This window comes from Equus caballus, chromosome 9, assembly GCF_041296265.1.
Source record: "Equus caballus isolate H_3958 breed thoroughbred chromosome 9, TB-T2T, whole genome shotgun sequence".
In the NCBI taxonomy this organism is placed as follows: domain Eukaryota; kingdom Metazoa; phylum Chordata; class Mammalia; order Perissodactyla; family Equidae; genus Equus; species Equus caballus.
In genome coordinates, this window is record NC_091692.1 from 61,977,646 (window position 1) to 62,038,593 (window position 60,948).

The 60,948-nt window shown below is 48.4% G+C and overlaps 1 long non-coding RNA gene across 3 annotated transcripts; it reads left to right on the plus strand.

Annotated features, from left to right (window-relative positions):
- The first annotated feature begins 30,446 nt into the window (after nucleotides 1-30,446).
- Nucleotides 30,447-57,590, plus strand: LOC102148163 (uncharacterized). Of its 3 annotated transcripts, none has more exons than XR_002810394.2 (7): nucleotides 30,447-30,581; nucleotides 32,342-32,492; nucleotides 45,880-46,098; nucleotides 47,039-47,198; nucleotides 50,870-51,041; nucleotides 51,165-51,275; nucleotides 57,166-57,590. It is a non-coding gene; the product is annotated as an uncharacterized lncRNA (long non-coding RNA). The 3 variants fall into 3 exon arrangements; XR_290838.4 differs by having other exon boundaries at nucleotides 45,880-46,086; nucleotides 56,677-57,590; XR_290837.4 differs by lacking the exon at nucleotides 57,166-57,590 and having other exon boundaries at nucleotides 51,165-52,273.
- The last annotated feature ends 3,358 nt before the right edge of the window (nucleotides 57,591-60,948 follow it).

Genomic DNA, 60,948 nt, shown 5'->3' on the forward strand with positions numbered 1-60,948 from the left:
TCCTCATGCTATTATTACTCAACCCATAATCATCCATCATATTTGGGGGATCAGGACAATGGAGGCAGTTCCGGAAACCTGCTTCCTTCATGCCCTTTGGTGGTTTTAAAATAAGTCCAGGGGCCGGCCCTGTGGCCAAGCGGTTAAGTTCGCACGCTCCCCTTTGGCAGCCCAGGGTTTCACTGGTTTGGATCCTGGGTGCAGACATGGCACCGCTTGTCAGGCCACACTGAGGCGGTGTCCCACATGCCACAACTAGAGGGACCCACAGCTAGAATATACAGCTATGTACTGTGGGGATTTGGGTAGAAAAAGCAGAACAAAAAAAAAAAAGAAGATCGGCAACAGTAGCTGGCTCAGGTGCCAATCTTTAAAAAAAAAAAGTCCACAATTATTTGATACCCCTCCCTTCCAGAGGTGGAGCTTAATTCTCTCCCCAGAGTATGGGCTGAACTTAGTAAGTTGCTTCTTATGAGCAGAATGTGGTTTCTTTCATGCTCTTTCTCTTGGATCATTTACTCGGGGGAAGCCAGCTGCCATGCTGTGAGGATGCTCAAGTAGCCCTCTGGAGAGGTCTACGTGGTGAGGAACTAAGGCTTCCTGCCAACAACTGGTATCTAACAGTCTTCTGAGTGAGCCACCGTGGAAGTGGACCCTCCCACCCCAGTGAGGCCTCCAAGTGACTGCAGCCCTGGTGATGTTTTGACTACAACCTCCTGAGAGAGCCTGAGCCAGAACTACCCCGGCAAGCCAGTCCCAAATTCCTAACCCACAGCAACAGTGTGAGATAATAAATGTTTGTTAGAATTAAGTTATGAAGTTTTGAGGCAATTTGTTACACAGCAATAGACAACTAATACATGTCCCGAGGTAAGACTGGAGAGAGGGATGGGAGGAATCTTACAGAATGGTTTTCTGTACAAGGAGCTTCTGTGTCATTTAATACCCCTTTCCATGGAGGGTAGCACATCCTAATGGCTTGTTTGCCTCTCTGTCTCCCGTGGGCCCTTGAGAGCAGAGACTTGACTAACTCCTCCTTTATTTGGCTGAGTCCTAATGATACAAGCTTAGAGGTGCCAGCCATCTAAAATTCTTTATTTCTCTGTAATTCACCCTAATATCTGTTTTGCGAGTAGTATAAACAGCCAATTCTGGGGGCCCTCTATCTCTCGGGTCCTGTTTCTCTCAGGTCCTTTCATGCCCCTATTGGATTATGGGACATATTTGTTGTCTCTGTACCCTGCAGGGTGTGGGAAATTCTGCCAGCTGTTCTCAGGTCCACCGGGAATCTACTAGGTTTGCCACTTCCAGGCCTCTTTCCTGGAAATGAGGCCTAAACACTACCTCCTCTGTGTCCCTCTCCCCAAGCCCCGCCCGAACCTAGGATTGACCCCAGTGGCCAATTCTCTTGCTTCATCTTGACTGTTATTTATATGCCTCTACCTTCCAAATCCATTATTTAGGACCAGAGACATTCAGGGCCTTGCAGGTGTGTGTGTGTGTTTGTGTGTGATGTGTGGTTTTTAAACATTTTTATTTTTTGTAACTATAAAACATTTTAACATATTGAAAGATCAAAAAATAATACAATAACTTTGTACCCATTACCAAGATTAAACAGATGTTAACATTTTGCCATATTTGCTTCAAATCTTTCTCTTTTTAAAAATAAATCGATCACTATAGAAGAGCCAAATACCCCCCCTTAGCTCCCGCTTCCGGAAGTAATGGCTATGCTGAAGTTGGTGTTCATTGGTCTCTCAAAGATTTTTGTTCTGTTATTACTTGTTTACGCATTAAAACGTATATCCCATTGTTATATATACTTAAAAAGTTTTACATAAATAGTATTACATCGTACATATTTCTTTGTAACTTATTTTTTCACTGCTTATTATGTTTCTTTTCCTCATTCTTAAGGTAATAATTTACATATAGCAAAATTCACTCTTTTTAGCACACACTTCTGCATGTTTTGACAAATGCATACAATCATGTAATTACCACAACAACCAAGACATAGAGCAGATCCATCACCCCAAAAGGTTACCACCAGGAACTTGATTTTTGACCCACATCCTAGACTCTGGCAAATGGAAAGCCTAGCTTTGCTTTTGAATGTCAAGAGTATTTTCTCTGCTTTTCTGCCATTATTCCCCACCTGAAGCAATGCCTGTCTGAGAACTGAGTGGGGGATGGGTGGAAACAGTTAGGAAACTCAGAAGCAGGAATCTCGGTTAATACTCTTACATCTAAGTCCGACCAGCCAAAGACAGAGCCACAAGAAATGTTGGTGAATCAGTGAATAAATAAATGAATGAATGAAGTAACCTAAGAGTAGGAAGATAGCTGGGACTTGTTTTCTTCTCCATCCTTTTTGGGTACCAGGAATCGCCAAAGAGACTCCAAGCCTGGGCAGGTGGTCCTCTGTGTCTTCCTCCAGGCTGCAGCCCTGTTTCTTTGGTCTCCCAGCTCCTGGGGGAGTTGGGAGTGACTTCAGCCCCAGAGGCAAGGTGTCCATCCTGCATTCCTATCTCTGACATGCTTAATGCGGTCTGGTAGGCTCTTCATGGAACACAAAAGAGTCTCCTGGGCTCATCCCAGCTCTTGCCTGCCACGATTCACCCAATGAACCAGCAGCTCAATGCTTTTCTCCCATGAGAAAAAATGAATTTACTTGAACTCCTAATTATAAAAGTGTCAGAAAAGTACCATTCCAAACTTTGTTAACCATAAAAACTTAACCTTCCCAGGAAAGGAGATCAATGCTCCTGTCCTCACTTTCTCTGTAGCCCAAGGATCTGTGTCAGCAACTGTGGCTTACAGGATGGTACATATTTTCAGAAGGAAAAAGTATTATGATTGATTAGTAGTGATGTCTGCACGAGAAAGGGGGAGAGAGTAAACATAGCTATATTTACAAACCCTGACCTATACTTTTCGGGATACTGTATTACTTCTTCAAGACGTTCTTTACAAAAGTCTCCTGTCCTTCCAGGAGGCCCAGTTGCTGATGTTCTCCCACAGCTAGCTGACCTAGAAGGGCTCTGTGTGGATGCCGCCATGGTACTGGCATTCTTCCTGTAGCTAGGTTGAGAAAATATGACAGCAACGGAGTTGGCTTAGTGCTACCTCAGCCCTCTGTGCTGGGGGTAGATCAGTGCAGATGTCTGAACTGCTCTTCATTTCTCATTGAAGGTCCTAGTAGCAAGTCCAAGAGTGCTTTCTTTACTTAGCATCCTGATGGAAGCGTGCACTGTGTGAGAATGAGCCACACAGGTCCCCCCAGCTCATTGCTTCCTCTGATGAAAGACAATAGGCAGCCTGGCTTGGGAGTTCTAAGTTGCAATGAAAAAAGAGCAGTCTCAACTCACATCCACTTTCCTGTTGCATGTGCTGGCCTTACTGGGGTGGACTGTCCATTGAAGGTTTGACTTCTGGCTTCTGTTAACCGGTCACAAAACAAGATGAGGACAGAATCTCTGGGCTTTAAATAACAATTAGCTAAAGTATGTGGCAGAGCTCTTTCTCTTGACCCATAGTGGGCTGGCCCAGTGGAAGCAAAGACTCTGAACAAAGAGGTGCATCTTCACCCTGCAGGGCTCCTGGGGACCCCTGGAGGAGGGTACATTTGGGGAACAGCAGCCAGAGAAAGCTGCTGAGGGCCAAACCCTGATGATCTCCAGTCCTCACTCACTGCAGATCAAAGCAGCCTCGCTGTGTCCAGACCGTATAAATATTGAATAAGGCTGCTTGGAAGATCTGAGATCCTTACAGGAGTTGGGGGAGGAGGAAAAGTTCATTGCAGAAGATGGTATCAGAAAATGCTGACACTCAGCTAAGAGCTAATAAATACGAAAGTCAGCAACAAAAGAGTGAGAATGGATTCCATCAGGCATGGCTTCTTAGAATCTGCACATGCATTATTCTGAGGTCTAAGTTGTGCAGGAATTTGACTGTGTGGGTCAGAACAATCAGAAGGAAGAAAGCACTAACCTCTCAGTTAGGTTTCCTAAAGTCTCTACTTTCTTTGGAAGTCCAGCATGCTAATTGAGGTCACTTCTGCCCTGCAGGAGTGCTCTCTACCTCTTCTTGGGAAACACACTATCAGGGACTGCTCACAGGCAGGCCATTCTCCAAAGGACCCCAGTTGGCTTAGAAGTCATTTTTTCTAGGAAATCTTTTCCGACACCCAAAATCTAGGCCAGCGCCCCTGCTGCACCCCCACAAGCCCCAATGCTCGCTTCTATTAGAGCATGCGTGACACTGGCGTGTGTGTGCATCCATCTCTCCCACTAGACTACAGTGAATGGGGCAGGTTGGTGCCTTCCTCACAATTATATGCCCTAGCAGAGTGCCCAGTACGTAGTAGGTGCCCCCATACATGTGCTGAATGAAAACGTGAAAAAGAGAGTGTGTGAGAGCCTCAGAGTGGGCTGTGCTGAACAGCTGCTCCTAGGGCAGCCCCCCAACTAGAAGGTGACTCTGAGTTCTTGTTGTGACTTCTCTTGGCTAATTGCAGGTTAGCTAAGAATGCTCCCCATCAAAAGCTGAACCCTGGGTTTTGTTATCTGGTCCCTTTCCTTTCCTAGTGGTACCTAGTAATCACCCAACTTGTCCACCCTGGAGCACAGCACATCCAGGAAGCCAACTTATGACACGGAACTCTGGGCTGGCCGGTGGCACAGCGGTTAAGTGTGCATGTTCTGCTTCGGTGGCCCAGGGTTCACTGGTTGGGATCCTGGGTGAGGACATGGCACAGCGTGGCTAAGCCATGCTGTGGTAGGCATCCAACATATAAAGTAGAGGAAGATGGGCATGGATATGAGCTCAAGGCCACTCTTCCTCAGCAAAAAGAGGAGGATTGGCAGCCAATGTTAGCTCAGGGCTAATCTCCCTCAAAAAAAAAAAAAAAAAAAAGAACTCTCCTCTTTCAGTGTGGTGAATCAGGGTACACAGTGCAGTGTGGTTTCTACTACCTAGTTTAGGGTTAGAGCATTTCATGAGTCTCTTCCCCAGTTTTCCATTTCTCTCACCATCTCCGGCTACTCTAAGTCCAGATTCAGGGGGCTTTCTCTCTTTCTTAATGTTCTTCCTCACTTACTTTCTTTGCTGAGGGTTGAGATCTCTCTCATACTTTTTCTCCTTTGTGGGTTCTTGGGAAAGCAGGCTCTTTGGGTCAGGGTCCCTAGGTTTCCAGTTGAAATTGCTTTTTTTTTTATAACTCCCTGAAAGATGCTGTAGCCACGTGCCCCCCTCCCCATTCCCCCCTCCCCCACCCACCGAGTCCCTGGAATTCATACTCTCCATCCTTCCCAGTTCTCTGTTCTCCATCCTCCATTCCCTTCTGGAAGCACAGCCCGCTGAACACATGCACACAGGACTCACACTCCATTAGGGCTCTCCACTCCCAGGCCCACCCTCTACAACTCTGCCCCGCAGGAGCTTCCTCTCTCGGCCACCCTCTCCCCTTGGCCTCCCGTCACTCTGCCTTTTGTAGGGTTTCCCACTGACCCCCACTTCCCAATTTACATTACTTCACAGTCATTTGCCTGGCCTGGGTCTCCCCTCAGTTCCCTATGATTTGGGTGAAGAATCTCTCAGTTTCTCTCGCTCCTCTGTGCTCACTTGCTCTTTCTAATGAGAGGGTGGCACAGGCCTTGAGAAGGTGAGCAGGAATTTACCAGGAAGACAAAGGGAGAATCTCATTCCAGGAAGAGGAAACAGCCAATACAAAGGCCCCAAGGAAGAAAATCAGGTGAAGGAGGGACAGCCAGAGACCTGGTGTAACCTGCAGGGCAGGGCGGGGCGAGGTGGGACGAGCATGGTAGGGGGATGGAAGGCCTCACCTAGACAAGAATTTTATGGGAAATCATGAAAACACCTTTGGGCAAGAGAGTTACTGATTAGCTCTGTGTTTATGTTCATTGTTCCTCATATTACAGACAAAGGGCTATTGTCCTTGATAAATAAAGAGCTTGAACCTGATAAGAAAGTTGATTAGAAAAATTAATAAGAAAACGACTTTCAGGGCCGGCCCCATGGTGTAGTGATTAAGTTCTGTGCGCTCTGCTTCGGTGGCCTGGGGTTTGTGGGTTTGGATCCCGGGTGCGGACCTATACCACTCATCAGCCATGCTGTGGTGGGGATCCACATATAAAGTGGAGGAAGACTGGCACAGATGTTAGCTCAGGGCTAATCTTCCTCAGCACAAAGAAAAAAAGAAGAAACTGACTTTTAAAAATAGCCAATAACTCCATAGAAGAATGAGAAAAGATATGATCAGATAGTTCACAGAGAAGGAAATACAAATGGCTCTTAAATATAAAAGATGTTTGACCTCACTCATAATAAGAGAAATGCAAATTAATTCTCTACTGAGATTCCATTTTTACCTATTATATTGGCAAAAATCCCAGAATTTGATAACACATTCTGTTGGCCTCCCAAACGTTGCTGGTAGAAGCATAAATAAGCACAACTCCAATGGAGGACAATTTGGCTAATATTGACCCAAATCGTAAATGCTTATGCCTTCTGACCTCTGCTTCTAGGAGTTTACTGTATGGCTATGCTGCACACATGTGGAATTCTGTATATTCAGAGTTGTTAATTGTAGCGTTGTTGATGGTAAAATATAGGCACCAGCTAGGTGTCCATCAATAGGGTACCGTTAAATAAGTAATAGTCTAACTAGACAATGAATTCCATTCCACTGTGAAAAAGAATGAGGATGTGCTCTCTGCACTGACAGGGGAGAGTTCCAAGACAGTTATTAAATGATTAAGCAACATGCAGAACAGTGTGTATAGTATGCTACGTTTTGTGTAAAACCAGGGGGGAGAAATAAGAATATGTTTGCATTTTCTTGAAAAGTGTAAAGGAACTTGGGATGGGTACAAAGGAAACCAAATGGAGGTGGGAAAGGTGTGGGAACCAGGTAGACAGGGGCAGGGATGAGAAGGAGACTTTTCACGTGAACCTTTTAATATTTTTTTGAATTTTGAATCATACAAATATGTATCCTATTCAAAATATTACATTAAAAGAGATTAATTCCCTGTTCCCATGGTCTTTCTTTCAGAATAGTTCTTCTGTAGCCTGGCTGCCCAGAGGAACCCAGCACCTGGTCTTATGACTCACAAACCATCTCTAGTGATTCCCAAGTGTTGAAAAATATTCTCCCCAAACATGTTCATAAACGTCTTCAGAGGGCAGCTGCACCGTATCAGCCAACTGCAAGTCATTAACACTCCTTCTTGGTTGAAAATACCTCCTCGTCCTTCTGGGGGCTCTGATTCAGGTTTCCACGTTTTCCCACGTGCTCCTTTCTCTCTTGGGTCATCGTTTTCAGGTGGTATTTCTATTGAATAATTCCAGTGTCTGCCCTTTATTCTGGTGTCCTTTGTCCTTGGGCATTTCCTCCCTAAGATGACCTTGCCGAGAAATTCTGTGAGAACTGGTCACTCTCGGTGCCTTGTGATTGCTTTCCCAGACTCTGTACTTTATGCGTATCAAATGTGGTTGCCCGATTTAAACACCTTGTAAAAACATTTAAAATCACTCAGCGAAAATCCTTCAAACAAGGAGCAGCTGTGCTGGAGAAATGGCCAGCTGGTCGCTCACCACTTTCTCAGAAGTGTGGTGGGAAGCACGGTGTTCCAGAATTCCAGGAGGTGAACGGGAAAATTAACCTACGCTTGCCCTTGGGTTGGGATACGATTGCCTGAGAAAATGGCCATCTCCTCGTCCAGCTGTGTTCACAAAGCTGCCCCCTTTAGAAGGCACAGTCGGAAGTTCTCTTAGGAGAGCTTTGGGTCCCAGCTTCCCTTCACTTGGTTTCATTGCTCTGTGGCTGTGACACCTGCCACTCAGGTTTAAGCTCCTTTACCACCCACACATCTGCAAGCAGATGCTGAATGAAAGATTTATAAGCTTAAGTCCAACCTTGACTCACTCCTCTGCTCTTCTTCCCTAAAGCTGATCTTTTTGTAAGAGTTCTGTTGCTCGTGTGTGGCTGGTCTCATTCCCCAGATAAAAAGGTCTGTAGCTTTGCTTACATGTATGTGATCCCAACCAGTTGCAAACTCCTGGAGTACAGGGACGGCCGGTCTTTCATCTTTGTTCCCCCCACAGTTGCTAACATGTAGCTGACCTTCCATGAATACTTGCTGAATAAACAAATGAATGAGTGGTTAAGTGGGTCTCTAACACTTGCCACGTATTTAAATCAGCTCTGTCCAATAGAAATTTCTGTGATGATGCTCTATAGCTGTGCTTTCCAATACTGTGTCCATTAGCCACATGTGGCTAGTGAGCACCTGAAATATGGCTAGGGTGATAGGGAACTGAATTTTAAATTTTAATTAATTTTATTTAAATGGTCGCACGTGGCTAGTGGCTGCCATATTGAACGGTGTGAATTTACATTATTGGCTCTATAATTTGCTTATCTACATTGACAAAACAAACTGTGCAGGATTCTCAAGTTAACTCTTCTTGTTTAACATGGCCCAGAAACTCTCAACAGCAGTTGTGGAAGCAGTGAAAAAGCATGTTAGCACTTCCCATGGCACTTGCCGTCATCACCACAGGCAAACGGAGGCCAGAAGGAGAAAGAGTGAATAGAAATTAGTTCCGCCTGCTTCTTTCTGAGAAAGTCTTGAGTCCCCCAGGAGTGTAAACGGTCAGCCTCTTGGTTTATGACTCACCCAAGAGCCACTTTCTACAACTGCTCCAAGCCCCCGCCAGCAGTCCGGGCACAGAGTCAGCACTGAGTCTGAGGAAAAAGTGCCAAGTGGTGAGTCATCCTTACCACTCTCATACAGGTGTTCTTTGGCGAGCCTCCTCCGAGGGCACCCCACCCAACCTGCCTTTACCTGCAGGGGTGACTGTAGCCCAAGGACAGGCAGGAGGTTCGTTCCTCGTCATGAATGTCTGCAGTGGTGGGGAGTTACCAGGAACTTGTGCCCAGAGACCCTGTCAGGATTTGGATCCAAGGGTGGGTTTTGTGCTCTGGCCACCCTGGCAGAGGCTGAAGTCCCCTGTATGGGTACCAGCAGCAACTTCAGCAACTTTAATGCCAAGCCAGGACCCCATCTTCAGCACTTGGTCCCTCTGGTTCCACCCATTGTTGCCCCCGGCTGAAAGCAGAACACAGGGTGCTGGAAAGCCTGGGGCTCTTTAGGCACCAGCAGAAGGGCTGGCTGCCCAGGAGGCACTCGCACGTGTCCGTGTGTGTGTGCGATCCCCTGAGTTCCACTGTCCTCTAATGGATGGAATGGGACAGAATCTCCACACCCAAGGTGAGCAGGGCTCGTTTCTCCTCCTGAGCCAGGGTAGTTCCCTTTGCTTTCTGGGTTAGGAAATATCCACAGAGCAAGTTATGAAAGCGCCCATGATGCCACGTCACTATGCCAGTGCTTGCAGAGCCGCCAGCAGTCATCCCTCAGGCATACAGGCAAGAGGTTCCTGCGCCTAGTACTCCCCGGTCCCATGCCATCCTCTCTAGGGTAGCCCAGCCTGCTTGCCACCTCTCATTTGGAAGACAAAAAGATTGCAGTGCTGGGTCCCTGACGCAGCAGAACTCCCGAGGTGCCCGAGGCCCAGGGCAGCATCTGGGTGCAGCCTTTGGTTGGTGGTGAGCCACCTTCTGGAGCCCAGAGTTGTTTCAACATATCTGACACACCCTACAGGCCCAGCAGGCAGGGTGGGAGAAGCCCATACTGTACATGACACACGGGGGAAGCTCTGGTTACCAGTTGCACAAACAATGCCTCATTCAGGGACTCAGGTAATTGTTGGGGTGACTTGTCACTCCACACGGATGCACCTCGCCCTTCCCTTGCTCTGCCTCTTCTCCCAACCACATCTTTAATATCTTCGGGGCCAGGGCAAGCCTGGTTTGGAGAACAATTGGTGTCTGTAGACCCAATCACTGCAAGAATAATGTGCTGACAGCATGGCAGCCTACTCTCAGCTTGTCATTTGAGCCTTTGCTTCTTGAAATCGCCTCCAACTGCATCTAAAAGTCCTGTGGTCTCCATTGCTGCCCTGCTTTTCCAGAGCTGCTCATCCCTGCAGATGCTGTGGCTATTTCTGGGTCAAGTGTGACTGACAAGGCTGGTGGGAGCGGATCGCCCTGGCCATGCCGAAGGACTTCTTTCAGGTTTCCTGGAGAAGGATTCTGTCCCACTCTGCTGTTTGTGGCTCTGTGCCTTTCTTGGGATGCTGAAAGTTAATATCTACAGAAATTATTTCCTAAATAAAGAACACTTATTTGAGGGCAAGGCTATCTTTGTGTAGCATAGTCACAGAATTTTAAATTTTGAGACCTGGAAGAGAACCTAGATCACAGCTTCACTTTTTAGGGTGAAGAAAACAATATCAGAGAGGTTAAGCAATTTGGCCAAAGTCACTCAGCTTATAGACAGAGCTACTAGAACCTTGAGTAGACAACTGATCCAGAGATCATGAGTAAGTCAGTGAGCTGAGGTTGACATCAAATGGAAATAGGGCACTTACTCTGGACTCCACACTTAGAAGGGATACAGATTCAAAATTATTGTGGTTACTATTTTCCCAATATTAGATACTCTAAATTTACCATATATTAAGCAGGAGGATAACCTGTCTTTCCTTTTACTGTAAAATGTTCTGCTTTTTATTTTACCCCAAATTGTACCAACTGGATTTTCATAATTTGGAATTCACCTGATTGACTGAATCTGGTCATTGAGGAAGACCCACGTGAAAGTCCTGCTGCCAAAAGGGCAAGTAAAGCCAGCCTAGAAATACCTTTACATCTCCAGGGCTCTGGATGGAGCTAAGTGTCAAAAGATGCGGAGACCTCTTGGGACGATGACCTCCAAGGTTGAAGTGGCAATAAAGCTTGCTCTTTCCTTTCTCCCTGATAACGTGCCTGTCAGCTGTCAGGAAGTATGGACTGTCACGGTATTGAGGTGAGAAAGAGGGGCCGACACCTTCTGATGACTTACGGAAGGAAGCTTCGGTCACACGAACGCCTCTTACCTGCATGAGAGCTAGCCAAAGCCTATTGCCACGGAATAGGATACACATGAGATGAGTGAGCCCTCTGCCTTCTCTCTGAGGCAGATGGGTCTCTTTCCTCCATCTTATCCTGGAAATGCAGGGCCCATGCCTCTCACGGTAGGATCTGGTAAAAAGAGCAGTTACTGTTTTCTACAAGGGTCTTTACAGAAGGTTTTATTTACTTGTCCTGCTAGAGGTCATTCCAGTTCTGTTTATGAAATAGTTGCTAGTTAAGAATCTGGCTGTCATCCATCCTCTATGTTGGGCCAGATTTGTGGTGGGAATCCTGTTTTTCTGGAGATGTCAGGGTGGTAAACTGGTTCTCTGGCTCATGGTCTATGTATCCTACTGGTCTAGCACTGTATTCTACACTATTTTGTATTATTCCCTCAACAAGAGTTTGCATTCCTTGAGCCCAAGTAATGCAGTTTATGTATTTTATTGATTTCCCTTCTAGCACACAGCCTGAACACATTGTACACACTAATAAGCAACTTGATTTGAGTTTTTAAAAGCTTAAATTAGGCAGAAATATACATTTATAGCAAAATATATATGTATTGTATAGAGAGTAAAAATATAGTTACTTATTTAAGTTGGCAATGAGAAACAGAAAAAAATTATCTCAGTAAAAGACTTCAAAGGCCAAAAGGTTTCAATAATGTCCCTTAAAAAACGTGATAGTACATGTTGCAGAGGGCGATAAGTGAGCTTGGAAGGTGTTTGTAGTCACATCCGTGAGGAAGCCAAATAGCACCTCTGACAACTTAGAACCGAGCAAAGGTCGAGAAATGCCACGGATATTGAACACGTCCCTGAGAGCAGATGGTTTATCACTGTGGCACCTGTCGTGAGGATAAATTGGGCACAAATGTCAGGTATTGGGACAGATAAGGGGAAAGCACATTTCGAAAATGTCCTCCCAGAGTGGAAGAGCTGTGGCTCTGATGTGAACCGGAGCCACCACATGGCATCCTTTCAAGGGGTTTTCACATACCTGAGGCCTGACACACTCTCATTCCCCCAGAGTTGCTTGCAGCCTGACTACACCAGGAAATTAAAGGAAGCATCGGCTCCTGTTCTCTGAGCAGAGTCAAAGGCAGAGTGGTGCCCAACCATTTCATTACATTTTTAACGACCTGAGGGACTTATGCAGTCCCTGCTACACTGATGGGACCTATGTGACCCACCGCTGCCAGCACAGGAGGCGGAGATGGGCTCAGACTCTGGAAAGCAACACTTCACTGGGAGATAATGAGCAAGAACAGCTAGTACTTTCAAGTTCAAATTTCTCAGTCCCTGGAAGGTTCTGTGAGGGGAGGAGCCTGAGTAAGTCTGAAAGGAGGAATTGTTCTGCTCTCCTGGGCACCGGTAGCAGATTAAATATCAGCAATAACACGTGCATTAAATTGTTCCATTGGGCTGGAGAAGTTTTAGCCCAAGGTCACTTATTTCCAGTTCTGAATAAAATTATCTAAGTTGTTGCCTTAAAGTCTTCAGATGCTTTTTTTGAGCTGGACTTTGGCCACAATGTCAGGCAGGCATTCAGGGAAATGTTAACTTTGGAAAATGCTCTTCCTGCAAGGACCCTGGTGGCCTGGAGGAGGGAACCCCTCTCCTGAGGCTCCTCTTTGGGCCAGGAGACCTCAATGCCCCTCTGATCTGCTTTTGCCCTGGCTCCTGGTTGAAGCTCACACAACCCTCCACTGTCGCTTTTCTGGAGGACTCTCCCAAGTCTGGGAAAAACAAAAAACAAAACTCACACACATGGGGTTAGATGCCTGTGTTTGGATGCTGCTTTGAGTATAGTAAAAATCTGCCGTTGACTTTTGTTTTCAACGATCACAGCCAAATTTAACATGAGGAGACTTGATGTCAGAAATCTGAGCCATGGCTGTCTCAGCCCGAGAGTGATGAGGATGGGCCCAGAGGAAGCTGTGCTCCTGTCCATGACGCGCTGGCTCACTATTCATCTCATGGGAATAGATTCCCGTTTCCCTTTTCTTTGCGGGGTCTCCACCAGCAAACATGGGGTGATGAAACTTGAGCTCCCCTAAACACTTCTTCCCTTTCTTTGGCAAAACAGGACTGGACGAGGGAATTGCTTCGCTGCTGAGTCAGGCAACATATACACACTGTGCTTCTGAAGTCGAGCTGAATTGTGTAAGAGCAAAAGCAGAAGGGACTTTGTTCTTGCCCACTGGGACTCCCTGCAGGGACATGCAGCCCCAGCAGCCCCTGACGCAGGTCGAGGAGGGCTCAGCCAAGTACCCGTGACTTTCTGGGGGCTTCTCTTGCCAGGCTCAGGCATCTGATGGGCACCAAATACGTACTTACTCAAGCAGTGGTACTGAGAATGTCCTCTCTGGGATCAGAGAGGAAATGAACTTTCAAGACATATTAAACATATATTAAACATTATATTAAACATATATTAAACATTAAACATATGTTTAACAACCATGGCTCTCGAGGCGGCAGAAGCCCTGGTTTTGTATCATTTGCCAATTTCTGTGGTGTAAATCCTCCCAACATAGCCAATTTCAAGCTAACAACATGATGTCAACTGGCTAGCAAAATTCCTGAAAATTAGCGATAGGCTCTTTTGAGTAAAAGCCAGCTCCAGTTCACCACTGGCACTAGACCAGCCTGGTATTCCTCAAAGTGACCTGAACACGCTGAGCACTGGCTTCGGAGCCAGACAGACATGGAGGGGCCTCCCAGCCCTAGCACTTGGGAGTTGTGTGTTTCAGGCATGTTACCTAAATATACTTACCCAGAAAACCAGGGCAAACAGTAGTCATCATTCTTTAAGTTGCAAGTGGCAGAAACCACCTGAAGTAATCTAACAGAAAAAGGGAAATTTATTGGTTCATGTACACAATCGAGGGATTGGAGCATTATCGGGACTTACCAGTGTTTTTCTTTCCTAAGGGTAAGGACTCATAGTCACCAGCTATTTCAAATTTATATTGTCAGAGTTGAATGACCAAAGATGAAAGGCTCTCTTTCCCTACTCCGCGTTGGAGAACCCAGGGAAGACCACTTCTTGGGTCATGCTGGTTCACATGTACATCTCTGGAGCAGTCTCTGTGGCCAGGCTGGTGGAGGCCAATGACCGGCAGCCCCCACCCTACCTTGTGGTCTAAAGCAGCATTGCCCAGAAGAAGGGGATGACATTCTGAGCAGACAACACCCGAATGGCCATCTCAGGGGTCCTCTGCCGATCCTGAGGGGCTGTTGTGAGCCTAGAATAAGGTAATGAACGGAAAAGGCTGCCCTGCAGTAGGTGTTCGGCAAGTGTCATTTCCTGTCTTATCTCCGCCTTTCTCCCATCCTTCCTTATCCCTCCTGCTTTCTCCCACTGAAGTCCCAGTGAAACTGCGCCAGACAGACCGTGGGCCTCTGACTGGGGTCAGGCTCGCCCACCCCACCTGTTAGAAACAGCCCTGCACCCTTCCTCTTTTATCTCCTGTCGTCGCTGCAGGACTAACAAGACTGGATCAGCGCAGAATTGGGTGGTATGAGGCGTTAGCATTCGTGTGTATCCACCACCATTTTCAGTATCTTTTTCTTCAGCCTCCTCGGTCACTGATTTATATCCTGGATCCTGTTCTTAAAGGGCTTTGCCCTCAGTCATTACAATCCACAGCCCCCTATATGTGCATTATGGGACGTTGCCTAGAGGTGAGAAGATGTGGAACACTTTGTCAGTATCCTACAGCATCTTTTGGCTCTTACCAATCCACGTACACCACTCCAGCTGCCAGCTACCACCACTGGTATTTTGCTGTCCCTGGGCTTGCACCCCACTATCTGATGGCAGGCAGAGAGTGCCAGGGAATTAATACCTGCTGGAGGAGCATCCTGCAACCAACGACTGATGAGCATTGGTGATGAACACCCTGACCCCTGTACCTTCCAGGTGAGCTACCACTGAGGGCTATCTTGTACACGGAGCCCCAGAGTTTCCCCAGCAGGATTAAGCTCCGTCACCCACATTGGCAGCTGGTTAGGTCACTGACTCTTTATTAGCTGCCTTCCCTTTCTGCCCTCTTCCCATTCTCCTACTGGTGTTCTCTGCACCTCCCAAACACACCTCTTATGCTTGAATCCTTGTCTCAGGGTCTCCACTGTAGGGGGATCCCAAACGATTATAGGGGATTTCTGAACAGCCGAAAGAATGATTCTTAGAGAGTGGAAGTCCAAATTCTATTTTCTGAACTGGAAATAGCATAATGTGACACATTGACACATGTACATGAACAGACAGGAACAATGGGATGGAATACTTGAAATGGAAATGTTACAGCATAATCAGGGAGGTTGGGCTGCCACCCTGATAACCCATTATAGGAGGACACTTCGGGGGGAGATCCAGGTCCCTTAGGCCAAAGGATGCCTGAGGCTTCCTGTCATAAGGCCAAGGTCATGCAGAGGAGGACAATCCTAGAGGACAGGCCTAGGCCTCTGCATGTTGTTGGCACCCGCTCTGACAGGGCACGGGAGCACATTCTACTGCTCTTCTCTCTGTCTCACTAGATCCTCGAATAAAACCCACCTACCTGTGGGAGCCATTCCCATGGAGGGCCAGCCTCCGTTTGCTGAGGATAAATGGCTGTTTCTTGGTATAGTGGAAGGGAAAGCAGAAGGTGGGAATTCCGCCACACCTGTCTTTGTTAAGGCCCTGTGTATCAGAGCCTGTGCTGGGAGCTTAGGGATTCAGGAGGAATATGACCCGCTCTATGAAGCTCCTAGTCTGAGCGGAGAGAGAGACAGGACACCCACTCACAGCAGAACAGAGCTGCATGAAAAACGTCCTGGAATATTTGGTCTAACAAAGTGCTGGGGTTGGGGGGGGGATGTGGTCATGGGGTTGGAAGAGACATCCTGTATTTGATGAATGGACATACAAATCTTCTAGCAGAAGGTCAGATGCATAGTCGGAGCTCCCTAAACCTTGCGTCACATCTATGGTCCCTTCCATAGTGAGAGTTCAGTGTCTAAGGACCAGTGAAAGAGAATATCTAGTAGATGTTTGGTGAGTTATAGCTACAATTATCTGCAAAATGAAAGGCAAAAAGCCAAGGGTCTATTTGTAGCTGAATTACCGAACCCGGGGAGGATCTGGCTATTCTTGCTGCCAGAAAACCGTGTACAGTTTCCTGCTATCCATCTCCCTTGGCGCTGGTGACAGCCGCATCCTAATCCCAGACACTGGGAGAGGGGGGCCAGCTGTTGGGGAGGCGACCTATCCAATGGGATCCAGGACACAAGCGGCATTTTCAGTATCAGCCTCTGCAGCCTTCGCTGCCGTGCTTCCTGCATTCCAGTCCCCTCCAGAAGGGACTGTAGCGGAGGATGGGATCCTGCAGGGAGGACTCAGACACCAGACACATTGGCAAGGCCCCCTCTCCCATTTACGGGGGAGAGAGAATGCTGTGGTGCGGGGCGTGGGGGCACGTTTTCCAGGGTATGTGAGGGGGTGGAAGGAGAGACGGCAGGGAACTATCTGAGCCCGAGTCCAGACCCACCGTGTGAAGCCCTGCAAGGCAGCATCAGCCATCCTCATCTTGAGATTTTGGGAAGTGCTTGCAGCCCGCACCCTGGGAATCCTCCCCAACCCTCCCACACAGTAGGAAAGATGCAATGCGCGTTTGCTGCCTGTCCGCTGCCGTTGGGGTCGCGGGTGGGGGTGGGGGGGGTGGGGGCGGGTGGCAGAGCAACTCTGCCAGCACACGGAGCTGTGGATGGGTGTGTGGGTGTGTGGGAGTGGGGCGTGGGGCGGGGGAGGGCCAGGGAGGCCTTCCGCCATCCTAATTGGCAGGGAGGCGGCTGTTTGGGGATGAGAGGCGGAGCGGGAGGGTGCCTGGCCTAGAGCAAAGGTAATTGCTACCTGCTTTACCTAGCTGGCTCCCTCTGAGGAGGCCAGGACCCAGTGATTTGTAAGCGCTGGGGTGTGTGTGTGTATGTGTGTGTGTGTGTGTGTGTGTGTGAGAGAGAGAGAGAGAGAGAGAGAGAGAGAGAGAGAGAGAGAGAGAGAGAGAGAGAGAGAAGTCATGAGAAAGCGACTTGGGGAAATAGGCAATACTTATCTTTAGTAACTTTTACACCAGTCAAAAGTAATTTAATTCGTTTCACAAATGTATTTATTTGTAAAATCTGATTTACTAAAGAATTGGGTTGTTGGGGTTTTTTGTTGTTTGGTTGGTTTAAGAGATGTTAAGGAATGAAAACATTTGCTGGCATAGTCAGGCCTTCCCCTCTTCCCCCCAAAAAGAAAAAAATCCTTAGAGAAAAATGCTCTTCTCCCGCCCTTCCCACTGCCTCACTCCCGATCAGTGCTGCAATTCCTTCCTCTCTTCCTTCTTCCTCCTCCTCCCAATTTACTCTGTGTAATCATTCATCCATTTATTTAGTCAGTCAACATACATACTGTAGGCACATATGCCAGGCATTAGTATCTATGGGTGGCAATTGTTAAATAAGCAGATTTTAGTTTTCATTTAGTTTAAGGAGGAGTCTTCCAGCAGCTAATGTCACCCCATAAAGGGTGCGTTCTCCATCAGGGACAGCGCCTGACCATTTGAGGTGGCTGGGACGCTCCTGGAGCCTTCCTGCATTGTGCCGGGTGCGGCCAAACTCACACCTAAGCTTCCTCCCAGTGCTGAGACTCCATGGCTTTGTTGTTATAATTTTTAATGGAATTGAATAGACACCAACGAAGGACCGTGGTCCCTAAATTGGATTTTTTTTGCCTCAACTCCCAAATGATCAATCCCAACAAAGGAAGCGTCAGATGGGCTTTCTGCTTCACGCTGAACTCTGCCTCCTCTCTAGCACTTGGTTGCTTGAAAGCTGTCTAGACTGGGCTGAAGGAATGGGAAAGGGACAGCGGAAAGGCTCTGGGGTGGAGACAGGCTCCGGAAGAGGAGCTGGGCCTGTGATGAGGATCCTCCTGTTCCGTCCAGGCTGTGTCACCATTCGTCCCAGAGAGGGCACGAGTCCTCGCTCAGGACTAGAGGTAGTACTGGAAAATGAAGGCCAGGACAGAAAGACAGAAAACTGAAAGCAAGGCGATTTTCTAACTGAAGGTCTGGCAGCCTCTCCAGAGCACTCTGGGCAGAGTGAAGCGGGGTTTCACTTCAGGTCAACTGGACTCGCTCTGACAGCACGTTCCTGCTTTCCCGGCACGTGAGTCTGTACCTCAGGGACCTGCCGAGCCAGCTCCGTGTGGTGCCGTGCCCCCACCACGTGAACCTTCCCCCTGGGCCCTGACTACGCCTGCGTCTCTCCCTGCAGCCCGGGATGACTTGCCTTTGCCTGGTTACCCTTCTCATCAGAAACAGGAGGATGCTTGCCTTAAACCTCGATGATTAACATGGAGAATAATAAGTTCTGACTTTAATAATCCTTCCGAAGATGAAGAAATTCTCCACGGAGCCCACTCTCCTCTTGAGTTCTGTTCAGGAATTAAGTATAAAGCGGAATCGCACCCCCCCCCCCCCCATAGGACTGTTCTCTAAAGCTGCCATTAATCAGGGAGAATTGGCGACGGAAGTGTCCATCCGAAAGACTGTTCTTACGGTTGAGACCTGCCTGTCGTGGGTGATGAGGTAATTTCTTCTCAAGCTTCTGGTATCCAAGGAGGAAAAAGAACAACAAAACAAGGCCTGTTCACAAAGGTGCGAGAGTCTCTGGGTGTTTGTTGTTACTAAAGAGACCTCAAGGAAGGCTGCTTCTGGGCTGAAAGCAAACTTTTGTCTAGGATTTCATTTTAGAAGGTTCAAAAGAGAGAGCGAGAACAAGAGGCAGGCACAGAGAGAGGAGAAGAGATGAAGGGAGGGAGAAGGCAGGTGAGCCCGGCCTTGCTGAGATGTCACAGGAGAGAGTCACAAATACAGGCTCCAGCGGTTTGATCACTGGAAAATGTCTGTTAAGGGTTGACGCAATGGAAGAGAGAAATTTCTGGATTTTTTTTAAAGATGTGCCTTTGCTCCTGCTGCTCTGTTTACCTGGAGTGCCCTTTTTTGTCCATCTTTAGCCCGTCTATTCTAAAAGGCTCAGTTCAAATGCCCCCTCCTCCATGAAGCCTTCTTTCGTGTCTCCAGTTAGACATATAATTGCTTCACCTTCTACAGGTCAATGGTAATTTTATTCCATTTAAGTTTTAAAAAAAATTTTTAATTATAGTAAAATACATATATCATCAATTTTGCCATCTAATACTTTTTTAAGTTTTCAGTTCAATAGTGTTGTGTATTCACACTGTTATGCAACCAATCTCCAGAACTTTTTTCATCTTGCAAAACTGAAACTCTATACCCTATAAACAATAATTCCCCATTCTCTCTCCCCATTCTACTGGCAACCACTATTCTATTTTCCATCTCAATGAATTTGACTACTCTATGTCCTCAAATAACTGGAATCATTCGGAATTTAACTTTTTATAATTGGCTTATTTCACTTAGAATAATGTCCTCAAGTTTCATGCACATTACAGCGTGTGTCAGAATTTCCTTCCTTTTTTAAAGGAATAGTAATTTGATTTTATTTTTCTAACAGCATTTATACCTGCTGTCTTATTTTGAAGCTATGTGTGCACATTATATCTGCCCTGTAGAAGTCTAGATTCCTGAGGGCAGGCTCTGAGTCTCTGCCCATTGAGTCCTGTTGTATCTCTTAGCCCAGTGCTTGGCAAAGAGTTTGTGCTAATTGAATATTTGCTGAGAAGTTTGAAAGACAAATGCTGCCATGCTGTCTTGAGTGGCCTTTTCTAGGCCTCTCAGTCCCTCCATAACCATGGCCCCCAAACGGCTCAACAGCAGTTTAAACCAATTCACATCAGCAAGTTGAGGCGAGCAGAAAGGGATTGGCATCAACAGTTTGGGGCTCAACTTCTTGCCCACAGCCTGAATCAATCCTGTATCTTCTCCTGACTTGAGCTTTCTGCTTCCTTTTGGGAGTATTCTCCTTTGGGACAGGAAAATGGACCCAATCTTAAAAGAACAAAAAGCCAGGATGGAAAGAGTATGGAAAGGAGATGGTCACATAAGAATGGAAGATGAGGGGCCAGCCCCGTGGCCAAGTGGTCAAGTTTGCGTGCTCTGCTGTGGCAGCCCAGGGTTTTGCCGGCTTGAATCCTGGGAGTGGATGTGGCACCGCTCATCAGGCCATGCTGAGGTGGCATCCCATATGCCACAACTAGAAGGACCCAGAACTAAGAATATACAACTATGTACCAGGGGCCTTTGGGGAGAAAAAGGAGAAAAAAAAAAAAAGAATGGAAGATGATATTTAGATTTAGATTTTTCATCCTGTTAATTTTCTGGTTGTGTCATTACTTTTAATACACATCTTCGGATAAAGATGGGGTGGTAAATGGGGAGCAGGGGACTGTGGAGGTCTTGTTATTAATTATACTAAGCATCCTTTCCCATCCTCTACCCCCAAGTTGTCACTATAGAAGATTTGCTTATTTTGGAACTCAGGAACAATAGGGAAGCCTTGCTAAAATTTGATTTGGGAACTTGGAGAACTAAAGGAAACTTCATGCTTGGTCTGTAACAGCTATTTTTGGAGTTACTTTAGTTAACTTGTCTTATAGCCCTGCCTTTCCCTCTGTGCTTCCACAGTCATTTGTAAGAGGGGATCATGGAACAAACACAGGCATTGAGTCAACCAGCCCTGTGTTCTACTGGTGGTGTGACCTCACTGAACTTCAAATTCCTCATCTGTAAAATGGGGAAAATATCCCCTACCTCACCAGGCTTTCCTAGGGATTCAATAAGACCACAAATATTAAGTGGTCAGTCTGACTCACTGCCGTTGGCTAATATGTGTGACTTTCCTCCCGTTCTCCTCCTGAGTTGATCTGACGTCCTTCTACTGAAGGCTGTGGCTGAATTGGCTCCATGACCCCACATCAGCCACAGTCGCTGCACTGGCCTTTGTCTTTTCCTCATCAGCCCATAGTCCTCATGGAAACCCTCTGGCCCTTCATCCTTTGGGGTTCCTGGACTTACTAGAGAACAACATTTTGGTGTGCAATTGGACTCTTTCCAGGCCTAGGAGAATCTTGTTGGAAGACGAAATTTTCAAACCCACAAGAGAATTCATAGAAGGACAAATCACCACAGTTTGACTTATTTCTCAAATGATTTACCTCCGTGTTGGGCAGAAGGCTCTGTGTCCATACATGCTCTTGAAGCTATTGCAGCCGACCCTACAGAGGAGCCTTGACTTTTTGACCCATATCACCTTTATTAGAGAAGCCTAGTCCTAAGGGTCAGCAAGTGGGTAGGTGTTCAGCCAGCCCAGAACAAGCAGAAATATGAAAGCAGTCTCTGCAGTAGTCTCCTAGAGCTGGTGCCCTCAGTGACCCAGGGTGCCAAAACCAACAGCCTAAGAGAAAAAAGTACATGGGATGTCTTTGCATTACTTTGCTCCTACTCACTAAGTGTTGTTGCCTTTTTCTGCTTGAGTGCAAAATAGCTTTCCTTGGTTTGCCACTTTCCCTCATCAGACTCTTCCCCCTTGGACTTCAGAGAAGGAAACGACTACTTCCTACAAAGAGCCAAAATCAAAGCTTCATGGAAGCGGCATTTGAGTGTGTCCTTAAAAGATGGGTAGGATTGGAAAATGTAAATATTTGGAAGCAGGCATTTCTGGCAGAAGAAACAGCAGCAGCAAAACACAGAAGTGGAAATTTGTAGTGGGATTAATGGAGAATAATTTGGGGGATAAGATGTATAAAAGAGGAATAATGGGGGCTGGCCCCGTGGCCGAGCAGTTAAGTTCGCGCGCTCCGCTGCAGGCGGCCCAGTGTTTCGTTGGTTCGAATCCTGGGCGCGGACATGACACTGCTCATCAAACCACGCTGAGGCAGCGTTCCACATGCCACAACTAGATGGACACACAACGAAGAATATACAACTATGTACTGGGGGGCTTTGGGGAGAAAAAGGAAAAAATAAATCTTAAAAAAAAAAAAAAAAAAGAGGAATAATGAAAGTAGGTAACGTTAGTTAAACACTGTGGCAGGCGTCCTCTAAGATGGCCTCCAGTGATCTCTGCCCCCTGATCTTCACGCTCTATGTAACTCTTCTTCTTGAGTGTGGGATGGATTTATTGACTCACTTCTAATGAAGAGAATATACCAGAAGTAATGGGGTACCCTCTGAGATTAGACTATAAAAAGACTGTGGCTTCCTTCTTGGGCTCTTTCTTACTCTTGTTCTCTCTTGGGTGGTGTGCTCTGAAGAAAGCCACTGCCATGTCAGGAGGCAGCGCTGTGTAGAGGACCTCATGGCGAGGGACAGAGGCCTCCCAGCAACCATGTGAATGAGTTTGGATGTGTCCCTCCCCTCACCCACCACAGCCAAGCCTGCTGATGAGATCTCTGCCAACTGCTTGACTGCAATCTCTTGAGGGACCTTGAGGCAGAAGCATCCAGCTAAGCTGTGCCCAGATTCCTGACCCACGGAAGCTGTGAGATAATAAGTATTCTTTGTTTTACGTCACTAGGTCTGGGGGTAATTTGTTATGCAGCAATAGATAACTAACACCAGCACCTACTCTAATGCCCCAGACATTATGAGAAGTGCTTCATATACCTGATATCATTTAATCAATAATTTTAGGTGGGTGTTATTATCCCAATTTTTTTTCAGTTGAGAAAACTAAGGTTTAGACATCTGGGTTTGTGCTCTTAAATTGGACCCTACATATGCTAGGAGTCCCTGTATGTCACAGTTTGGTCCGCTGCTGCTGCCCCTCTGCCCTGCTCCATGTCCCCCAAGCTCTGTCAGCTGCCTAGTTCTGTGTCTCAGAAGAGCCTGAAAGGAGACCTGGGAATTCCTCTCAAGTTTTTTGGACAGAATCTCACTCTCTACACTGAGTTACCTCTGCCAGGCTGTGCCACCTACTTGCAGCTCCATTCCTGCTGAAGCAGTGGCTCCCAGCCCCTAAGGAACCCCAGCCTCTTGTTCCTTGCCACCTCTTGCCCTGGGAACCACCTGTGGGCTTGAAAGTCAAGGCTAGTGGTGCTACCCTCAGGCGGGGTAATGGCACCCTTTCTCTTGCCATAGGCTGGAGGTTGTTTCCTCAGAGACCACACCACACTCTTTAGGACCCAACAAATACAACTTTTCCATTTATATCATGGGGCTGGAGAACCCAGAGGGTGCTGCTGTCACTCCAGGGGATGGAGAACTCTCACCCTGTGGGTCCTTCCCTAGTCTCTGACAAGAAAGTGGAAACTCTGCCCAGCCTTACTCTGCTTCCTCCACAGTTAAACTGGACACAGGTTTGTGGCAGGGTATTCCTGGGAGAGTTACACTTGCCACTGCTCATCAGTCACGTGGGATAGTCTCTCCTTGGGCCTTTGCAGGGGGTCAGGGGGCAGATGTGTGGGCTGCCACATGCCGGGTCCTGAGTCACCACAGTAGTCCTTCTGATCACAGTATCTATTGGTAACTCAGTGAGGCCTTTGACACATTGGCTGAGTCTCAAGAGATCTATGATGAATGATTATCTTTGGCTAATATTAAAAGCAAACTAACTAACTAACCAAACAGAACCGTAAGAGTTAGAAATGACCTTTTGTGGTTGATAAGACATTATTACATTTTGCTGTACTGTGTGTGTGTTTGTGTATGTAACCTCATAAGCTTAAAGGAAGCCACTGCTCAGAAAGTTAGCTCCAACCAAGTGGACTTTGCACCTCAGTTCCCTGTTAAACCTCGATGGGAAGGAGCAGAGCCCTAAGAGTCAGAAAGAACTTACGACGAGTGAACCAAGGTCCAAAGGCAACCTCTTCCTGGTGGCAGGAGAACTGGGCTCTTGTCCAGCTCCACCACCTGCTCTCTGGTTAGTCACCTCACTTCTGTGAATCTCTTTCCTTGTATGTTAACCCAGGAGGCTGGAGCACGTCACCTCTAAGAAACTTCTAGTCCTTTTTTCTTTTTTTTTTTTTTGAAGTATAGTTGACATAGAACCCTTCTTGTCTTGACTGTGGTTTTACGGGGCTTTGTAATTGTTTCTAGGGCTGGCCTAAGAGCAGAGCACCCCACCCTCGCTGCTTCCCCTTCCTCTACTCACATGGGATCCACCCGTCCCACTGCCTCTTCTTGAAGCAGTACTGGCTGACCTGAAACAGGGTTTCACATGAAAGTGCTCTGTGGGTCCAAGTCTGAAGCTCTCCGGGTTCAGCACCTGCTGAGTAAAGGGACAAAGTCTTTTGGCTTCCCAGATCATCCTTGACAAGCCAGGGCTTTCCTTTCAGAAGCATAACGTGCTGATCTCTAAACACTCACAACAGCCTATTCCACACTCACTGGAAGGCGAGAAAGGAGGGAACAGTGACTAACATCTAGCCAGCTCCTTCCTTCCAGGAACTGGGCACCGCTGGAGACCCACACAGCAACCCCACTGTAGGCTCCATTTTACAGAGGTGGAAAATGCTAGAATCAAGACTCACACACAAGTTCATGATAGAAGGAGACATTGATGAATTCCATAAATATTTATTAGAGTGAAAGGGGCCTCAATAGATCGTCTGAGTTGGCTTTATCAAGCAGAACAGTGGAATGATTTACTCAAAGTCACAGAGCTAGAGAATGTGTTTGATGGGCTTTATGCACTAAGACACCTTGCTCTAGTAGGACTGACTCAGAGCCTTCTAAAATAAGTTCAAAAAAGTGCGAGTTGGAGGCAGTTAGTTACTCTGCCTTCCCTGTGGTTTCTAGCAGGACTTCCTCTGCTTTCCAAAGGATGTTCTTTGGCCTCCACACCAGCAGACGCACCCAGTATTGTAAACATCCTTCCTTCTGTCTTATCAGAATCCCTCTCGCCTGGGTCTGTCAGCGGTGACTCACGCCCTGATTGCGGGGCTGAGAGGAACGGCTTCTGCACCCCCGCGGAGAAGGACCTCTTACACCTCGCTCTTCTCTGTCTCCCCCAGCTGGAGGCTCAACCACCTGTGTTTAGGGGAGCTTGGCCTTAGAAGTTGTTCTCATCCTTTCCCACAGCCCCTTCCCTGTTGGTGGCCTTTAGGAGCACATGGTCCCGAGGAAATCAGACAACTAGGGGGACGCAGGAACCAGGGCTGGCGGGTGAGGGAAGGAAAGCAAATGATCTGAAATGCGAACCACAAGGTACCCGCCCCAAGGTGGGGTGCTCAGGGACTCTTCCTTCCATGCTAGCAATGTTAGCGGCTCCCACCTTTAAGAAATGCATATTTGAGAGCAGGAAAAATGATCATTTGATTTGAGGAGCCCAAAGCCCTTAACATCCATAGTATTTTCACCATCATCATGGCCTCTGGTCAGATGGGGGAACAGCAGGCTGGGAGAAAGGTCTCATTGGTTTCTGCCTCCTAGCCAGGGCAGGTGCAGGGCAGTGGGCTGCACTGGCTACTTTCCCAGGCAGGGCAAATGGATATGCTCCTCCCTCCCTCCTGTCCTTCCTTCCTTGCTTCCCGTTGAGTGAAAACCACCTGCCAGTCACTGTGCAAGGTGCAGGGAATCCAATGGAAGCAGACACCAAGGCCTGGCCCACCCTCCCGGCCCTTCCAGTCCAGCAGGGCAGAGAGATCTCATACGAGACATGGCCGCTGTGAGGAATGCTGCAAAGAGGTTCATGGGGGGCCTCGTGGCTAAGTGGTTAAAGGTCCATGTGCTCAGCTTTGGCAGCTAGATTCACAGGTTCAGATCCCGGGTGCAGACATAGTCCACTCATCAGCCATGCGGTGGAGGCATCCCACATACAAAATAGAGGGAGACTGGCACAGATGTTAGCTCAGGGCAAATCTTCCTAACCAAAAAAAAAAAAAAAAAGAGGTTCTTGGGGGCCTCAGGGGTGAAGTGACTGGTCCAAGAGGCCAAGAAAGGCATTTCTGAGGAAGTGCTGTTTGGGCTGATATCTGAAGCGGCAAAAGTGGGCAGGGAGTGGGGCATCCTAGGCAGAGAGAAGGGCATATGCAATGGCCCTGTAAGAGAACGGCTGCGAATGGAAAGGTGGCCAGTGTGGCCCAGGGAAGAGCGTAGAGGGGACCAAGGTAGGATTGGGGACTGGAGAGGAAGCCCAGCACAGAGCACATGGCAGCACTGGCCACTTTCAGAGTCCTGTCTTTACACTGGGAGTGAAGGGAAGCCTGTGTGGGGATTGGAGCAGGGTGTGACATTCAGGGAACACTGCATGTATATTCAGCCACCAAACCCAGTGAAAGCAATGGGGCCAGAGGCCCTCTGCCCTCCCTGTCAAGCAGTGTCAATGAGTATGACATCCGAGGCTCAGCCACCAAGTAAGGAAGTGGATCAGAAAATGTGGAGATGGAGGCAGGGCAGGGACAGGGTGCAGGAGAGTGGGCCCCATCACCTCCTCAATCCTGTCCAAGCAAAGCTCAGGGCCCTCAGATCTGCCTTCTCCAGGTGGATCCCGTCCCCTCCCTCTGGAGCCCACTGAGCATCCCAGCGGGAGGCTGCCGTGTGCCGCCTCTGCCCTGGTTACACCCCAGGTGCTGTGAGTCACCCACCTGCCTGGTGAGTCAGGGGAAGAGGTGAGAACGTGAGTGCTGAGGAGGCTGGAAAGGCAGGTGGCACTCACCCGTGCCCAGCTTCCTGGGGGAGAAGCCCCTCCCCTAGAACCCCTCCCCCAGGAGCCTCTTCAGAGAAATCCTTTGGCCTCATCCCCTGCAGGATGCCTCTTCCCCACCTTCCCTGGGCTGTCAGCAGCCTGCCACCATCACCATGGCTACGCTGGCTCCCACTCTAGCTCCACAATCAGCAGGAGTCAGAGCAGGGGGAGGGCAGTCAGTCTCATTAGTCTTCCTGTTGAACTGAGTTCTTTTAAAATCAGCTCATGGCTGCACACCACAGACTCAAGCCCTAGCCGTTCACCTGGAGGGCTCACTTCAAACACAAACAAGATGAGAACCACTAAACAGAACATATATACAAAGGGGGCTTATCTGCACCATGAAAGGATGCACTGTGGCTTCCCTCCTAAGCACCGATGCACAATAGTATGTTAGACGTGACGGATTACCCAAGATTTGAGGCCCACCTACTGGGTGACTTGAGCTAGACTTGTAAGGCACTGGTTGTTAGAGGCAATTTGGGGCCCCACAGACCTGGATTCAAATTCTCACCCTGCCACTGATCAAAGGGATGAACTGGGACAAGTTATTGAAATTTGCTGGGCCTCAGTTTCCTCATATGTAAAATGGGGATAATAATTCCTACCTTGTAATTTGTGGTGAGGATCAAAGATAATTTATGCAAAGTGTTTAGCACATACTAGGTGCCAAAAATGGTTACTGCTGTTGTTGCTGCTATCATTAGAGAGTTCTGAGCCTTTTGAGATGCTCCACACATTTTGTTGATTAGAGGGTAACACAAAAGATGTTTTTTTCCAACACTGACTTACAGGCTGCCAGGACCGTGAGTTTCAAGATAGTGGGTAGAGCGATTTCTAGCTCCTCCTCAAAACTCTCTTACATGTTAGGAGACATACGTAACCCTGAACCACAATATATGAAGATAGTGGAAAGGTGAAAGAATGAGCAGAGAAGAAGAAAGGCCAAACTGAGTGCCTGGGGGCAGGGTTGGCATATACCAAAGAGAATCAGATTGCTGTGGCCCATAGAACCTTGGCAAATTTCAAGAATTGGGGCACCAGCTACTGCGGAAGGGATGATGTGGGGCCTGAAAACAGAGGGATTACTTAGAAATATAGGCAGATAGACTTGCAGGTCCCAATCCTTACTCCCCTTTCTGCAGGAAACAAGAGATTTATTTTCTAGAAAAACTGAACCAGAGAGACTTTGTGCTCATGACATCACTTACAGAGGGAGGCTGGGGTGGGGTGAAAATTTGCACACTGAGCGAGACCTCCTCCCTTGTCCCTTCCCCCATCTGGCTTCAGAACAATAGGGGCAGGAGATCAAAAGATTTCTTTCTGCAGAAACTGACCCACTTCAGGAAAAAGACCTGCACATATTGACATTTGTAGGCTCCTGGTGAAAAAGGCCATTATGTCCCTGATCACCCTAGAATACGTCCCATCCATGTACACAGGACTTCCAATCAGCTCTTCAGGGCTGTGTCCTTAAATTTGAGTGGTACTCGAGGATCACCAGGAAAAAAGGCATCCAACATGACAAGAGAATAAAATAATCAAACAGGAAGACAAAAGGATCTGTGGAGGAAGCAGAAACAATGAATGAGCAGCAGAAACTGAAAATAAATTGTATTTGATATCTTTAGAGGCATGAGAGAGCTGCTGTAACCACAAGATGTGACGATAAAGGAACAAGCAGAACAAGAAAGAGCTCTTAGAAATCAAAAACATGAAGTGAGAATTTCAAAAACTCTGTAGCAGTGTTGGAAGATATAGTTAAGGAAATTTCTCTGAAAGCAAAGAGAGAAGCAATAGAAGAAAAAAAGACAAGAAAGTTAAAAGAGTAATTGAGGAGGATCAACATCCAAGGAGTAGTTTTAGAAAGAGATAACAGAGAAAAATGATGGAGGGAAGTTATTAAAGAAAGAAATAATACAAGAAGAAGCTCCAGAACTGAAGGACACAAGTCTCAATTGAAATGCCCAGCATAACAGTTGAAAATGGACCTAGACCAAGATTTACCATTGTGATACTACAGAACTCCAGGGATAAAGAAGACATCTTAAGAGTTTTCAAAGGGAAAACTAAAAAGTTTGCATAGAAAAGATCAAGAATCAGAATGACCCTGGACTTCTCAATAGAAGCAGTGGAAGTTAGAAGACATTGGAAAACTGCTTTCAATATCCCAAGGGAAAATTATTTTCAGCCTAAATTTCTATTCCCAGACACACTATCAAATAAGTATAAAGGTAAAATAAAGACGTTTCAAACACGCAAAATACAAAAAAAAAAAATTTACATCTGATGTTCCCTTCCTTAGGTAGCCACTGGAGAATGCTGTACCATGATGAGGGAATAACCCAGAAAGAAGAAGGCTTGCAATGCAGCAAAGGAGGGGGCAAAGAGAATTTCCACCATGCTGGTGAAGGGAAGTGCCAGGACAAGAGCTGTGGGGCAGGCCTGGGAACCAACCGTCCAGGTTGGAGCAGAGCGTTGAGGACTCCAGGAAGAATTTCTCAAGGAAATTCTGATCATCAACAGATTTGAGACGTAAAAAAATGTGTATAAAGAATCATTTGCAGAGTTGTTGGAAATATGGAAAAACTTAGATGTTCAGAGAAAACGAAGCAAATGCAAAATATGAAGAAATTAGCAACTCCAGGAAGAAGAAAATGTTGAGAAAAAGAAATGTAATTTCAGTTCACTACTCAGCTCAGTAGTGAACAATGTTTATTTTACATAATCATAATAATGTAAACATCGTGTGTGGATCTAACCAAAAACTGACAAACCATTATGTTGGAAAGATAGAAAGCACAGAAAGGGGAGGGATGAGCGATCTCAAATATTCACTTACTGAAGTGGAAAATATTGAAAATGAGTGACAAGAGAGAGCGCTGTATATGCCTATTATCTAAAAATATGAATGTAAATACCCAAAATAAAAAGCTATAAATGTTTCAAGTGATTGCCTCCGGGGAACAGAAGGAAGATGAGGTAGGAAGGAGGTCAAGGGACTTTTACAGATGATATATTTTGATAAAATAAAAACACAAATTAATTAAAAATCCAATAAAGGGACGAAGGCTGGACTTCCATTGGTCAAAGAATGGCTTTACCTCCCCCACCACACACCTAGGGTGCTTTTCAAAACCCTCAATCATGAAGTCAGCAAAGATGAAGTGGCAGACTCATGCGTAGCATTAGGAGTATTTCTGGAACTGGGACTGTCTTTCCTACTAATAGGAAAACACCAACAGTAACGACTAGCAATGGTTACCATAGATTTTAAAGGCATCCTAGCAAGTTAGATCCCATGTTAGTCCCTGTTTTCTAGGAAAACACCAAAACTCAGAGAGGTTCAGGATTTAATGGAAGTCTTTGCTATAGCAATTGGAAGGGGCAAACCTAAAGCCAAGTCCTCTGTGGTAAATTATATTTTCAAAGATGGACTCATCCCTCATGTTCTTCTTCCACTCCTCCATCAAAAGATGGAGCCTGTGTCTCCACCCCCTTGAACCTGGGCAGGTCTTGTGACAGCTTTGATCAATATAATACAGTGTGAGTGATACTGGGTGACTTCTAAGGCTGGGTCATAAGAAGTCTTGCAGCTTTTGCTTTGCTCTTGTGGGATGTTCCCTCTGGGACACTCCCTCTTGGAAAGCAGCTGCCATCCTGGGAGAAGCCTAAGCCACATATAGAGGCCATTTAAGTACTTTAGTTAACATCCCAGCATAACCAGTATTAACTGCCAACCGCGTGAGGGAGCTGCCATTTTGGAAATCCAGCCCAGGGATCCTTCCGCTGACTCCAGCGCCAGTCACCACCTAACTACGACCACGTGAGAAACCCCAAGGGGAACCACTCAGCTGATGTGTCAACCCACACAACTATGAGAGAGAATAGTAAGATTATTATTTGAAGTCATTAAGTTTTGGAGTAATTTATTACGTGGCAATAAGTAATTGGCAATAAGTAAAACGTCATCTGACACCAAGGTCCGTATTCTTTCCTCAACACCACTCTTTGAGTGTTTCTCAGCAGACATTATTGGAATTGGGGTGGGAGAATTTTTTGTTTGGTGGGACTTCCCTGCACACTGTAGGACCCTTAGCACCCCTGGCCTTTACCCACAAATCTGATACCCCTCCCCCCATGACAAGGTGATAACTAACAATGCCCTCATATTTTCCCAAATGACTCCAAAGAGTGACATCCCTAGGTGAGATCTCCAGGTAGACAAAGCCACCTTGAGATAGTTTAAAACTGAATTCCACACTTACAAATGGAAAAGAGAGGGCAGTTCTGTTAGTGGGAAAGGATAGAAAGGGAGAGCCGCAGGGTGTGTTACCAAGTCCAGCTGCAAGGGGTCTCTGCAGCCCCCCTCTGACATCGAAGTTGCTTGTCGAGACATTTTGGGCCCCGGACTCCCTAAGCCTTGCAGGCTGTTTGGTGGTAACCATGCCCATGGGGGAAAGGTGTGGGAATGACAGCACTATAGAGCCTTGATCTGGGAGGGAACCAAGAGATCATCTGTCCAGCCCTCTCATCTTATTGCCCACTGAAGCCAGAGGGGGGAGTATGCACCAGGACTCCACCGCAGGACCTCCCATCCCCCGCCCCATGTCCTTTCTACCACTCAGCAAGGACACGGCTGTGATTGAGGTTATTTAGATGGTAACGTGGACACATTTACCCTCAGATGCAGAACGCAGCTGTCCAAGCTGGGCTTCTGTGATTGCTGGTTGTGTTAGTTGCCAGGGCTGCCCTAACAAAGGACCACACATGAGTGACTTAACAACAGAAACTGATTGTGTCACATTTCTGGAAGCTAGAAGTTCATGATCAAGGTGTCAGCAGGGTTGATTCCTTCTGAGGGCTGCAAGAGAGAATCTGTGCCATGTTCTCCTCCAGCTCTGGTGGCTTGCTGGCAATTTTTTGCATTCCTCTGCTTTCATCTTCACATAGCGTTCTCCCTGTGTGCATCTGTGTCCAAATTTCCCCTTTTTATAAGGACACCAGTGATATTTGAGTAGAGCCCACCCAAGTCAGTATAAGCTCATCTTAACTTACTTCTGCAAGACTCTATTCCCAAATATGGTCACATTCTGAGGTACTGGGGGTTAGGACTTCAACATAGGAATTTGAGGGGGACACAGCCCAGCCCATAAAAAGGTGTTCCGTGAACTCAGATGCTTTCACGTGAAGTGTTGCCTTGGATTTCCTAAGTTTGCATCTTGCTTTGACTCTTGGCTTAAAACTGTACAATGCAGTGGATTCCCTTGAAAACTCTGATTAACCCAGATGAGCCCTGGGATCTGTGTCTTTTCCGGAGGCAGCACGTTGTGGCCTGAGATCTGCTTTGGCAACAACAGAAAGTCTTTGATGGGGCCTCTAATCTGCTTCTGTGGACACACCTGTGACAGCTGTGACCCTGGTGTGAGTCACATTTTGCCTTCAGAAGGATCCCAAAGGATGATATTAGCTGGCTGAAAACACCTGGGAAGTGCAGCCACCTGAGGGATGAGGAAACTTCCAGCTTTAGAAGCACATTTACGACAGATAATGGGATGTGAGAGAATGTAGGAATAGCCTGATGTCATTGGAAGTCCAGGAGAAGTATTCAGTCACTATTCATTCATACATTCTTTCAACCTGTTCTTAGGGAGCACTCAACACGAGCCGGGCACGGTGAAACGTAAAATGTAGTGGAAAAGAAAAGCAAACTACAAGCAATTTCTGATTCTGATAAACGATAGGAAGGAAACAGTGTGCAATAATAAGGAACAATAAGGATATCAACTTTTTTTATTGAGGTATGATTGACATGTAACATTATATTGGTTTCAGGTGTACAACCTAATGATTTGATATTTGTATATGGGATATCAACTTTTGAAGGTGGTCAAGGAGCCCTCCTTAATGAGGTAACAATTAAGTTGAGACGTGAAGGGCTCAGGCAACGGTGCTCCAGGTGACAGGAACAGCTGGTACAAAGGCCCTGAGCTGGTGATGAACTTGACGTGTTTAAGGAACGGAAAAGAAACAGAAGCACTGAGGCAGAGCTTCGTGGGCCGGGACAGGGAAATTAGACTTCAGGCAGATACCGTGCGATGCTGCTGAGGAGTTTTAAGCAAGAGACTGACATGATTTGATTTCTGTTTGTTTTTTTCCTTTAATTCTTCTCCTCGTCCATCAGGTTGCAAAAAATATAGTTTGAAAACACATGGTGTTGGCAAAAGTGTGGGAAACAGACAAACTCATATGTGTTGTAACCCTAAGGGGAGCAATTTGGCAACATTTATCAGAATCTTAAAAATGCACAATTTTGACCTAGCAACTTTATTTCTATGAATTATACTTAAATTTCATGAACTTACATATATGTTTTAAATCTAATGTATACTAGATTATTCATTGCAGCATTGTGTATGACTGCAAAATATTGGAAAAGACCTAAATATCAGAAAGTGATTAAATCCAACAATATCAACAAATAAGGGCTCGGTCAGTAAACACTGGTCATCCGCACAATGTGCTGCTGGGCGGCTGTCAGGCTGAACGAGCTCTGGGTGGACTGCGAGGGATCAGTTTCTGAGATATCCACACAGTCAATTTAAAAAGGTTCAGAGCCATGTGTATAGTGGATATTTGTGTAAGAAAAGGGTGTGTGCGTATGTGTGTGTCTGACTTTGGGTCCTCCAGGAAATGGACACCAACATGAAATTAGAAGTGCAAAAGATTTATTGGGGGAACAATTGTGGAGGATAAAGGGGAGGGAGAGCAGGAGTAAGATACAGGAGCTGTCAGCTCCCAAGGCCCGTCTGACGCCGTGGAGGGAGAGTGGGGGGGAAGGAGGATTGGGAAGGAAGAGCTGCGCTTCGGTGCAGCTCTGAGAGAATCTCAGCTGCAGAGCAAAGACTACCCATCAGAGGAGTCTTGTGTCAGGCAGGACTGCTGCTCAAGTACCCCTGCTGGGCTCTGTCCTTGGCTGAGAGCAACCTGGGAGAGTGTGGCCTCAGTGTGACCACTGAGGTGGATCCCTTCAGTGCAGCAGCCAAAGGCTGTCAGCTGACGACAGCCCTTGTAGTCAGTTCTTTCTGGAAGATGGGTCTGAGCTGTGCACCTTCAGGGCTGCTGCAGATTTACATGCATGGAATATTCAGGAAGGATGAAACTGCGCAGCACTGGTTACCCTTGGGGAGAGGAAACTGGTGGCCAGATCACAGGAGTGGGAGGCAGACGTTTCACCATATGCTCTTTTGTACCATTTCAACTTTCTCTTCTTCTTTTTGAACTTTTAATTCGGTGGCATGCAGTGCATTCGCTGTGTGGTGCAACCACCACCTCTATCTAGTTCCCAAACATTTCATCACCCCAAAAGGAAACCTTTACCTACTAAGTAGCTGCTTCCCATTCCTTGCCCCGACACCCCCGGCAACCGCCAATCTGCTTCTCATCTCTATGCGTTCACCTATTTTGAATAATTCACATAAGTAGAACCATACAATATGTCACTTTTGGTGTCTGGCTTCTTTCTTTCTTTTTTTAAAAAAGATTTTATTTTTCCTTTTTCCCCCCAGAGCCCCCAGGTACATAGTTGTACATTTTTAGTTGTGAGTCCTTCTAGCTGAGGCATGTGGGATGCCGCCTCAGCATGGCTTGATGAGCAGTGCCGTGTCCGCGCCCAGGATCCAACCCAGCGAAACCCTGGGCCGCCAAAGTGGAGTGAGCAAACTTAACCATTCGGCCACCGGGCCCGCCCCCATGGCTTCTTTCACTTAGCTTAATGTTTTTGAGGTTCATCCATGTTGTAGCATGTATCAGTATTTCATTACTTTTTACAGCTGAATAATACTCCATTTTATGTGTATACCACATTGTGTTTATCTATTCATCAGTTGACAGACATGTCGGTTGTTTCCACCTTCTGGCTATGGTGGTTGGTCCTGCTATGAACATGTGTGTACATGTATTGGTTTGAATTGAATTTTCAGTTCTTTTGGGTACATACCTAGGAGTAGAATTGCTGGGTCATATGGTAATTTCATGTTTAACTTTTTGAGGAAATTCCAAACCATTTTCCATAGTGCTGTACCATTTTGTATACCCATCAACAGTGCACAAAGGTTCCAATTTTTCCCCATCCTTGCCGATGCTTATTTTTCATTTTTTTGATAGCACCCTCCTACTGGGTGGGAGGTGGTATCTCATTGTGATTTTGACTTGCATTTCCCTAATGTTTAGTGACATTGAGCATTTTTTCACAGTTTTATTGTCCATTTGTGTGTCTTCTTTGGAGAAATGTCGATTCAAGTTCTTTGTCCATTTTTTAATTGGTTTGTTTGTCTTTTTATTGTTAGAGGTGTTTGTATAATCTGGATCCCAGACCCTTATCACCATTTGAATTTTAATCCATGTAAATATATTACCTCCTCAAAAGAGAAATAAAATTAAAACTGTAGAGAAGTAAAAAGATCTTTGGCTGCTGTGTGGATGACAGGTGAGAGTGGGGCCGAGTGGAAACAGGAGGAACAGTTCAGAAGGTGCCACTGTGTCCAGGCCGGAAACAATGGCTTAGACACAGGTGGGGGCAGTGGAGATGGAGAGAAGTGGACAAATGTGAGATGGGAAAGCTGGATTGGATCTAAGGCTGTGAAAGGCGAAACGAGGAGCAAGGGACAGCGAGCCAGCTTTCTTGCTTGAATTCCTGGGTTGGGGTGCTCTGTCCCCAGAGGAGGGACAGGCTCGGGATGGCATGTAGAAGTGAGGGCATTGAAGGTTTGGTTCTGGATACCTTGAGTCTGAAGTGTCCGTGAGTCATCTAAGTTGAGATGTTGCGTTGGGGCAACCTCTGTGGGTCCGGAGTTTAGGCTTCCCGCTTGATCATTTCCCCTCAAAATACCACCGATATCTGTGCAGGACAACTGGCCATTTTAAGGTGACAAGAAGAGGAAAGAGCATTCCTCGGAGGGGAGAAGTGAGTGCCAAGGCATGGCAGATGGTGCTGGATTGAGACACCGCAGAGAGTTTAAGCCTGAGAATGGCATGACATGATTTGCATTGTAGACAGATCTCTCTAGTGGTAACACGACAGACAGATCAGAGGGAGGTAAAACGGAACCAGCTAGAAAGAGGTATTGCTGAAATAAAGGAGCTGAACAAAGTTAAGGCAGAAGGGGATGGAGAAGAGGGGACAGCTCGAAGTGGATGGGACTGGGGGTGGGGAGGGGTCGATGAGCTGGGAATAACTCCCAACCTTCTGGCTTGAGTGACTGCGGGGGTGGTGGGGCCATTTCCTGAAAGCAATGTAGGAAGAGGAAGGGGAGACAAATTCTTAATTAGCTGAAGCTTGACTCTGTTCCCAGAGACAGGGCCGGGGTGCTGAGAAAACCTTACCACAGCCTTCCTCCCAGCCCCCCACGGCCGCCCTGTGCTGGGAACTTCACAGCTGCTTTTTCTATCGCTGCCAATGTGACTCTTTTTCTCCTAGGCCCCCACGTCAGATCCGTCACCAAAGCCTAAAAATTCTGCTGTTAAACTATCTCCCTTCTGTCCTCACCATTCTGTTCTTACTGGGCCTAAACAGCTGCAGGTGGCAAGGGCCTCTCTGGACCTCTGGGGGCCTGTCGCCGGCTTACAGGAGGCATCTTGCTGTGCTTAAGATGATGCTACTGCAAACTGTGCGCCCAGTCTGCAGCTATGACTGGGAGCTGCCCTCCTAATAGCAGGATGCCAAGCCTCCGCCCCATCTGATAGGAAATGCTGGCTAAATCCGGGGTCAGAACTCAGTAGAAATTCCTCTCAAACTTTGGAAGTGGGACAGCCCTTTGAGAAGTGGCTGACCGCTGTTCATGCAGCTGCCCATCCCAGCGAGAGCCTGGTTTTTGCACATGGAACGTCTGACATGATAGGGCCTTGATTCTGGAGGGCCTGCCACCCTCTGTGGGTCACAGCGCCAAACTCTACCTTAGCTCCCCATTTTGCACTTAGGGATTGTGTGAGGTCTGCACCGAGTTGGCCAGGTACCTACTGTCAAGAGTCCAGCTAGGAGCAGCGACGTGCGTGTGTGCGTGCATGTGCGTGTGCATGAGTGTGTGAGAGAGTGCATGGACACACAAGCACCCATGTACTGTATGGTCTGGCGGGAGCTGGTGGTGATGGTTCAGGAGGTGGGAGAGGACTGGCTTGGGAGTTAGGAGTCAGTTGGACCTAGGGTTCAAGTCCTGGCTGGATCACTTATAAGTCGTGTAACTATGGGGAGGTCATTTCACTTCTCCAACTGCCACCACGCTCAGGAGCTGTCAGATGACAGGTTTGACCAGATGCGTCAGAGCCTTTCTAGTATACAAAAAAAAGCACTAAACTTTGATGGTCTCAGTGATCCAAGGCTGTATGCAGACCGATGTGTATCGTCCACTAAACACTGTTAGTGGATCTTTGGCTGCTTGAAGCTGAGTATTTCTGCTGTCTCTGGAATGGAGGTTGCATTCTGGTGAGCTGGGGGTTGAGGAGGAAGCTTTTTTTCTTTCAGCTTACACTACCTGGGTCCACTTACCTCCCTGATTATAAAGTAAAAGGTGTGAGTGTGTGTGTGTGTTGTGTGAGTGTGTGTTACATGAGTGTGTGTGTTGTGTGAGCGTGTGTTACATGAGTAAGTATGTGTGTGAGTGTGAGCATGTGTGGCAGTGGATCGGGGTAGGATGGCAGGGAGTTTTCCTGCCAAGGTCTCTGGATGGTGGGAAATGTGCAGAAAAGAGCATGTCAAGTAGCCCTGGGACGAGGAGATGGCCCTATGCTCTTCTTACTCAAACGGTCTGCTTGTGCGCTGTGCTGGCTGCACCTGGAGGCCGAAAGTGTCCCCGAGTCCCAGCGAGGTGCTCCGGAAGGTGAGGGGGAGAAGGGAGGAGGTTTGCCTCCTCATCGGTTTGATTCATGGTTGTAACTTGTTGGCAGGCTGAGAGGTTTTTTGTTTTTCAGTCAAATGAAGCTTTTGTTGGATGTTTGAGTGAAAAGCACGATATACTCACATAATCAAAACCCTGGCGTGGGGGAGAAAACCAGTCTTTATTGTATAAGCGATTGTGTATTCCTAAAAGCCAGAAAGGATCATTTTAAGCACAAAATCTGGTAGACTTCTCTTATTAGACTGCTTGAATGCATTTTATGTGTGTGTGTGCGTGTGTGTGTGAGAGAGAGAAAAAGAGAAGCTGCGTCTGCTCAGCTCACCTCCCGGGACAGTGTGAGTGGGGAGAAGCTGGGCGGTGGGCTCGGGAGCCCTGCGCTCCTCCAGGGCCCGGGCTCCATCTTCATCTCTGACCCTCCCAGAAGGTCCCGCACTGTGGGCCCTCAGGACATGCTGGTGAAGGAGAAACTCAGAGAAGGGCTGTGTGAGCAATGAAAGTGTGCGTATCTGGGGCCACAGCAAGTTACTAGGGGCAGCTGTGTGACTCTGGCCTGTCACCAATGAGCTCTCTGACCCCTGGACTATATCCTCAGGGTCACCTACAATACTGTGGACCTTAGACCACAGAGTTGAAGCTCATGTCCTTGGGCTACACCTAGGTACAGCTACCCACTGACCTGGGGTCACTCCCCTTGTCTTCAGGATAGAGCCCCTGCCTCTCAGTCACCCTCTCAACTTCCCTGACCGCAATTCTGGTGATTTCAGTATCCATAGAGATGGTCCCTCCTGTCCGCTGGTTCCTTTCTCTCCTCTCCCTCCCTAGACCTGCCTGTTATTAAGAACAGAAAAGTCTCCCAAACTTCTTCTTCAACCAACTCCTAACTTCTCAGCTCTGTTTGTTTCTCTCAGAACCCCAATTCCTACCATTCCATTCCTTAACTGGACTAAAATCACTGATCCTACCACATTTTAGGATGTTCTCACTGTGCTCGTGTTCTCTCTTTCCTCCTTATCCAACTTAAATTTCATGGCCAGTCATTGTAACAACTCCCTCCCACACGCATTAACTTCCCTGCCCTTCTCCAGCTTTGTGGTACTCACAACACCGCAGCCCCGGGAGAATTCAACCCTCTGGCGACTCCACACCTGTGCCCGCCGCACCTCAGTTGCCCATCCCCACAGATGGATGGAGAAAAAGATTATAAACATGCTGACTGGTGCTGTTTTAAATTCAAGTGAGGGGCCGGCCTGGTGGCACAGTGGTTAAGTGCGCACGTTCTGCTTCTCGGCGCCCAGGGTTTGCTGGTTCGGATCCCAGGTGCGGACATGGCACCGCTTGGCAAGCCATGCTGTGGTAGGCGTCCCACATACAAAGTAGAGGAAGATGGGCACGGATGTTAGCTCAGGGCCAGGCTTCCTCAGCAAAAAAGAGGACTGGCAGCAGTTAGCTCAGGGCTAATCTTCCTCAAAAATAAGTAAATAAATAAAAAATAAAAATAAATTCAAGTGAGCCCTTAGTGCTCCCTGGATACCCCACCACGTTCTCTGGTCCGTCTATTCTCTCCCTCTCCTGCCTGACTGTTTTTTCCCTCGCTGTCCTCCAAACTCCAACAGGCCACCCCATCCTCACTCTCAGTTAGTGACACTGCTTCTGATTTCATGAGGAAATAGTGAAATTAGAAGAGAATTTGAAGAGATTCCGGTTATTATATCTGTCTTAGTCTGCTCAGGTTGCCATAATAAAGTGCCACAGACTGGGCAGCTTAATAACAGAGATTTATTTTCTCACACCTGGAGAGGCTGGAAGTCCAAGATCAACATGTTGGCTGGGTTGATTTCTCCTGAGGCCTCTCACCTTGGCTTGCAGATGGCTGTCGTCTCACAGTGTCCTCTCATGGCCTCTCCTCTGTGTGCGCCCGTTCCTGGTGTCTCTTCCTCTTTTTATAAGGACAAGGCTCCTGTTGGATTACGGCTCACCCTTACGAGGCAGACAGTCCGCCCCTTGCCCAGCACACAAGCTTAGCAGCTTCACCTCCTCCCAGGAGGCCCGGCCTCTCAGGAAGGGTCCAGGGGCAGAGCAACCCCTCCCTCACCCCCTGCAGTATGCTTTATTTTACTTTTAAACAGATTTGATTTTTCATTCACTTCCCTAAATCCACCAAAACACAAAGAAACAATGGGATTCCAGGAAGGTCAAATGGTTTGTGACGGAACCTTTCCTTCCCGTTTGCTAGTGGAAGTTCTGTGCCATCCCTTCTTCTCTTGTGCCTCCTGCGGCAGCCCAGGAGGGGTGATGTCTTCTCTCCCACTCTCCACCACACTCAGCCTTCCTGCTCTCAGCCCCCCGTGGCTTCTGTCGCACATCCCTGTCCAGGAAGGCAGACCCCAGCATGTAGGCCCACAGGGGAGAAGACATCAGGGCACCCACACAAGTTTATCGCTCATCACTGTAGGCACCAAAGTCAAACCGAGCCAGGGAACGCAGAGCTCTGAGACTGGGGAGGGCAATGAGTTGGAGAAGAAACAATTTCCTTGGGCTCTTTTATAATTTTCCTGAGTTTCTCCTATTCTTCCACCTCATTCTGGCGTTTGAGCTTTTCTGTCTTTCCTTCTTCATAATGGTTTCCCATAATCTTAAGGACAGAAGGAGTCTCCAGTGTGGGTTTCCTTATTTCTCAGACCTATAAACTCACCCCGCTCCTGGCTTATACCACCCGGAGGCCCTCACCCGGAAGCCTAATGATCCATTAAAATGGGGAGAAGAGCAGCAGTGACTGGCATGTATTAGAATCAAGGGGACACAAATTATACAAGGTCACTTTCTCTCGGGCCTGAGGCTGCTTCTCTTCCTTCAGGCAGGCCTCAAAGAATCAATCACTCCTGCTTTTCCAAAGAGAAAGGGATTCCGGATTTTCTTTATGAACTCATTCCTCCTTATGATCGAGGCATTTCTCTTCACCCACAAAATCCTTCCAGCTGCAGCTTCAGCATCAATATAAATGAGCAGCATACTGTTTTCTGTCTCCCAGGTTAGCCTGTCTTAGTTAGAATTTGATTCTTTTCCCTTTTTCTCTGTTTTTATCATCATAATCTTATCTTCACATCTTTCTTTTTTGGTCCCCTCTCCTTTTTGCTGTCTTTTCTAATCTTCTGACTTCATAGTCATAGTGCAAACGCACAGTGGAGAGTAAATAAATGTTTCACATTAGTAAATGCTACATCACTTGGTCTGCAATAACAGCTTATATTTACTGAGCGTTTCCCATATGCGAGCTCTGGCCCAGCTCCTACACGTCACTGTCCTGCCGAAGCCCCGGTGTTCCCTGCGAGGTCGTTAGGAGGGCTGGGACGGGAGTGAGGCAAGTGGGAGGCCCGGGGCCCAAGACTGAAGGAGGCGCCCACTCTAGAGTCTTGCACGTGCAGCATCAGCCCCTGAGAGAGCCTCGTCCTGCTCCCCTGGGCGTCACTATGGTCTCCATTCCACTGTAACATACAAGCAAACGAGGCGCACAGAGGACGGGCCATGCACCCAAGGTCACAGAGCTGAAGAATAAACAGAGTTTGAACACAGGTCTAGCTAACTCCCGAGCCCAGGCTCTTAAGAATTATAATTAATACATACTCAGAGCCCAAAATAGCTTTAAAGGGCACCAGTCTTAAATATGAAGAGAAAGCCAAGGGTCATCAGACATGCGAGGAAAGCCTGTAACCAAATGCCAGAGACCTAACTAAGCACACAGAAAAAGAAACTCAGAAAGTCCTCAAGCTGAAATAATGCAGAAACAGAAGAAAACTTCAAACAAACTAAACTTTATATCCTTGAAGAATTAGAAGATATTGCATCCATGAAAACAGAACAAGATTAAAAAAGAGAAACATTCAGAGAATAAGAAAACACTTGTAGATATCAAGAAGTTCATAATAGAAATGACTATTTCAATTGAAGCATTGAATAGTAAGGTTGAAAAAAATCTCCTAGGAAATAGAATAAGAAGACAAAGAGAAGACAAATAAGAAGACAAAGAATAGGAGAGAAAAGACGAAACCAGAGAATCAATCCAGGAAATCCAACATCAAACTTATAGGAGTTCCTGAAAGAAAGGTGAGCCAAAATGTAGAGTAGAAAATTATTAAAGACATGATATAAGAAAATTTGGACCAAGTACCCAGTGCACTGAATAAAAAATAAATAAATCATTGTGAAATTTGAGGGATAAAGAGATGATCATAAAAACTTCCAGAGGGAAAAACAAAGGATCAGAAATCAGAAATCAGAATGGTATTCAGGCTTTTCACGAACACGCTGGAAACTAGAAGACAATGGATTAATGTTTTCAAAATTCTGAAGAAAAATGACTTCCAAACTGCCAACTGAATGTGACGATAAACTAAAGACATTTTTCAGACAAGAAAAATCTCAAATTAAGTCTCCATTGACCCTTTCTCAAGAAGCTACTAAAGGATGTGCTTCAACAAAACAAGGGAGTAAACCAACAGAAAGCAACTCAGGAAACATCTAGTCCAACACAGGAGAGAAGTGAAGTCCCAGGGCAACACGGTGCAGTAGGTCTAGAGTGCTCTCAGTACAGAGTGGAGACACAGGATGGAGGACATGGGATATCTGCATTCAAGCAATAACAAGGACTAAAGATCTGATAGCCTGCTTCATGTGTTTGCCTATGCTGAGAAGAGTTTAACAAGGAGTTGGAGGAGTTAGTGAGAGACGTCTAAAAACCTGAGCAAATGTGACAAACTAGACAATTATTAACACTAGGGAAATCATTGTACTTGAAAGGAAATGTAATTATGGCAATCTCTGGGGCTTAGCTACGAACAATATTTAGCAATATTTACCTAGGCATATCAACGTAAATTTTCCATATTGATTTATCTAAAAAAAGTGAAATACTATATTGAAGATTGATTGTGAATGTGTGCATGTGTGTATATAATGTAAAAGCTAAATTTCCCTCTTCTATACTAGGAAGGTATTACGTGCCTAAAGTGGAAAAAATCAAGAAGTATACTACTTAAAACTATGGAGGAAAATACCAGAAAAATGTCCGAAAGAGTCGAAAGTGCTTGCATCTAAAAAGTAGGACTCAAGGGTGGAAACATGGTGAGGGAAGGGAATCTCTGCTTTTTACTATAAGCTTGCTAGTACAGTTTGGTACCATGATCAAAATTAACGTTAAAAAGCAATTTTGATATCCACTTATTTTCTTGCCTTTTTTCCCTCAAATTAGAACCAAAAGATGGAAAATATCACCTCTCTGGGCATTTTTGTTCTTTGAACAGAATGTGCTCTTACTCCTTCCTCTCCAATATTACAGAACAGAGCAGTAGTTTTAAGGACCTCAAATGGCACATAATCTTCAACCCAATATTTGACTTTGAAATTAATTTTACAGTTATATTTGACTACACTTAGGTCATAATTTACATTGTGAAAAGCCAGCTCGGGAAAAATTTAAAAGCTGTCCACCTTTCCCACTGCCTTCCCCAGAGTAAAGGTTTCCTTACTGTTTCTCTGATGGAAGCATCGATTACAGCAACACAGTTCCCTCTCGCGAATTTTGCCCTCATTTGCATTCCCACACCTTGCCCAGAAGGGGCTGTCAAATTCAGAGGTCTGAACCCTCCGATCACCTTTCAGTCACTAACTCGATAAGTGTTTATTAAGAGTTCCAGGATGCTCGATGCTTTCTTAACCCTCTAGGGGAAAGAAGACAGTCCCTGCTGTGAACGAAGGGAGCCAGGAACAAAAAACAGGTGAACAAAGCAGAATTAGGGGAGCAACTGTGAGAGGCAGGAAGACGTGCTGTCTGCATCCTGAGTAGGGGAGCCCGGGATGGTGGAAAAGCCCAGATGGGGCTCCAGACAGAAGGGAGGTGGACCTTGGCCCGTGTGCTCAAAGGTCACATCCTGCTCAAACAATCTTCCTGGAGTCTCCTGGGTTGCCCCCCAAAGTTAATCAGGGCCTCTCTGGGCTAACGTTGTATTTTGGATATGCTTCTGGTCCTGCAACCATCATCTGGCATGACGACTTGTAACTATTTGTTCCACGAACTTGTGAGTTCCACCAGCTCCGGGGCTCTGCATTTGGCAGCCCCAGCCCCCAACTCAGCCCAAGTGTTTGAGAATGCAAGCTGATGAAGGAGTGAATACTGTTTACTGCAAGGAAGAAAATGATGTGTGTGGCACAGTGTGCGACACTGGAGGTGGGACTCCTCTGCCCCCACACTGGCCTCCCTTTCCCATGCTGCCAGGTTTGTATCCGCATGTGGGGATGTGGGAAGGCTGGTCAAGAGAGGGCCAGAGAGCCAGACAGCCCAGGGAGTTCTCCCTGAATGTCGTCTCAGGGAGAGTCTGAGCTCGGGCTGCATTGGCACATCAAGGACTCCCAGAGAATTCACATGCCACCCTTCCCAGCCCTGGAACTTCACACCCACTCCGTGAAGGCCCAGGAATGTCCTCTCCTGATTTCTCAAAAACTCAGAGCGAACCAGCAGTAGAGGCCGCCTTGGTGCAGGGTGCCACTCTGTGTGTGGCCAGCATTGACTGACCTCCCCAGATCTGCAGGTCTGGGGTCACTGGAGCCCATGTTGTGAACCTTGAGAGGGCAAGGAGAAGGAGATGAGTGAGGCAGGCAGGGCCTGGTGGCTCCCCGATCACCCACAGCAGAACCTGCCTCTGAGGTATCGAGGGGGCGGCCCGGACAGAGCTGGTGCCAGTCTCCTGTGCTACCTCTGCCACAGTTATTTAGGTTTGGCCTCTTCATCTGTCAAAAGGCCCTAGTAATAACTCCCCCACGGTGTGTCCACAAGGCCAGGCTGAGACAACGCACGAACACGGCCAGCACAGGGCCCCTCACCCAGACAGCCCTCTGTGGTTGGACGGTCGATACCATTGTGGTCCCTGTTTTCCCATCCTCAACTCTGCAGTACCAGCTCTCACGTGTGGAGACAGAGAGCACAGCAGCGTCCTGAAAAATGACAGTTCTAACCGTGACTTGCATTTTTTATAATTCTGTTTTTCTCTTGACCCAATTAAAGAAAAAGGAGGTTTTTTGCTCCTTTTCCTCTTGGGCCCAGGGGTTGTGCTAGTTAGCCCAGCTGCGGGTGGATGTTGTCAATCAGAGTGTGCAGGAGGGACCCTCTGAGCGGTCTCGGGAGGCAGTGCTATGCAAGGTCAGGGTGAAAGTCAGCCTCCCCGGCCCCTGCTCAGCCGTCCTGGGGGGAAGGGGCTGGCGGAGGTATGGGGGCAAGGAGCAGATCCGCACGGACAGCCCTCTCCCCCATGCAGCTTCCAGTGCCCTTTGTCACCAACCTAGCCCCAAACTAGCTGTCCTGGAACCACCTGAGCCCGTTTAGAAGACATGCACGCTCAGACTCCACCTCCCCCCAGGATTCTGACTCCAACTGTCTGGTCTGCAGTGAGGCCTGGTCACTGGGACTGCTGAAGCTCTGCCCCCGATCTGAAGCGCAGCGGATCTGGCTCCGGGTTAACCCTTTCTTTCTTCGAAAGTCGTCCGAGTCATTCTGCACAAGGAAGGAGAGTGTGTGCTCAAGGGTCAGGCGACCCCGGTTTGCACCCTGGCTTTGCCTTTGTGACCTTGGGCAGGTCGTCTAGCATCCTGAACCTCGGCTTCTTCATGTATACAATGGAGAAGATAACAGCATCGCAGTGAGCATTAAATGAGACCAGGCCTGTAAAGTGGTTAGCACGATCCTTGACATGTCATTACTGTTAATTACTATTAATACTAATTACTTGTATCACTTGGAGAAAATGCTCTTATTTTCTACCTAATCTTGCAAGTAGAGAAAGCCTTGGGATTATCAGAGACACTCACCTAATGGATTCTGTAAATTACCACGTGAACAGGGCCACCCTAGGCCATTTCTTTTCTCCCCACTCTACCTGTAAGTCCCCGGGAAATCCTCCCAGATCTTTTTGTCCCCAATGGCAATAGGAATGTAGTCCCATAATATACCATTTCCAAAGCATTTTTCAGACCCCTGCCCTCATGACAATTCCACGGCTCCTTCTCAGCCTGTTGGACAAGGTTAGTCATCTTGATGAGCACAGCAAGCATGGACAAGCCACAAAGGCAGGCAACTCGGGCACTAGCTGTGCCCCAGTGCTGCTGCCCCTCCCCCCATAGCAGGCAGTAACGGGGGACAGGGGTGCACTGAGGATCCAGTTGTGGGCGTGCAGGAGCACGCAAACGATGGAGTCACTGAGCAGTCATGGAACCCCAGACCCCTCCCTTCTCATGGCTTCTCCCTTCCCAGGTGGTGTCTCTACCGGGTGAACAGACAGGTCCCAACAGCAGGCTGCTGACTGGTGGCTCCCTCCTGGGGACTACTCTCCCTGGCCTCTGGAGAAGAGATGGACGCAGGAGGGACATGCATCTGGGGAACCAGGAAATGTCAGAGGTTACTTCCTGAGGAAGGAAGAGGCCCTTGAAGAACTGGAATGAGGCCATGTGGCTGACACAAGTGAGCAAGGATGTGAGTGGGGAGCTAAGTAGGGTAACGTGTGGGCTTTCAGGCTGCGCTTGAGGCCTGTCTTTACTCCTAAGGTGGTGGGAAGTCACTGAGGCTGCTGGCAGTGGGGATGCCATGACCAGATTTATATTTTGTGCTGGCTTCAGTTCTACTTATAATCCCTTTATTGTCTCCCAAAAAAGCGCTCCCGACACAGCACATCATAGGCCAACACTGACTTACCCCGAGCCAGGCTGTGTGCTTAGTACTCTGCCTGAATCAGCTCCCTCTGCCATGGAGCCCCAGGGCATGTCCAGGAGGACACCAGGGTCCTGTTTTGTCCCTGGCCTATTCCACGCTTCCTCCTGCTCCTTTGCAATGGGATGAGGGGCTGTTTTTGCTTCCTGGGTGTTAGAATGGGTGAACCAGACTCACCTCCTTCTGATGTCACTAACATTCTCAGCATCATATGATGTGACATACTCAGCATCAAAGGTTCTCAGAACCAAAAAGACACCTGACACTCACCTTGTACACACTGTCACCTGCTGCGTGAACTCACTCCTCTAAAAGCCACTACTGGGTGTCAAGATGCCAACAGAAAACATCCCTCTGGATTGAGTGCTTAGATGCAGGGGCCTCCTTCCCACCCCAGGTGAACTACCCCCAAATGGCAGACCTCCCTCCACTTGTGGAGGCTCATGCTGCCTGGACAGCTGACCTCAAGCCAGGGATGTGCAAACGCATCAGTCAGGTCGCTGTCCCACCTCAGAGAGCAGTGAGGGGGTGAATTCACTCATTCATAATGTCCAGAAGCACCTTCTTCAGAGCCTAGGAGGAGTGAGGAAGGGCTAGTGAATGGTGTCCCCTAACAACCACCACTTCTTGAGAAACGATCAAACAGCTGGCACTTGATAGACATTGTCCTTATCCTAACGACAATCTATTTCAATCTATTTCACAGGTGAGGAAACTGAGGCTCGAGTGGTCAGCTAGTCCCGGTTACATGCCTCTTAAGTGGCTGAGCTGGAGTTTGAACCTGGGGTGGTCCATGTCGCAGAGCCCACACAGTGCAGTGACAATATCCTCCCTCCCAGAGGTGCAGAGTGGCCGGAGCCTCTCTGGTGAGCAGGCACCCGGAAAGAGGCCTTGTCTCTATGGTTCATATTAGCCTGGTCTCACAGTCCAGCAGTTCAGCCCCAACTGCCTAAATAGATCCCAGCAACTGACTGCTGAGATAGCACTGTGCATGGGTGCAATGGGTGCTCAGAAGCATTCCTTTTTCTGTCTACACTGAAGCACCATTGTACTAGAACCCCCACGTCCTACAGAGGCAAGTGAGACAAGCCTTGCTAGTATCACGTTACAGGTTATCCAGGGCCCTAAACTGCACATAGTCACAAAAATGACGTCAATGATTTTTGACTTTCAAAATATGATCCTGAAATGGATCATGCAAAGTAGGGAGATGCACGTCATTTGAGAGTATCCAATAGATGCTGGATGTTGCCAGAGATGTGGTAGAGGTGCCTCCTGTACACCCAGGTAGGGCAGACCAGATGGTATTTACAGTTTGAACACAAGTAATCTGGGAACTGGTGTGTGTGCATGTGTGCACTTGTGTGTGCGTATGTGTATGCATGCATGTGCGTGTGTGTTTTGGCCCGGGGGAAGGAGTGGGAAAGCTGAGAGTCTAAGAGGGTCTCCAGATGTCCCTCCTGAACATCCATTGTTACTATTCTGCTTTAATTTATTGTAATATTGGAGGCCTTATGCTAAAAGCAGTGTGAAAACTGCTGCTAGAGGGGAATGGTGAGTTAACGAAGAATTTTGAGCAGAAGAGTGACACGGTAAGATTTGCATTTTAGAAATATCACCCTGCTTGCAGGGTGGGGAATGGATTGGAGGGAGGCAAGAGAGGAGGGGCTAAGTCAACTGGGAGAGGACTGCAGTGTGGATGGCAGCCATCACCAAGGCAGCAGTGAAGAGCACGGGCAGAGGAGAGGGGTATTTTGGAGTAAAATTAGAGGGACTTGGTAGTTCCTGGAATGTGCAAGATGAGAAAAAGAAGGCATCTTGCATAATACATTGGCTCTGGTCTGGGAGGACGGTGGTGGGAGTCGCTGAGCTGGAGCGCACAGGAGAGGAGCCGTCTCTAAGGAAGGCAGATGAGCTGGGTTCTGGGCATATGGGTGTGACAGCTCTGTGAGGCATTCCAAGGACGTATGGTCAACTGTTGGCTGCATTTTCAAGCTTAGACTTCAATGGAGAACGCTGGGCTCTGGGTACAAACTTGGGTTTTCATTACAGAAATATCATTTAAAGTTACATGAATGGATGAGGTAACCCCGGGGAAAGTACACCTAGAAAAGGGAGAAGGGCCCAGGAATGAGCTCTGAGAAACCCCAACATTAAGAGGAGGCAGAGAAATTAGAACCAGCAAAAGAAACAACAAAGTGGCTATGGGATGGGGGGAACTGGATTTGAGTCTGAAGCTCAAGAGAAAGCACTAGGTGTGGATTTGTGAGTCATCAGCATCTAGGATGTCATTGAAATGATGGGAGAGGACGGGAGTGAGAAGAACGGTGAGCCTTGGAAACATCAACTTGTCAGGGGAGAGCGAGGAGAAGACCTAGAAGGAGACAGAAAAGCATTGGCCAGGGAAGCAGGAGGATGCAGAGAGAGCAGAGTCTCAGAATCCGCATCAGTCAGGATGCTTTCAGCTGCAAGTAACGAAGAGCTGGACCCAGGCCCTGGGCTGCTCATGTGGACTCATCTGTAAAATGGGGTTAGCGATGCCATTTTCTCTGTTCTCTCACTGGGTGGTTGTGAGGCACAAGTGACAGAGTCTATGAGACGGGTTTTGTGAGCTGTGACTCCTTCCCTAGACGCTAGTGACAATTCTTAGTCCTTGGCAGAGTGGATTGGTACCAGGACTTTCACTGTCATCTTCACTGAGTACCTGTTGCCTCCACTCCTGTGTGTTCAGAACTGAGTTCTGTCCTGGTGTGACAGATGGACAAACGAACTATCCCAGGACATACAGCACGCCCGCAGGCCTTCCCTCACTCTCTGCTGTCAGGTCACTGGCTGCATAAGGGTCCTCCTGCTGCCAGGGCCAGGGCTCTTCCTATCCTGTGTCCTGGGGCTGTCGTGCAGGACCCTGTGATGAGCACTTGAAAGGGAGAGGGTGTCTTCATTGCCACCTGCTGCATAATTTAATTAGTCACTCGAGCCAAAGGGACCCATGGGACAGGGAGAGAGAAACAAGTGAGAAAAAAGAGGTGGAGGTGAAGGCAGCTGGAGGTCCAAGTTGGCAGAGTTGGAATTAGACAAGGATGGGAAACGGAGAGGTGGGTGCTACAGGAGGACCTGCTTCCACCTGGTTCCGAGGTGTGTTCTCTGGATGTCTCAGAGTTGACAGAGCTCACGCGGCAGACAGTGGGAGCCCAGGCCAGGACAGAGGTGGCAGAAGGGAGGCCGGGGACAACCTGGAAAGATAGATACTGGAGAGAAGGCTGGCAGGGCTGGGGAGATGGGGGTCATGATGGGAGTGCCTGGGACACCAGGAATAGGGTCTCCAGAGCGGGAAGCAGTGTAAGAAGGAAGAGCAGGCCGGTGATCCTTCCTGACATAATTTTTGGCTATAATTTGGGTAATAACAGCTCCCATTGGTGGAGCATCTACTCTGTGCAGGACCCATTACCAATAGCAGTTTATTTAATCACACACTGCGAGGTAGCTATTGGTATTCCCCACTGACGGATGAGAAAACAGGGGCTCCCAGACGCCATGTGGCTCACCCCGGGCCACAGAGCCAGTAAGAGGCACAGTCTGGCTCAGAGGCTTGAAAGCCGGTGACCCAGCCCTGCACCACAGCAGAACAGCGACAGCAGCATCCTCCACAGAAACGCCCAGCTCCTCGTTCCTCTCCCCTCATCCCTGGGGTTGACTTCTCCCCAGGCCTTAGGCCTCACCTAGACATCCAGGGGCCACAGGGCATGGCGATAATTGCCATTACCCCAATTTCTTAGGGGCATTTTTTAAAGACAATCACAGACTAAAACTCAAAGGGATGCATTTCAATGGCAGATTCACAGGCCCTGAAACTGTTAATAGAGGAAGTAATCCTGAACAGGGGGCTTTTACGTCATTCTCTCTACAAGTCAGTAAGTGATTGCTTTATTTATTCATCAGTTCATTCCTATATTCATTCATTTCTCCATTGTTTATTCATTGAGAGTCACAGTAGTACAATGGTAAAGAATATGGGCCCTGGAGTCAGACGGCCTGGATTCAAATCCTGCCTCCTCATTCACGAGCTTTATGAACTAATCTTTCTGTGTGTCAGTTTCTCCACCTGAAAAACGGGAAAAATACCTCCTGGGGTTGAGGTGAGGGTTAGTGGGTTAATAACTGAAAGCACTCAGAACAGTGCCTGGCCCAGTAAATGCTAACCTGTGCCAGAAGGTACTGAGTCTGGTGGAGCACAGTTCCTGCCCTTGAGACACTCACAGCCCAGGAGGGCTGCTGTCCACCCCACCTACAGGCCATCACAAGGGCAGGATGAGGCCAGGTTGCTCTTGGCCTGTCCTCAGCCTCTCCGAGGACTTTTCTTTCTGAGGCAGATGCTGCAGCCCTGGCCTCAGTCCAGGGGGAGGGGCGAATGCTGCTTTTGAGCCAGGTGGGCACCAGTCCTGCCTTTGGGAGTTGGTTCTGACCCCCGGTATGGAGGCCCGTCAGGCTGAGCAGCTGTGTGCATCCCTCTGATTGCTTTCTTCTCCCCTGAACCCAGAAATGTCTTCCAGGCTGAGGTACGAGCGGCTTTCAGGATGCCAGGGGCTGGCTCTAACAAGGGCTCATCTCCCCGGGGAGGCTGGCCAAGGAGGATAAAGTCCCAACACTCAGCATGCTGACCCCAGGCGCCTCACAGCAGAAGGCAGCTCCCAATAAGGGAAGTCACAGCTGTAAGTAGGGCACTGGCCCTGGCTTTGTGGCCTGCTAAAGACATCCACTGCCCCTAGTGCTTTGTGCCTCGGATCCTGGTGGCTGCTCCATTACGGCGACAGCCTCTGATCTCTTCCTTTCAGGGGAGCGAAGCAGAACAAGGCTGACGACTCAGCTGTCTGTCTGAGGCGGCGGCTTTCAGAGCCAGGAAGCTTGGAAAAATGAGGTGACAAAAGCAGCTGGCCAGCAATTAGGTAATGCCAGCCCGCCTGCTGGGCAGCCCTGCACACAGCCGCCCCAGAGCCCACGGGGAAGCCCAGGGGAGAGCGGACACGTGGATTCTGTGGTGGAGGTGCACGGGCGTGCATCAGAGGAATGGCTACGGTGCGCTGGGACAGAGGGACCCTGGGAAGTGGCCAGTGACCTAACGGCTCTGAGCCTCACCTGGACAACAGGGTGGAGAAAGCCTCTGTCACTAGGGGGTATGAGACCCACTCCCAATCCTACCACGATCACAGGTGATGGGACAGGTGGTCAGTAAGGCCAGGGTCTTTCCTTCTCTAGTGTTACTTGCACGCAGAGGGGCTGCACCAGGCAGCGGGCCGCAGGCACAGGGGGTGCTTGTGAGCATCTTCTGGCCCCCTCCTCAGCCAGGCCTGGGCTCCGAGCTGCGGAGAGCCCCTCCCTTGGGCTGCAAGGCCCTCCAGAGACGGCAAAGGCTTCTCCCACACAACTGCCTCTTCTTCACCGGGGTTTCCTCTCAGCTTCTCCGTCCTGGACCAACAATATCCTTGGTTTATTCATTTTTCTAGTCCAGGCAGGTCCTGCCATAAGTCTTTACCCCAGGCCCAGCTCTTTCTTCCTGCAAAATTCATTGCAACGCTTTACTTCTTGGGTGAGCCTCAGGGGACGGCAAAGCCCAGGACCTCTTCTCCAAATATGTGAATCTCTCTCTCTCTTTACAACCAGGTACCTATTTGGGTATTTTTGTTTTTTAAGTATATATGGGTCTGAGTTTCTATGTGGAGAGTGGGAAAAGCCCATTAGTTTTAGTCCTGGGTTCAAGTTCTGGCTTCACTATTTACTAGCTGTGTGACTATGAGCAAGTCACTTAACCTCTCTGAACCTCAATTCCATCACCAAATAATAGTTTATATAAATGTCTCCCCCCTATATTGTCTCAGCAGCTCTTCAGAATAGCTTTATAACAAAGGGATTATTAGAAAGTCAACTTCACAAATGAAGAAACAAAGGCTTTGAGTTCTTTTCACTGAGTCTCCCTCTGGAACTCACGGCTAGTGACAGAACCTTGACTGACTCTGAATTCCCCACTCTTTCTATGGGCTCAGGGGAGGTAGGCATCTTTCTCTAGATCACTTCTCAAAGTTGTTGCAAAGGTCAAAGGATGTTATCCATTAGTTTATTTAATAGATGTTTGCTGGGGGCCACAGTGTGCCAGCCTGGGTCTCCTGGAGCGGAGGGCTCCACAGCCGTAAGGAGCTGGGCTAAGAGGAGCTGGGGGGCAGGGAGAGCCCCATGCCCTCGAGGAGCCCGCCCAGGGGTTTTGCAGAGGCAGCCGGCCCCAGCAGAGCACCTGGCACAGGGCAGGGGCTGCCCGAGCCTGATGAGCGATTCCACGCCCCTCCCTCTCGAGGCCTCCCTGCTGAGGCCCCTCACAGTTCACCCTCACGACACCCTGTTTGGGAGGTACCATTAGCCCCATTTTACAGATGAAGGGGATGTGGATCCCCCAGGGCAGTGGAGCCAGTCCTGGCTGCATGTTAGAATCAACTGGGAAGCTTTAAAAGCCCAATGCCCAATGCCCAATGGTGGCATAGTGGTTAAGCCTGCACACTTTGCTTTGGTGACCCGGGGTTTGTGGGTTCAGATCCCAGGTGCAGACCTACACACTGCGCAAGCCATGCTCTGGTGGCGTCCTGCATGAGAAGTAGAGGAAGACTGGCAACAGATGTTAGCTCAAGGCCAATCTTCCTCAACAAAAAAAGAAGAAAAAAGCCCAATGTCCAGACAGAACCCCAGACCATGAAGTGAGGAACTCAGGGCTGGGCCCAGACATCAGGATTCTCTCCAAAGCTGCAGGCCCAGGGCAAGTGCAGCAGGGAGGAAGGCACTGTCTTGGAGGCCCAGCACCTGCGATAGAAGCTGATGGCGGAAGCTGATGAATGGCTGTGGGAGTTGTCCTGGTCCCTGGCTCTCTCTCTTGAAGGCAGTGGAGTGTAGGGGAGGCTCTCCTCCTGCTCACCTCTGGCCCTTTTGAGCTGGGTGATCTTGGGCAAGTAGCTTCACTTCTCCCTGCCTGTTTGCCCAGGGGTGTTGTGGGGTCACTGTGTCCTGTGGGTAAAGCAATTGGCACCTATCAGAGCCTTCATGAATACTGGTTACCTCCCTTCCTCTTCCCCCAGCTGCTGCCCAAGTTTGGGCTATTTTTCTGTTTATTCACATCTCCTCCAGAGGAAGTGAAACTCAAATCAGTTCTCCCTCTTATTGGCAGCACTACCCAGAGGCTGGATGGAGCAGGGGAACAGGCAGGGAGAAGCTCTGAGGCGCGGCCAGATCCAAGACGAGCAGGTCCTTCTCTGTGCATGGGCCAGGTCTGGGCCTGGGGGCTTAAATGAAGGGAAACAGTCTGCTCTGGGTCACAGATGGCCTCCCAGGTTGCTGCCCACTGGGGCTTCCCCATCATTAAGATGAGGTGGGGGCAGCGACCATCCTTCTCTGTCCTTGGAGGGAGGTTTGAAGAAGCAAAGATTAAGGGCTGCCTACAGAAGAGCTGGTTGGCCAACAGGCAGCCGGAAATAACCACCATCCCAGGTATTTGTGGTCAGAGGCAGCGTCACTCCCGGGGGAGCTCAGTACACGGAGCGTGACAGAAGCCCAGGCAATCCAGAGGACCCTTGGTGCTTTTCTTCCCTTCCACCCCATCCCTGCCCCCCAGCTCTTTGTGCAGGCCTTCTCCCCAAATCTGCTAGAGGCATCCCTGCTGCCTCAGGAAGTTCAGGGTGTTTACATATTCAAAACAGGCCTTTGAGAATTGTCTAAGTGAGTTCAGGCTGCCAAAACAAAATCCTGCAGAATGGGTGGCTTAAAGAACAGGAATTTATTTTCTTACAGTTCTGGATGTTGGAAGCCCAAGGTCAGGGTGCCAGCAAGGGTTGGCGTGAGAACCCTCTTCCAGGATTGCAGACGGCTGCCTTCTTACTGTGTCTTCACACTGGAAAGTGGGGGCGGGGGGGGGGGCGCAGAGCACGGAGGACCTCTCTGGTCTCTTCTCATAAGGACACTAATCCCATTTAACCCTAACGACCTCCCAAAGGCCCATCTCCAAATACCATCCCATGGGCGGGGGGGGGGGGGGGGGGGGGGGGCATTAGGGCTTCAACAGATGAATTTGGGGGGACACAATTCAGTCCATAGCATTCCACCCTGCCCCCCAAAATTCACGTCCTTCTCACTTGCAAAATATATTTATACCATCACAATAGCCCAAAAGTCTTAATTCATTCCAGCATCAACTCCAAAGTCTAAAGTCCAAAATCTCATCTAAATCAGATGTGGGTGACACTCAAGGTACAATTCATCCTGAGGCAAAATTCCTCACCAGCGTGAACCTGTGAAACCAGACAAGATATGTGTTTCCCAAATATAATGGTGGGACAGGCATAGGATAGACGTTCCCATCCCAAAAGGGAGAAATAGGAAAGAAGGAAGGGGTTCCCAAGCAAATCCAAAAGTTAGCAAGGCAAACTCCACTAGATCTTCAGGCTCAAGAATAACCCTCTTTGGTTTAATGATCTGTCTTCCAGACCCTCTGGGCAGTCCAACCTCTGTGGCTCTGCCAAGAGGGGGTGGGAGGCTTGCTCAGGGTTCTTGGAGCTGTTGAAATTGAGGGAGCTTGATAATTTGTAAAGTGGCTTCAGGTTCTTCTTTCCTTTCCTTGAAGAACAGTGTGTGTTTGCAACCAAGTAGCTCTATGGCCTGGTCCTGTAGAATCCAAGAAGTCCGACAGCCTTCCTTCATCCTGTCCAGCTTTCTGTCCCCTTTAGCTCAAACTGGCAGCATCTTCGCTGGTATAATCCATCTCTACTCCTGGCTTCCCCTGAGATGACTGATTAGATCTGCAGTCACATCCATGACCTCTTTATGAAACGGTCGTTCAGCCACCCTTAGTGTTCTATTCAGAACAAGCTTTCTCATTTTTTTGCAATAAGGCAGACTGAGAATTTTCCAAATCTCCAAGTTCTGTTTCCTTTTTGCTTAACAATTCTTTCTTCAATTTCTCTCTCTCCTTTTGCATTTTACTCTAAGGATTCAGAAGAAACCAAGCTGCTCCTTCAACACTTTGCTTAGAAATCTCCTCAGCTAAATATTCCAATTTCATGGCTCACAGATTCTACCTTCCACAAAACACCAGAACACAGTTCAGCCAAGTTCTTTGCCACTTCATAACGAGGATCACCTTTCCTCTGGTTTTCACTAAGATGTTCCTCATTTATGTCTGAGACTTCACCAGAATCACCCTTAATGTCCATATTTCTAGCATGCACCTCAAACTCAGTGTGAGGAGAGTAGCCACACATTCAGGGGCCAGTGCCAGGCTGCCATGCAGGAGACCAGTAACATGTGGAAGCTGAGCCTGCAAACATTCCCCTGCATTCAGGCACACTGCCAGCCGCTGGGTGGGAGCCACATGAGTGTCCATCCTTCGATCTGGCTGGGCCTCTGTTGAAGGCTGCAGGTCATCAATGGATCAGCTGCTTGCTTGTACTCAAGTCTTTTCCAAAGCCCCTCTAAGCTGTCCCATACAAACACCAATTTTCAAAGGTCTGGAAGACACGTAAGCTCTCCAATAGCAGGGAGCCTTTGCACCCAGAGGGAGGGTGGTGATGAGAAAGAAAAATCCCAGCATCACTGTGTTGCCGGGTCAGGAGAGTGGGGAGTCCCCTTTCCCTCTTACATAACAAACGTGACTGGCAGCACAGCGCAGTGGTTTGGTACCCAGGCCTGGGAGCCAGACTGCCATGTTTAAGTTCCGGCTTTGCCCCATTCCCTAGCAGTGTGATCCTGAGTTAGGTTTCTCAATATCTCTATTTCAGTTTCTCCTCTGAGACACAGAGATGATAATTCCCATTTCATGGGGTGATGGTAAGAAGTAAATTAACTAATGCAAGTGTTTACACTAGTTTATAGCACATAGTAACTGCTCAAAAAAATGTTAGCCATTAAGGTGCACTCATAATTACATACATGGCTAATGGCTGACAGCCAATCAGAAGCCAAGAGGCAATGAAGAGGAGTAGTCAAGACCAGGGGCTGGGAGGGAAGAGGTCTGCATTGAGATGGGGTGACCTTGGTACCCAGCCTCTCTGAGCCTCAGTTTCCTCATTTGTAAAGTGGAAATTACATAGCACTTGCAAATCTCTTATAATATCTGGCAGTATTAAGTGTAAAATAAATACAACTACATTTTTCAGATAAGGAAACTGAGGCACAGAGAGGTTAGAAACTTGCCCGAGGTTACAGCTAGAAAGTGGGAAAGCTGAGATTTGAGCCAAGGCTGTCTGCCTTCAGAGTCATGTGCCCATGCTTCAAACAAGTTGGTGAAAATATAATTTATTCATTCATTTTTTTCATTAGGGGCTGTTAACAGGATAACATTTGCCAAGCAAGAAGAAAAATTTGTTCCTAAACCTAATTTCCAGTGAATTTTTTTTCTATCCTCTTTTGATAGACGAGCAGCCTCTGAAGTAGAGATTATATAAAAATCCATTTGCAGTGACATCTACCTAAACATTATAGACTCTTCTGGGGGTTCATGCCCATTAGTGGGTGATAAGGCTTAAGCTACAACATACCCAAATCCACATACCGGACTGGAAGGACTTCCTGAGAAAACCAAGCAGTGTACATGTGCCCGCTGAGGCTGCTTATTTCAGGTGGTATTTAATGCCACAAAAGTAGGCAGGAAGGGTCTAGAAGCTCCCTGGGAACCCCTGCAGAGTAGGCTGGGCCTGTGCTTATAAATGAAACACAGGCTTGGGAGCCTGGTGACACCAGCTTGACTCTCACCTCTGCCAACGCTAGCTGTGTTTCCTTGGGCAAACCCAACTTCTTATCATTCGGCAGCACCCATTCACGGTCAACACATCTCTGTTCAGGGAGACTTCTATACAATCAGTGACTCTCAAAGTGAAGAGTGCCGACCACCTGCTTAACCCCGGGACACCTGTTAACACGCAGATTCCACAGCTTTACCCCACTTCTACTGCGTCTCTTCCTCTGGGAACCAGGCCTCCAGATCACGTCAGGCCCGCGCACTCAGCCTGTACCCTATACCTGGGGCTGGTGTGGGGACACGGAGCAGCTGCAGAGGAACCTCCGAGACTATGCTGCTATGGCTCTGCGGGCAGCTTTGCCTCAAACCTCAAAATCATGATCCTCTTGGAGGTGGCACCCCCAGGGACAGCGGCTTCTGCTCCGGGCTGTGTGAGCGCTGGGGGACCTTGGTTACGGACTCGCACTGGGTGAGTAAAGTGCTCTGTAACATACAAGCCACCTCTTCCTGGCTTTTGTCCCTCGTATCTCATTAGACAAGCCAGCTTCAGGAAAGGGACGCGTTCTTCCGGGTGGGGGCCGCGTGGCCGCCACCCAGCAGCGGAGCCGTGACTCAGCTCCGCGGGCTCGCGCCCAGGCCAGGGCTGCGCGGGACCGGAACAGAGGGCCGCCCGGCCGCGCCGCACCTGCCCGGCGCCTCAGCCCGCCCCTCCCCTCCCCTCCCCTCCCCGCCCCTCCCGGAGGCGGCCCCGGCGGGCGGCGTGGCCGGGCAGGCTGTGGGCTTGCCGCCGCCCGCGCCCTGAGTCACCGCTCCCAGCCCCGCCGAGCCGAGCCGCCGCCCGGCCCCGCGCCTCTGCGCCTGCGCGCGCTCACGCGGCCTCCCGACCCCGCGCTGGGCTCTCCGCGCGGGCCACGGCCGGGACCTCCCCTGACGCGGCCTTCCCGGCGTCCGGACAGACGGGGTTCAGCAAAAGGAGTCCCCTGCCCCGCGTCCCTCCACAGCCAGAGTCTGTCTAACCACGCGCACTGACAGGAAGGAAACCCAGGCTGTCACTGTCCTGTTACTGGGTCTCCCCTGGCCTCCCTGCGGCTGGTCACATCCACCCGCGCGGTTCCCCTTTGATGGCAAGTCGCTAGTGGCATCCATCCTCTACAGCCTTCAGCTTTCTCCTGCCAGTGGTTCTCGAAGGTTGCTACCCGTTAGAATCATCTGGGGAGCTTTTAAAAACCCTGATGCTCAGACTGCACCCAGACCAATGAAATCAGAACCACGTGGAAGCCGGGCAGCCGCAGTTTGAAAAGTTCCCCAGGTGATTTCAAGGTTCAGCCAGGGCTGGGGACCACGGACCCAGACTTGGGCTTCTCAAACGTTTGTAGGCACTGAAATCACCTGGGTTCTTGTTAAAATGCAGCTTCCCATTCAGTAGGTCTGGGGAGGGGCAGTTCTAACAAGCTCCCAGGTGATGCTGAGGCTGCTGGTCTGAGAGCTACATCTGGAGCTGCAAGACGCTAAAGGCTCCTTGCCCCTTTACCTTGTCTCTTGTGTTGTAAAAGAGAAGACATGGGCCTTGGAGCAGATGGACAGGGTTTGAATCCCACCTTTGCCACTTCCTAGCTTGGTGAAATTAGACCCTGGTTCTTTGTGTGTAAAATGGAGGCCTGATACTTACCTGATACTTACCTCGCAAGTTTCTGGTGAGGATGACATAAGATGATCTTTGGAAGGCACCTGGTGCTCAGTGACGATCAGCTATATTAGGATGGCTAAGCTCACCATTCGCCCTCATGGCTGTATAGGCCGAGGAATGACAGAAGCAGAGGAAGAAGTCTCCCAGATTCCCTCTTCCCCGCTCTGCTCCCTAATGGGAGGACTGGGCTGGAAGCCAAAACACTCCCCTGTCTCCCAGGGGGGTCAGAAAGGAGAGGGGGCGGGGTTGGAGGGAGGGGGTGGGGGGCAAGGAGAGTCAGCATGAGCCCTGAGGAGGGTAGTGGGCCCTTGGGAGGCCTGAGTCCCTGGGGGAAGGGACTGTCTGCTGGAGGCAGACACTGAGGGTGGCAGGAAGAGTGACCTGAGCGGATGGTGAGAGTCCCAGAAGGCTGGAGAGCAGGGGCCGTGGAGAGTCAGCATCCCTGGAGCCAGGGGTACAGGAAGGGGCTGGAAGCAGGAGGGAGGACTGCCTGCACGTGGGGAGCTTCACTTCTCTGTCTTATTTCCCCTCAGAAATCCTGAGGCAGAGTTAAGTGTGCAGGCTTTGCCCAGAGGACGCCTTGGGCTGAATCTTGTCCTTCCCGCTTGGTAACTGTGTGACTTAAGCTCTCAACCTCAGATTCTTCATCTGTAAAATGGAGTTATAATCACTAACTCGCAGGATTGTTGTGAGAACTAAGCAAGGCAAACCTATGAAGCCCTCGGATCAGTGGTTGACACACAGCAAACCCGCCGTGAGTGTTTGCTACTATTATTCTTCTCATTGGACAGAGGTGCAACCTGAGGCGCAGAGAGTAAAGTAACACCCACGTCTGTGCTCTCTCTCCATCACGCAGGTAGAAAAGTGCCTCTTGGGTTCCTGGTGGATCTGAACACTGTTTTTAACCAATGTTATGACTTGGTAGAGGGCCCACTGTGCATGCTGGTGGTGGCATGGGCGGGCTCTCCTGAGACTCCAGACAGAATGTCTCATTTGGTGGCCCTGTGAATGGTTTGGAAGTCCGAGGCTCTGCCTCACGGCCTCCCTTGGGACCATTGGTGGGGACCATGTGCAATGAGGTCATGCATGTCTTGAGAGGAGTGAATGCTCTGTCAGGATCTGCTCAAATGCAAGGCCCGTTGGGGATTTTCTCTTCTGGATGCACATAAGATTGCAAGACTGCACTTTCTTTTAAGCCATAGGGTTCCAATGTCGCTCCAAGGGGCAGCTCAGTAGGCAGGATTTTTTCAAACAAGCTTTCTTCTATGCAGAGCCCATGGACTCTGATAGCAAGGGACCAGAAGCTAAGACAGGGAACTCTGATCCTTGGGCCGCCCTGCTCTGGGCTCCCGCTGTCCGCTGTGAACACTGCTAGCTTGGTGTTCCCCACATTGTCTTGTAATCGTTGGTTTCATGGCCTTCTCCTCCCCTGGACAGTCAGCTTTGTGAAGGTAAAGGCTGTGTCCTGCACCTTGAGTTCTCATCACCTGCCAAAATGCCTGACACCTAATCAGTGCGTGCTAAGTGCTCATTATTGATGCAAGAATAACTGAGATGTGGGACCTGGGGCAGGCGCCTCACTTCTCTGTTTTATCGTGGGCCTCAGTTTTTTCATGTGTATAGTGGGGTTTGGACTAAATTTGATCTCTTAGGCTCCCTCTGGCTCTAACAGTTGCTGAGTTTGAATTATTTTTCTTTTCTTTCTGTTTTTCTTTTTGAGGAAGACTAGCCCTGAGCTAACATCCCTGCTGATCTTCCTCTACTTTATATGTGGGACGCCTACCACAGCATGGCTTTCCAAGCAGTCCCATGTCCGCATCCAGGATCTGAACCGGTGAACACTGGGCAGCTAAAGCGGAACGTGGGAACTTAGCCACTCTGCCACGGGGCCGGCCCCTGAATTATTTTTCATTTGGGCAGAATTCACTTTATTTTTGCTTCCCAGGTATTTCCTACTTTTGGCGTTGCTTTTGTGTTTGCTCCTTGCTCAGGTGGGTGGATGAGCTTTATAAAATGATTGTAAATGCCCTGCTAATTAAGGCCTAAGATTCCTTTATTTTCTCACTAACTTCTTCTTGGCTAGGCCATCCATCTCTTTTTTGTTAGATCATTTTTAAATTTTATTTATTTATTTATTTATTTTAAAGATTTTATTTATTTCCTTTTT